Below are 70,384 nucleotides of genomic sequence, written 5' to 3' on the forward strand. Positions count from 1 at the left end.
CAAGATATGCTTGAATAATCTGGATTATGGATAACAACTGGACCATGAAGTGAAAGTCATCTTTCAAAACCAGGCTTAGTCAATTTAATGACAGACTTAAGACTTGACAAAATAAATGACAAATTAGCATAACTCGTATTCATATGCCACCTTTATCATTAGATCTGTTATTATAGATTGGTTGAGTGTTCTGGGATGAAGCCTATGGCACAAGGATGACATATAACAGGATGTGGAGTGTTGTGGGACTGTAGGGGGAATCAATGTCCTGAATGTGATTGTACAGCTTTAGGCAGTTCTGGATGAGCAACAGGAACTTATTCTACCCACAGGGATCCTGCATCTGAATATACGGGCTGACAATACTGTAGCCCGAATGAATGAGCTGGTGCTTTTTAGAGAATTAGAAATATTTAGCGCGACCAGAGTACCCTAAAAATGGTAAATTTTCCATCACCGATATCCCGTACCTCCTCACCCACTGAGACATTTCGCATCAGACATCAAGAATTGATAGGCAACATCAGAATTCTTCTGAGCCAATTCAGTTGAATTGGTTCACAAAGCGAACTGGGGCCGGTTGCATAAACTGCTTAGACTAGTCTTAAAGTTAGCAATCTAATTTGTTTTCTTCTGGACGGGTCAAGACTGTTTAATGTTAGTTACAAAAGTGTAGATTTGCCCAATTTTAATCATATAAGACTGATTATCTCTGGGCTAAATGCTTGGCCAAGTGTTTAAGACATAACTTAGTCTATGTTTATGCAACTGGCCCCAGAAATATGCATTTTTTAATTCGAATGATCCAATTACAGCAATGAACAGCTAGCTGATTCAATGCTACGGTAAAAGCAATATTTCAGTATTTCGACTGTGCTAACACACAATAATTCATAATGTCATATTTAGCTCTACCTTTTCTGTAAAACTGATTACTATTTAAATGTGTATTTTATATCAAATAGCCAAGTAACTACTTTTGTACTTTTACTCGAGTTAAAATGTAAAATGAACACTTGCACCTTTATGAACAATGGAGTCATTAAGGAACAGAAATCGTTCAGATGAACCCAAATCGGAACTATTATAACTATTTTGAGCTCGTATTGATATGAAGATCATTATAAGTAAACAAATGATCTAATGTTGTAAAACATTAAAACGACATCGTTATATTTACAAAATAGCACTGCACTAGGAAAATTTATTTTTAAGAGTGCGTGGAGTATATGGTACAGTGAGTTCATGCTACTTTGATTTATACCCTGATACTGAATTTTAATTACCACATATACACCGTATTATATGTAATTAAATCTAAGAAAACCGTGGTATCGCCATGATATCGTGTCAAGACATAGTATTGCTTGTGATGTATTACATACTTGATGGTTATATTGAAAACTCCTGTTTACACTTTCAGCATTTCATCTAAATCAAAAGTGCAATACAATCTCCCGTCCAATCAAGAGACGCTACATCAGACCACCCAATCGGATTGATTTGTACTACAGCAAACAGACTCTCTCGGCCAATCAGAGGACGCGATCTTACAGACCAACATGGCGGCGTTGAGGTTAAGGGAATTGTAAATGAACAAAAACCTGATTCATTTACTGCATAAACTGGGCTATTTTGTGGTAAGCTAGATTTGAAAAATAAGTAATAATAAATTGCCATTTTATCACATTTTTACACGTTGTCTATATGCTGTATACTATAAATATGTATTATTTTTTTGAGATGAGATTGGAGATCATGAGTATCATGAGCTGGTATCTGACGTTCTCTTGTCATACACTGGGATGTGACTTTAAAATCAATTTATGCTGTTGATTAATTGATGTTTTGATTTAGACTTTAAAAAACAGACAGAATGAAGGTGGTGAATCTGAAGCAGGCTATCCTGCAGGCGTGGAAGGAGCGTTGGAGTGATTATCAATGGGCCATTAACATCAAGAAGAACTGTCCTAAAGGAGCCACATGGGACTACCTCAATCTCGCAGGTCATATCTAAATGTTTCACCTCATATTCAGTAGACAAATTACTGTATCATATTATAAACAACCCAGTTTTAAGAGCAAGTTTTGGGAGCAATTCATTTTGAGGACACATGCACATGATAATGTTATAAGCTGTGGTGGATCTTATTTGATTAAACATACATGATTTTTGATTAAAACAGTGATATTGTGAAATACTACCACCAAATTAAAATAATGGTTTCTTGTATTTTTAAAAATGTAGTTAATTCCTGTCATGGCAAAGCTGATTTTTCAGCAGCTATTACTCCAGTCTTAAAATTATATATATATATATATATATATAATGTGTGTGTATGTATGCGTGTATGATGATTTCCATAAAAATATTAAGCAGCAAAAACATACACACAAGAATAATATATTAAAATAGAAAACAGCAATTTTAAATTGTAATAATATTTCACAATAATACTGTTTTAACTGTAAAAAAAAATCGTAATTATTCCAACCATTTGACTGTTATATTCCCATGAACTGCCAGGGGCTCAAAAATGCCCAAAATGATTACATCATAATTTATGTAAAAAAAAAAATCATAAATGGATATGCACATTTATTTATTGCACTTTTTATTATTTTCTTTTTTCATTGCTGCCCAAAACTCTATCGGAACAGGCCTGCACGTCCTGCAACCCTCCAGAGTCGCTGTGTTATATAACACTCTGTGAAACATGTAACCTGTTATGTAGTTGTCAAGGTGTGATTACTGTTTCTCCTGATACAGAAGCTCTTCTGGAGCAGGCTATGATTGGCCCGTCACCTAACCCTCTAATCCTGTCCTACCTGAAGTATGCCATCAGTTCACAGGTGAAAACAAGTCATACCAGTAGCCTAATAAAAGCTTTGTTGTTATTATTTGGCATGTTTATTATCACTAAATACTTCTTGACTTATTATAGCTTGTTACTTGCCACATTTGCTCACATAAATGCTCACAAATGTCTTGCTAATAGTAAATTTCTACAACAACACCAGGAATTGTAAACTTGTGCATCGCTACACCACTAGGTGTCAGTGTATGTAAGCTATAGGTCCAGCATAACCTGTTGACATATTGATGACATGATATTGTTTCTCCCGCCTGTAGATGGTGTCCTATTCTAGTGTGCTGACTGCAATCAGCAAGGTTAGTGGTTTAATTTGTTTATTTTTCATTTTAAACAAAGTTTTACTTGACTGAAATGAAATAACCACACTATTTTTATTTGTTCACCTACAGTTTGATGATTTTTCACGGGAACTGTGTATCAAATCATTGCTCGAGATCATGGATATGTTCTCCAACCGACTCGGGTGCTTATCCATCAATCAGTCACATCCATCCATCTTAGAGTCAGTGAGATGCAGTTTTTCTAGAACGCAGCTAATATGTTTTCTCTCTTGTGTTTCTCTCCTGCAGCTGCCATGGAAAGGCAGAGGAGTGTATTGGGCTGTGCCGTGCCATGCTATGTACCGTGGTTTGGCTCCTGCAGGGCTGTGCGTGGTACTGTGAGAGACTGCGGGAGTCCGGCGCTCTACCTGTGTTAGAAAACAGTCTGAGAGCCTGCCTGGAGCGCATGAGCAATCTGTTACACAGTACCAAGAACAGAGCCCTGGTGCACATCGCACGCCTGGAGGAACAAGGTGTGTGTATTTACTAAGGATTTTCAAAAATATTTATCTTTGACGTATTTACAAAGTTTCTGTTGCTTTTATAAAATGAATCAAAGTGCTCGTTCATTTGTAAACGTGTCTTTTGATTCTATTTAAAGCATAAATCAAACAGTACAGGCTGTAGCAGGGGTCCACAAACGTTTTTGTCAGTTGAACAAAAGTATTTACTTGAAGTATCCTCTTAGTTAATATGTAAATAATTTAACAGCGCATTTGCATTTTTACAGTTCTCTGATGTTGGTAAATGGTCACATGACATGCAATTAATCGGATAAAATATTTATTTTTTTAATATTCATATTCTTTTCAGATCATCTCAGTCATAAATACTCTGTAAACACAAGTATATGGACAGTGACAGATACAGAGATATACCTTTAATTTCCTTTAATGTAGAGGTCAACCGATAGTGGATTTTACCGATACCGATAGCTAGGTTGGACAACACTGGCCGATACCGATTAATCAACCTATAGTTTTCAAAATAGGTACTGAAAGAAAGCTAGTGCTTTACTATTTTAAAAAAAAGCAGTAACAGTACTGAACCATATTTGTAAATGAATAAAAATATTAATATTATTTACTATATTGATCATTAAAGTTATTTCATAGTTTGCTAATGTTAAAAGAAGACACTTTAAAATTTAAAAATGTAGCCTATTAGTAGCTAATAGTGAATGTTGAAATGAACACTCTAACAAGGAACAATACTTCTACAGTTTTCATTAATGCTATGAATGGACTCTTATTGTTAAGTGTTGCCAATTAATTTCAACAGTCATGCTTAAAGATGGCCATCTTTAAATATCTACACAAGGCCATAGCATTAAAATTACATGCATATGGACATTGTATGTGTACTCACACACTTTATTTGCTTCTATTTTTTAACACTTGATAATTATCTAATCAAAAAAAAGTTAGTCACACCGGGCAAAAGCGCAGCGCTGCGTCTAGAAGAACTCAGAGGTATCTCACACACACACACCAGACGCTTTGCGTTCAAATCAACTGGCGGTCTAAAACAATTTATTTAATCACCAAACAGACATAAGTTTGCTTCAAAAATGAACGATGTGGCATAAATGAGTTTGAAGTTCGGTGTTTAAAAACAGTAAGCGGAAAGAGAAAGCGCGATCTATTACAGCTCTCTATATGAAGCATACAGACTTTATTAGAGCCACAGAAAGACAAATGTTTTTGCTGAAAAATGTACAATACAAAATTTATAGCCTAGGGTGAAGTCATTATGTACATTCACAACGGTTTGGGACAAATATAATGTAATTTAATAGAAAACTATGTGAATGGTGCTCTGTTCGGCGGCAGGCTTTTCTGTTGGTGTCACGTGTCAAAATAAACAACACGTGCTGTCAGTGATTTCCGCCTCTAGAGGCCGCTCTCGTACAGTATAATGCCAGCGGACCCTTCTCAGCCACTCCAGCAACAGTTGCAAACCGGAAAACTATCGGCATGAATTTTTGCCGATAACCGATAGTAGCGGCAATCAACTATCAGTGCCAATTAATCAGTCGATAATGTACAACTTTAACTTTTTTTTTTTGGACAGTGTCACTGCAGAAAAATTAGTAATTCATACACTGTTTAATCTCATATTTCACAATATTTACTTTGCATTTTTGTATTGTGGTTTATTTTCTCATTAAATTTGAGGCACCCTTTCCCACTCTTGTCAGTTGCGACATAATGAGGCCAAGTGACACCACAGCATACTGCTGTTTATTGCATAATGACAGCTGTTTTTCACTTACTATTTAAAACAAAATTGTCAACATCACAGGATTCAGTAAGTAGTCATCTAGTATTCCATTCCCAAAATAACCTTTTAATGGCCTGAATCAGCTTATTAATCAGTGTGACTCAAAAATTACAGTTGAGGAGTCTGACTAATGTTCGCAAATCATTTCTTTTAAATTCTATCTTTTGCGGAATCAAATTACCAATTTGTTTGCATAACCAGTCAGAAGTTTTTGTAGACATACAGTTGTGCTCAAAATTATTCATACCCTTGATAATATTATCAAAGAAAGCTGTGAAAATAAGTCTGCATTGTTTATCCATTTGAAGTAAAATAAAGTGAAAGTGGGGGAAAATCACATTAGGAAATAAATATTATTTTTCTCTAGTACACAATGACCACAATTATTGGTACCCCTAGAAATTCTTATGATTAAAATATCTCTGAAGTATATTCCCATTCATATTTGCATTTTTTTTAAATTAATTTCATGAAGTTGTCTACCCTTGGCTTCCTGTTTTACAGGATTATAAATATGAGGAACACAAAGGCCAAATTCCCTTAATCATTGATCACAAGGAGTAAAACCAAAGAATATATTTCTGATGTGCAGCAAAAGATTGTTGAACTTCACAAATTTAGGAAGTGGCTGTAAGAAAAGAGCTAAAGCATTAAAAATCCCCATTTCCCCCATCAGGGCAATAATTAAGAAGTTCCAATCAACTAAACATATAATAAATCCGTCTGGAAGATGATGCGTGTTTATATCGTCCTAATGCACGGTGAGGAGGAGAGTTTGAGTGGCCAAAGACTCTCCAAGTATCACAGCTGGAGAATTGCCGAGATTAGTTGAATCTTGGGGTCAGAAAGCCTCAACAAAAAAAAAAAATTCAAACAGCCCCTACATCACCACATGTTGTTCTGGAGGGTTTCAAGAAAAATTCTCCTCACTCATCCGAAAACAAACTCCAGCGGATTCAGTTGTCAGACACGACTGGAACCTCAAATGGCACTGGCTTCTATTGTCAGATGAAACTAAATAAAAGAGCTTTTTAGCAGCAAACACTCAAGGTGGGTTTAGTGCACACACGGATAAAAAAAATTACCTCATGTGTACAATGAAATATACTACTGGATCTTTAATGTTGTGGGCCTATATTTCTGCTGGACGTCCTGAACATCTTGTTTAGATACATGGCATCATGGATCCAATTAAATACCAACATATAAAAAATTAAAAACTGACTGTCAATGCTAGAAATCAGCTGACTGTCAATGCTAGAAGATCCACAAACATCAACAACAAAATAAAAATGGGTCACTGAGAACAAACCACAAACAAACATCAAAAACAAAATTAAATTGGGTCACTGAGAACAAAACCGGTTAGATTTTTGTACATTTTTTAAATAAAAGATCAAAAGGATTAATGATACAAATTTATTTTCACATCTGACTTTGATCATATTTACCAAAGGTATGCATAATTTTGAGCACAACTGTACATACATACATGAAATTAACCCACATAAATGTATTGTTTATTGAATAACTATGTAATATTAAAATAATATATTGTTAAATCATTATAAAAATCTAATAAAACTAATAGTCATTATATGCCATTTAAACTTCCTTGTCTTCTCTTGTCTCATAAGCATCCTGGACCAATGTAGAGCAAGCTTTGCTGAAGTTGTCAGAAAATCTCAATGCTGTGACCAATCAGACGCTGAAGGAAAATCTTGAAGAGTGTGTTTCATTGGTCAAGAGGTGAGAATCCAGAAAGAACTCAAGACTCACTGTTTGAAGTGCAGTAATGTTAGAGTTGGACAAAAAATTGATTACTCATAATGATAGATTGCTAAGATGTTGCTGCCAATTATAAAATTAAGCAACGATTTGAAAATCACAATGATTTCAGTGCAGTTTGGCCATTAAGTCACTTGGCTAGTTTCAAAATGCTTGCGACTCACTAGGAAGCATAATCCCACTTTATATTAAGTCATGTTTATATTAGCTCGTATTTTATGTTAATTAATTAATTGTTTATATTAATGTTTAAACTTAAGTATATGTTAGTTAAAACAACTATTGTTTACTTATAAAAACAAAATAACTTTATGTAATTACAGAAATGTAATTATAAAGTGAATTGTATCAAATTATTATTTTAAATGTTAGTACACAGTAGTTAAAATGAAGCTGGTCTGGAAGGATTATGACGAGCCGTTATGACAACATACAAAGATGCTTACAGAGTCTTTTAAACTTGTTTTAAAAATAAAATAAAAAATCAATACGATCCACTGATATGCTCTAGTATCATTGAAACATATTTTATTAAATTGTGCTCTTAGAGAGATTTTAACAGAGTCAACCCTGAATCAGTATTACAGTATTCATCTAAAGCAAAATTGCTCTTGTATAGAATTTCAACTTGTTACTCGCTAAAAAAAGAGTCAAGGAACTAACCAATAATTCAGTAGTTTTAAAATGATTTAAAAGTCAAATAAAATGGTGTGTTTGTGACATTCTTTGTGTTTTCATAGCATTCCTCAGATGTTGTGTCTTCAGAGTGATCCACCGGTCCACACCTCATTTCCTTCAGTCCATGCCTTCATCATGCTGGAGGGAACCATGAACCTCACTGGAGAGACGCAGCCGTTAGTAGAGCAGCTCATGATGATAAAGAGGATGCAGGTGACTTCATACACAAGTGTTTGTCCCTCAGATGAAGTGGTGTGTGTGTGGTTTTCCTAATGTGTTTCTTCCCCCTCTCTCTTTATAGCGTATCCCAGCTTCACTGTTTGTGCTGGAGATCTGGAAGGCCTGTTTCACTGGGCTCATTGAATCTCCAGAGGGGAATGAGGAACTGAAATGGACAGCTTTCACCTTTCTAAAGGTGTGTTTGAGTCACCAATCACACTTGAACTTTGGCTTGTAATATTGCCTATGGTAAAGGACATAGAATATCATTTTTATTTTGGGGTAAACTTATTTACTTACCTTCATGCCATTCCCAGATTCACAAAATATTCTTAAGAATAAAATTCTTCTTAACTGCTATTTTCTTCTTATTTACTAACTTAAGAATAAAGTTAAGAATATTTTGTATGTACAATTTTTTTTTTTTTTAGGAATTTTCTTTTTTTCTTTTAAAGATTGTTTTAAAAGTTGGAAAATTAGAAGAAGAAAAATGTATTCCTGAAAAGAATGTTCTTAAAACCATCACAAATATGTTTAGCATTCAGCATTTGTACAGGATGCATTCACTCCAGCAGCGTGTGGCACAAATACAAGGATGCATTTACTCTATGGAGAGCGCAGGAAAGACAGAGCTCCATCTTGAGACAGACTCTTTAAAAAGAATGATTCAAAATACTTTGAAAATATGTAAAAATGGATGCTTTGTACTGAACTCAACCCAAATTAGTCATGACAAAAACTGTGTTCACACTTTCTATGATTAAGACGGCCAGTAAAAGACAGCCTTCAGAGTGTTTTTCATGGAGTCGTCAGCGAGTCTTTGGCAAAAGAATCAGATAACACCACGTCTTTTCTTCTTAAGAGAATAATTAATTTTAAAAAACATAATTACTTTTGACTTAAAACATAACATTTTTGTGATGAATGTCTTTCTTAAGAGTCTTGAATAAGACTACTGACTGACCAACTTACAGACCACAAGTAATTTTTTTTGGCGCTTTTTTTGTCCTGTGTCAAGTTTGGCAACATCTTTCTGCATTTGTTGTCATTGTATGGAAAAAGCAGCATCAGCTTCTCCTTTTGTTTTTGAAAAAAAACATGAGTTGAGCAAATAATGATGAATTTACTCAGAATTTTCTCTTTTTTTGGCTTTAATAGCCAAAAATCACTTCAATAGAAGAACAAGGCTCTTTATCGTCATTACATGTCTCTGTTCCATAAATGATTATGTTTGGAGTTCACATAGAGTCAAGCTGTTGTTTATGGAGTATAAACACTAAATCGTTGTTGTTTTTTTTTCTTCTGTTTCACATCGCATTTTCAGATTCCTCAGGTTTTACTAAGGCTGAAGAAGTACCCACAAGGGGAAAAGATGCAGGTACCGTTATTTGACTGTTTACCTCACCTGTACCTACAGGGTTTGAACTATTTTGATTCCATTTCCAATTTGTGTTGCTCATGACACCTGACACCTCATATGACTGCCATCATAATATGTAATTCCACATCGTCCAAAATGTTAATTACCCTATCTGGCCTGCCCATCTTTGTGTGCTTGTTAGGATTTTATGGAGGATGTGAATGTGGCATTTGAATACCTTCTGAATCTCACCCCACTGCTGGATAAAGCCGACCAGAGATGCAAGTATGTCAACACCACCTGTATTAATTATGACTGTCTATGTGCTGAACCACAGGAAGCTAGAATAATGATTTGTATTGACAGAAGCTACTTTTATTCAAAATGACTGACAGTGCACTCAAACTATTTATCAATACTATAGTGTTAGCTCAGCTGGTACGATGTGTAATAACACTGTTGTTGTTGTTTGTTTGTTTGTGTGTGTGTGTAGCTGTGACTGCTTGAGTCTGTTACTGCAGGAGTGTAATAAACTAGGCCTGCTCTCTGAGGCAAACACCGCCGGTCTTACTGCAAAACGGTAAGATCAGAATATTTTATTCTTATTTTTATTGTAAACATGTTTTATAAACATGTCTCTCTGTTCCATATATTATTATTATTTTTTTTTCTTCAGGAGTGAGGACCGAGAGCATGCACCCAGACTGAAGACAGCAGAGAACGCCAATATTCAGCCCAACCCAGGCCTCATCCTGAGAGCTGAACCAACTGTCACCAACATCCTCAAGGTTCTCATCTGGTTTTATATAATTTTTTAGGGTTGTCGATTTGATATGTTAATTTAATTTATTAAATTAATAAATTATTCTAATATAAATTATTTATTTATAATTATTAATTGAATTAATTAGAAATTAAATTATTAGAATTATATTCTAATTCTATTCTTTAAAAAAATTAACACTAGCTTTTCTAATCTTTTTGTATTCTATCTGTTTTTCTTTTTATTTATTATACAATTAACAAAAGCAAAAATGCCTCTAACACTAGCTTGCTCTATTCTGTTTCTGTTCTATCTGTTTTCTTTTTATTTATTATATAATTAAAAAAAAACCTTGCTACGTGTACTGCGTTAAGCGAACTGAGACTTGTTGTAGCACTTGCATATCATTGCTTCCATTGTCCTCATTTGTAAGTCGCTTTGGATAAAAGCGTCTGCTAAATGACTAAATGTAAATGTATTAGTTATGAAAAACATGTTAAAATGATTAAGGCATTTAACGCACCTGCCCAACCCCAGATTTATGTAGGTCATCTTACTTTTCATACAGTTAATTGGTTTCGAACATGATACAGGGCAACAACTCGCTGTGTGATGTAGCCTATAGAATGCAGTTATATGCCCCTAAAATTCAAGATATTGTGGCAAAAATGCCCTGTATGAGTTTTTGTCTCATATTTATATCATATGATATAATTAAGCAAGCATGTTAGTTATTAGTTCATGTTAAGTAATATAGTAAACTAATGTTATCTAATAGAACCTTATTGTAAAGTGTTACCGTTTAGTCACAGGTTTTCTTCCTTTCTGGTTGTCTAGACAGTGGATGCGGATCATTCTAAGTCTCCTGAGGGACTGCTGGGAGTTTTGGGTCACATGCTCTCAGGAAAGAGTCTTGATTTGCTACTGGCTGCTGCCGCAGCGACTGGAAAACTCAAGTCTTTTGCTCGCAAATTCATCAAGTAAGACAATATGAATAAGATTGGATACAGGATCAGGATCAGCTTATATATTTAACCCAAATAAATACATGAACAGAGTGTCTAGGTGATATATCTATATCTGCTGTTCTCTTCTAGGCTGAATGAGTTTCCAAAACACATCAGTGGAGAAGGATGTAAGTCATATGCTTTATTTTGCTATGATTGCATGCAGCCTGTTAATAAATAACTTTTTAGATGGGTAGTAGGCTAATATGTTAGGCAAGATTACAGGACAAGATTTTTTTTTTTAATGGTAACGGAAATATCAAGTGCACTCTGTTTTGTTCTCAAGTACTGAGGTTTGTTACCTCCATAACTGAAGAACACATTTTAGGTTTGTACAATTGCTTAAGCATTCACATTTGCAGTGTGAACTTGTCTGTCATTTTTAGCTTTAGTGTGTGAGAATGTGTGACGATTTAGTTACCCACAGAATCTGAGAGCAATATCACTTGTAGCATAACATCTGTGAATATACTTTCTAGCGAAATCTGCGTCAGTGCGAGCTCTGCTGTTCGACATTTCCTTCCTCATGCTGTGTCATGTCGTGCAGACCTATGGGTCAGAGGTCAGTTTCCACACACACATATTTATTATACAGAGCAAGTGTTTGCAGGGCTCGCAAAATTTCTAAATCCCTGGTAGCCCTTCGGGCAGGTACTCTTCAGATTTTGGTAGCCCGAAAATTCATTTAACTAGCCCGAATTAAAAAAGTACTATTTTATTTTATTATTATTATTATTTTTATTTTTTATATAGAAAATCAGATACGAGTTTAAATGTCAATCAAAAATATTTTCAATACACAAATATCAACAAATATGAAGGAAGGAATTTTATTTCACTATTTACAGGGTATCTGCAGAATTTTTAAAAATATATTTAAGGCAATTTATGACCCATTTTAAGAGCTGCACAAGTAAAATGAACACAGAATGAGCGGGGTTGGACAATGTCTATGGTAACACAGTTTTGAGCCATAAAATTACATGATTTACAGTTCAGATACAGGTTTTCACAAAAACAAAAATCTTATACAACAGCGTTTCAGGCTATAGACCGTTTTTATGAAAAGGGATCAATCAAGCATATAAATTATGTTAATTTAAAACGTATAAATATTACTGTCTTAATTGTTTAGATTTTTAGAAGGCACATCAACTTCTTTCTCATTTACAACTCTGTGTTTGCTGCGTAAAAACATGAGTTGATATTTGCATTGATCTGACCATAAACAGTAAGAAAGGCTATTTGGAAATGCAGATTCACTCTCTGCCACGAGGTGGCGCTTTAGGAGCGCTGAAATATTGCGGTTTCCCCGGAAACGCCGTACACAAAGCAGCTCCGCGCTCAGAAACGCTGCTTTATCAGGAATTATAGGTAAAATGAAATTAAAATGCCAATGACACGTTTCTGAGGACAGTCGGTTAGTTTCAGATACATTCACATAAAGACATCCGTGCCGCGTTTTGACTTGAAGCGCTCATATTTATTCAATGACATCATTGCCTTTTGAAGTTTAATCCTGCCGTATCGCGACTCTTGTCTTTCCGTCCCCAACTGTAAGACCTCTTGAAATTATAATTAGGATATTTCTTCCACCATTTAACGTATTTAAAACTTTTTATGGCCTTAATTTTGATACAACTCACTTTCAGAGTTTTTAAGGACCCGCGGGAGATCTGTATTTAAGGAGCCCGTCGGGCAGGCAGTGATACATTTTGGTAGCCCGACTGGAAAACACAATAGCCCCGGGACGTCGGGCTAGCGATTTTGCGAGCCCTGGTTTGAACTGAAGTGCAGATGGATGTTACAATCTGTTAAAGTTGTGTAACATCCTTAATTCATAATCGCATCCTGCAATGACATACACTTTACTATATCCGAGTCATTGATTACATCATTCACCCAACCTGTCCAGGTGATTCTTTCGGACCCCAGCCCATCGAGCGAGACACCCTTCTTTGAGACGTGGTTGCAGACATGCATGCCAGAGGAAGGGAAGACCCTGAATCCAGACCACCCTTGCTTCAGACCTGAGTCTGGGAAGGTGGAGAGTCTGGTAGCCCTGCTTAATTCTTCCTCTGAGATGAAGCTTGTGTAAGTGCTGCTTCATATCAGCTAGGTCTACCAATCACACATCACATTAACATCTTCATGAAACATTGATTTATACAAGATAGCCCCCACTTTAGTAGTGATGTTAGACTTGGTTAGTTCAGTTCATTTCTGTGAATCGGTTTAAATTGTTTATGGATCATTTTTTGTGTCATCACTCAAGGATGTTTTAAGAAATGAAAACTTCTAGTAGAAATTAATTGTTGAAGTGGAGTTTTTTGGGCAGTCAAATGTTAATGACCTACAGTTTCTAAATTAATGTTTTAAATTGAATTACAAAATGTTTTTGATCTCATATATATATATATATATATATATATATATATATATATATATATATATATATATATATATTAGGGTTTTTTGTCTTAAAGGGATAGTTCACCCAAAAATTAAAATTGTCATCATTTACTCACCCTTGTGTCTTTCCAAACCTGTATGCGTTTCTTTCTTATGTTAAACATTAAAGAAGATATTTTGAAGAATTCTGGTAATAAAAAGGTTGGTGGTCCCCATTGACTTCCATAGTATTTATTTCCCTACTATTGAAGTCAATGGGGACCAACAACTGTTTGGTTCTTCAAAATATCTTCTTTTGTGTTCAACATAAGAAAGAAACTTAAACAGGTTTGGAACGACATGACCGTAAGTACATGATGACAAAATAAAAAATTTTGGGCGGACTATTCCTTTAAGGATCTGTTAGTCAAACATGTGCTCTCTCTCACTCTTCAGTCAGATGAAATGGCATGAAATATGTCTCAGTACACCAGCAGCTATACTGGAGGTTCTGAATGCCTGGGAGAATGGAGTTTTATCAGTGGAGGCTGTTCAGGTAAGGAAATTCATGGTGTCCAGTTGTGTCCTAACCAGACAGAGCGTTTCTAAAAGCATTCCATGTCAAATCAACCAAATTTTAAAAACGTCCCCGGTTCAAATTTTGGATTTTGCTGATTTTTCTTTGGCCCTGTGTGGTTCGGTTCCAGAGATACTGGAATTTTAATATGGCTCCAATGTACATTTTCAGAGGTCGAAAACCAAATGTGGATCAATTTTCAAAAATATGATACCACCTTTCTTTTAAAGAGGAATGTCTGAAGAACAAATAATGTTGAAGCTAGAGATGTATCTCATTTACTTCTGTCAGAGTAACTGCATTGAACATACCTGTCTGAGGCCATAAATATTCTTTTTCCAAAGTTTGCATGCCTATAATTCAAGACGTATTAAAGATACAACAATATGATTTTAGATTCTAGTTCTTAATAAACTATACACGTCTGTCTTTCATCACAAAAATATTAGCAAAATCAAAAATTTGAGCTGGGACCTCTGGTTGAGTTGACACTGAATGACCCCAAGGCATTTATTGTCATGGAGTCGAGTCAAGTCAAGTCATCTTTATTTATGTAGCGCTTTTAACAATACAGATTGTGTCAAAGCACTTAACAGTATCAAATTGGAGGATAGAGTGTCAGTAATGTATAATGATAAGATTAAACTCTCAATTTTCAGTTAAAGGCATTTCATTATTGAATTCAGAGATGTCATTGTCTAGCTCAGTTTAGTTTAAATAGTATCTGTGCAACCAAATCGACGATAATTGCTAGAAATTAAGTGTCCCCAACTGAGCAAGCCGAAAGCGACAGCGGCAAGGAACCAAAACTCCCTCTGTGACAGAATGTTGAAAAAAACCTTGGGAGAAACCAGGCTCAGTCAGGGGGCCAGTTCTTCTCTGACCAGACGAACCAGCAATTCAATTCCAACCGCAGCCATGTCAGATTGTGTAAAGGGCTTATCTGATTCCCGTGGTCTTGTCCCGATGGAGCATTTTAATTTATAATTTAATGTATTTGTTATATTTGTTTTATTCATTATTTGAAGTTTTTCATTTATATGATTTATTCATTTGCTATAATTGTAATGTATAGTTTAATGCATTTATTGTTTCTCTGTGTATTTTTATATATATTTGTTTGTTTATTATAATTAAAATTTATGTCTCAGGGGCTCTCCGCTGACAATCAGAGCTGCAGACATCATCTCTTGGTGCTGATCCACCATTTGATCGGATACAGACTGAGAAACAGAATAAGAAAGAAACAGACAAATATTAGCGTAGATGCCATTCTTCTTACGATGTAACGAGTACAGTGTTCCCGGTTTCTGGTTGATCTAATTAATGCAGCCTAACAATCCTTTAATGGATTTGAATAATAGAAGCGTATTAGTGTGTTAATGTGTATGCCAGGATAAAGAGACGTGTCTTCAATCTAGATTTAAACTGACAGAGTGTGTGTGCCTCCCAAACAGTGTTAGGTAGATTGTTCCAGAGTTTGGGCGCTAAATAGGAAAAGGATCTGCCGCCCGCAGTCAATTTTGATATTCTAGGTATTATCAAACGGCCAGAATTTTGAGAATGCAGCGGACGTGGAGGACTATAATGTGATAAGAGCTCTCTCAAGTACTGAGGAGCTAAACCATTCAGGGCTTTATAAGTAATTAACAAGATTTTAAAATCTATCCAATGTTTGATAGGAAGCCAGTGCAGTGTTGACAGAACCGGGCTAATATGGTCATACTTCCTGGTTCTAGTAAGGACTCTAGCTGCTGCATTTTGGACTAACTGTAGTTTGTTGACCAAGCGTGCAGAACAACCACCCAATAAAGCATTACAATAGTCTAACCTTGAGGTCATAAACGCATGAATTAGTATTTCTGCATTTGACGTTGAGAGCATAGGTCGCAATTTAGATATGTTTGTGAGATGGAAAAACACAGTTTTACAGATGCTAGAAACATGGATTTTAAATGAAAGATTGCTATCAAACAGCACACCTAGGTTCCTAACTGATGAAAAAGAATTGACAGAGCAGCCGTCAAGTCTTAGATGGTGTTCTAGGTTATTACATGTGGGGTTTTTAGGTCTGATAATTAAGATTTCTGTTTTTTCAGAATTTAGCAGTAAGAAATTACTCGTCATCCAGTTTTTTTATATCGACTATGCATTCCATTAGTTTCTCAATTTGGTGTGTTTCACCGGGCCGCAAAGAAATATAGAGCTGAGTATCATCAGCATAACAGTGAAAGCTAACACCATGTCTCCTGATAATATCTCCCAAGGGTAACATGTAAAGCGTGAAAAGTAACAGCCCTAGTACTGAGCCTTGAGGTACTCCATACTGCACTTGTGATTGATGCGATACCTCTTCATTCACTGCTACGAACTGATGGCGGTCAGATAAGTACGATTTGAACCATGCCAACAAAGTTTTCTAGTCTATTCAAAAGAATGTTGTGGTCGATTGTGTCGAACGTAGAGCTAAGATCCAGTAGAACTAATAAAGAGATACAACCACGATCAGATGATAGAAGCAGGTCATAAAAGCATGGAGTCATATGGCAATTTGAAAATATCTTAGTTGAAAAATATTGTAGGAAAACAGTAATTCATTTTTATTAACTGTAATTAAAGAAGTGTCTCTATCTTTCTGTGAGTGTAGAAGATCACCGATAACATCAAAGGGAAGGTGTGCAGTATGGCCATCTGTGCGGTGGCGTGGTTGGTGGCGCACGTTCGGATGCTGGGTTTGGACGAGAGAGAAAAACCTCAGACTATGATTCGTCAACTCATGACCCCTATGTCAGGAGAAAACACTTTGCAGTTCTACCATGAGCGGTAAGGAATCTCTACACACACCAGGCCACATTCCCACATCATGAATTGTGAATTGCTAGTTGTTGTCGTGATTGATTGGGGTTGAAATTAAACTCTGCAGATCTTGGTCCTCTAAGAACATCCCTGAATATCTCTGAAAGACTGGTATCTCTCTCTCTCTCTCTCTCTCTCTCTCTCTCACTATGTCCAGTGTGGTGATTATGAGCTCTATCTTGGAGCACATGTGTGCTGATGTATTTCAGCAGACCGGACTCTCCCTGCGGCCAGCAGTTGAGGGTCAGGAGCCCATTCCTTACCGAAACCTTCTCCCAGCCCGCCAGCCCATCCGCCAGGCTCTGCAGACCCAGTTTAGGGAGGTTCTGGAGAAGGGCTGGGTGGACTCTCATGCGTTCCATCTCTTTGAGAACCTGCTACATATGGGAGGAGTGTTCTGGTTTACTAACAACCTGGTTAAGGTAAATGTGTCTGGGTTTACGCTACTACAGATTATGAGAATTTATCTGTACCTGTTTTCAGACTTGATCGTGTGTTTGTGTTGTAGGAGCTCCTGAAGGAGACCCGTAAGGAGTGGGCGTCTCGTGTGGTTGAGCTGCTGTACAGTATCTTCTGCCTGGACACACAACAGATCACCCTCACCCTGCTGGGTCACATTCTGCCACGTCTCCTCACTGACCCTGCCCACTGGCACAGTCTGGCAGACCCGCCAGGAAGAGCCCTTGCAAAGTATGAACTTTTTATTGCATTTGCAAACACACTTTAGGTATAGTTAAAGCAAGACTTTTTTTACTTGCCTCTTGTCATTTCAAATACAATATCAAAGGAAACTCAGGATAATGAAATAAAGGATTCCTCCTAGGCCTTAACGCTAAAATTGTTTTACATTTTCCACTGAAACTTAAATAGTTACCACAGTGATGTATTAGTGCTTTATTTATTTTGTGCCAGTTTGGTCAATTAGTGTCCCATCTTTCACAATATCCTCTGACAATGACATCTGTGTCCTTCTATAGTTGACCCCATTATTGACGCCACAGGAAAGTCCACATTGTCATGTACTTGTGTTAATATGGAAAGACAGATGGCGCCCTCACAAACTGTTTACATAGTTTCATTGTTCAATACATTTTTTTTTTTTTGGTTATGCATTTGCGAGTCAGCAGTTTTTCTGAGAAAGGATTATTTCATAAATGAATGAGGAATTTATGTATGAATGAACCCCTTTACTCCCATTCCTCTTTTTACTTGCTTTCTTTGATCCACTTCCTTCTTTTTTCAGTCTAAGATTCAAAACGAACATCCGTTTTGATAGATATTGAGTCAGGCTTTTTCTTTCTTGGTTTCTCTTTCCATTTTTTAAATTTAAATTTACATTTTTTATTTAGTTACAGTAAGTTAAATTGATTTATTACATGAGATTAAATATGCTTGATATGAATCTCCCTTCATCTGACAGATTTTCCACCTGCTTTAATGCAGCGAGACCAAATTTTTAATGTCGGTTGTCAACGTTTCACAGTACCCTAGCATGTAGTTGTTAACTTCAAAGCTAACATGGAGGAACTAAAAGCCACAAAGCTCCTATTTTAATTTCACAATGTTTTTATAAAAAATGATGAAAATGTGTTTGTATATGTGTGTTATAGGTTGTCAGTGTGGTGTGCTCTTAGTTCTTACTCATCTCACCATAAGGGTCAAGCATCAGCAAGACAGCGCAAGAGACAACGCGAGGATATAGAGGTCAGTCACACGGTTTCTCTCACAGCTTTTGTCAGCTGTCATACACATGTATGTCTTGCCCATTAAGCATATAGTTCTTAACTTAAGCTTGGGTGTTATTAGTAATTAACACACTCTTCTTCTGTTGGTTGTAGGATTACACCAGCCTGTTTCCTTTGGACGACACGCAACCATCTAAACTGATGCGTCTGCTCAGCTCCAATGAGGATGAGACTGTCATGCTGTCCAGTCCAGGTCATTTCCGGCCTGCCCCACCACCCACAAGCTGCACAAAAACAATAAGAGCTGCATTTTAATGCAATTTTAATCTATTAGTCAATCTAGAAACTGTTAACCAAAACTGCATATGCTGCAAAAATCCCCACAAACATGCAACATAGCTTGCAATAGTTTTGAGCTTCCTGTGGCAGTATCACTCAATATGCCAGTGACACAAGGTTTAAAAATACACATATAGGCTAATTTACCAAAGACAAACCAGAAAACACTTTAGTTCATTTAACCCTTAACCCTGTACATATGATGATTTTAAATAATTGTCAGGAGAAAAAACACTGTTTATTTGGACTAATATATATTTATATATTATTTTTATTTTATTTTTTTAAAGGAGAATTTGCTTTTTTTGAGTATCATATTTGATCCATCAGGATTTGTCTCATGATATAGGAGAATATGTAAATAATACTTGAGGAGGCAAAAAAGCACCTTAATTTTATTCAGAGGCCCAAACTGAGCAAAACTGCAATTTGGTTAGATGGCCAAAAAATAAATCAGTGAAGCCTTTATAAGATTTTGACACACTACTTGCATACAATGTGTATTAATATCAATTGTCACCCTATCTCCTAATAATATAATTTAGTAACGTGATTTTTAAATGCGTAGTCTTATGATCAAAGCTTTGTAGTTTTTATTGTGGGGGGCAAAACATATAATGCAATGAAATACAATGATGATTGAGAAAACAAACAAACATTTCTCAAAAGCCTGATGCATCACATTAGATTTTTCGGTAACACTTTACAATATGGTTCATTGGTTAACATCTGATTTTTCTGAATGATGTATGGATAAACAAGTAAACCTAAGTTGCTTCTGTCCATCATGAAATATTACTAATAATATGTTTATTCTATAAATATCATTAGATTTCAAAGCGTAAAGACATGTGCCACGACCTGAAGGGGGATATTTTTGTAATTATATTAAACTGTCTATTACTTACCAAAAATCAGTCAAACAGAAGGCATGTAGTGGATTGTGTACAACAGGTTTTTCAGCAAAGTTTTGATCATGTTGCTAATGTAGTGGCCTTAGAATTTTGTGTATCAAATATTATACAGTAGGCTGAAGTATTGTCAATGTAGCATGAACAATGGATGTGGTGCATCCAATGTATTTCATGTGGCACCATCCTAAAAGCATCTCCAAACAAAGTACAAACTTTTTTTTTTTTAGCATTATAAAGGTTAACTATTTGTGGATGTGTAGAGAGAAAAAAAAAAACAGTATTGTTATAAGCATTGTCTGGAAGCCAGGACTATTTAGTCACTTTCACTGAAAAAAGAAGGAAGAGCCGGAAGCGAAAGTGTTGATTTTATTAATGCAGTCGACCAAGAATGGGAAGTTGGCAGGAAATGATTTAGTGAAATCTGCTTGGATGGCTACTGTGACAGTACACATTTCCTTATTTTTATTTTTTATTTTTTTTAAAGTTTCTACATACCTTACATTTAGGTCAATAAGAACTGACCAACTCAAAGTAACTGATGTTATCTTTTCTAGGTGACCGTTCCATGAGCAGTTCACTGTCTGCCTCTCAGCTTCACACTGTCAACATGAGAGACCCTCTCAACAGAGTGCTAGGTTTGTGCTGGATCTCTGCTGATCATTTAGTGCCACTAGATAGATTAATAACATGGTGTTACCATCTGGTACCATATTTGTACTGCCACCATACTACTTATTTACAAGTCATGCTGTTAGAGTCAAAGAAGATTCTTGTCTTTTTTTTTTTTCTTTCTAGCAAATCTGTTCCTGTTGATTTCCTCTCTGTTGGGGTCTAAGACAGCAGGTCCTCACACACAGTTTGTTCAGAGCTTTATCGAGGAGTGTGTGGAGTGCTCAGAGCAAGGCAGCCGGGGCAGCATCTTGCAATTTATGCCCTTTACCATGGTGAGAGAATTATCTTGTATGCATGCACAGCACACACTTATATACATGAACTATTCTAGAAGGACTGCACAATTAGATCACAATTTCTGCTTCTCTTGATTAAATAAACATAGTCATCTGCAAAATTAGCCTACTGGTTGTTCATCCTGAACAACCTCCTGTTATTCATATATGACATTTTCGTTATCTTTCATTGGTAACAAGCCCCCACAGGCTTTCATGCTTGGTACTCTCTCTGCACTGGAAGAAGAAGAAAAAAGCGCTGATGATCTGAAAATGCTGACAAACATGTACAGTTTCAGCCAAAATTATTTAACTTCCTGTCAAGGAAGCCATTCTACCCGACAGTCTGTTGCCATGAACTAAATTTCATGAAAACAATTCAACCAAAGCATCAGCAAACAATTATAGAAAGTTTATTAATACACATTTCAGTTTTTCTAATACGTAAAGTTGATGAAAAATAAAAATATGGTAACACTATAAGGACCAACTCTCACTATTAACTAGATGCTTATTAGCATGATCATATTACTTACATATTGGCTGTTTATTAGTATTTATAGAGTATATATTAATACCTTATTCTGCATGATCATATTTTAGATCCCTTAAACCTACCCCATACCTACACTTAACTACCTTACTAACTATTAATAACCAGCAAATTAATATTTATTAATTGTAAGCTAATAGTAAGAGTTGGAAGCTCTATATATATAATTTGTTCTAAACATTCATGTACACAATTATTCAACCCCCGAAAGTTAAATTTTGAAGAGAATGTTTTATTCTTTATAACCTCCAATAAAAAAGTGTTTACAATCTTCTTAGACCTCTCTGCAGGAATCTTGGCCCATTCTTCATGTGCAAAATCTTTCAGATCACTGATAATCTTAAGATGAGATGAGGTTTATATGTGGAGACTGAACAGGCCACTCAAGACCAATCTCTCAACCAAGCTTTAGTAAATTTGGATGTGTATGGTTGCCCTGCTGGAAATTCCTGTGATCGTCTACTTCAGTCTTTGACAAAATGAACTAATACTTCAGAAAATCCATGATGTCCTTTATACAGTCAAGATTTCCACTTCCTGCAGCAGCAAAGTACTCCCATAATGAAACTGGTCCACCTATATGTTTGTCTGAAAGCTCATAAGCCTTGCCGTTTTTGCACCAGACATACCGCTGATCCATGGATCCAGAAAGTTCCACTTTGGTCTCTTCGCTCCATAGAACATTCTTCCAGAACTCCACAGGTCTATCCTAATTATGTCCTTTTATGTCCTTTGTGGTCAAGCGTGAAATGCACATCAAATATTGTGAGGAAAAAGCTCCAGCAAAACAGGAATTATTTTTTTGGAATCAGTGCCTCAAAAATGAGTAAGAAACAAGTATTGGATTTCATTCAGCAAATAAGATGCAGGGAAGTGTCATTTTTGCGCACAATGATCATGATTATCAGTTTAACTATTATCATGCAGCCCAAAATTGTAGTGTGAAAAGTCTTTCATGAATTGCTTTCTATTTGTCTTCACAGATTTCAGAACTGGTGAAACTTCAGGCACTGGCAAAACCCAAAACTGTGCTGTCCATCACAGACCTGAGCCTTCCACTGGGCCGGAGAATGGCAGCTAAAGCCATCGCTGCTCTGTAGAGGACATTCACTTCAACGCGCCTCTAAGAAGACGTGGTTTTGGTAGGTGTGCGACAGAGAGGAAACTGCTTCAACCTCCCTCCCCAGGAGAGAACAGACTTTTTCCCTCATTACTTACATATGATTCCTGTAACTGCTGGTGGGTTTTGATGTTACTTTCATGTCTGACGTCTCAAGGACAGCTCAGTGTTAGTTCTGATTTGACATATGTGGGCATACCTGTGAACTGAAACAGTCACTGACTGCTGACTGTTCACATTAATTTGCCATTTATTTCCATCAATCATAAGTAAACAGAAAGTAAAATTGTGGTATGTTTGTTTTTATATATATATATATATATATATACACGTTATCAAAGTTCATGTAGTACTGCGTGTTCACAACTTTTTGTGTGTTTTTATAAACAATGCCTGTGATTTTGAATATGAAACCCCAATATTGTATATTTTTACTAAAATGCCAATAAAATGGTAAAACTGTTGGAGATGCTTCTCTATGCTCTCTTCTTTTGTTCAAATTTAAGCAAAAGTGTTTGCTCCACAGTGGTTACACATTAGATTTCCACTGAAGTCAGAATTATCTTTGGTTTCACACTATGAAATATCTTTACCGTTAGATATTATCTACATGCATAGGAAAAACTAATGGGGGTGTATTTTACCATTAGTTGGCCACCTTTTCTCAAACTGTTCTTTATTTGATGAAAATAAGATTTACAAAATGTGGGTAACACTTTAGTATAGGGACCAATTTTCGCTATTAACTATTTGCTTATTAGCATGCCTATTATTGACATATTGGCTGTTTATTAGTAGCCTACTTATAAAGCACATATTCTACATTCCTAATCCTACCCAATACCTAAACTTAACAACTACATTACAAACTGTTAATGAGCAGCAAATTAGAAGTTTGAGGCAAAAATCAAAGCTGAAAAATAAAAGGTAAAATGTGTTTTGTTTTTAAATCTTAAAATCTGTGTGTGTGTACATACAGTAAATGCGTGGATTTTGACAGAACTTTCATTTGAACATATGCTTCCTGTATGCTAATGCATGCAGCACACTGTATAATGTATCAAATTTGATACACACAATTTTGAAGGCCTGTAAATTATCAACATGTTCAAAACTTTGCTGTAAAACCTGTTGTACCCAATCTGCTAAATACCTTCTATTGTCTGATTGATAGTTTATACTTTTTAGCAAGTAAAAGACAGTTTAGTGTAATTCTCAAAACATCCATCTTGGTGGTTATGCACATTTTTTGCTGTGAAATCTTTTCAAAATTTTTATAAAGTAAACTTTGTACTTTTGTATTAGTGATATTTCAAGATGAACGCCTGTACTGAAACAACTTAGGTTTATTTAATTATCCATGCACTATATTTTTTTAAAAATCATTGAAAATCTTCATTCAGTTTTCGTTTTTTATACAATAAATAAAAAGAAAACAGAATAGAAAAAGAATCGAGCAAGCTAGTGTTAGAGGCCTTTTTTGCTTTTGTTAATTGTATAATAAATAAAAAACCAGTGGTGGTTTTGTATGCAAACATTAATGCATTGAATTTTATGCAAGCAGCTATTGGTAGCCAGTGCAAATTGATAAACAGAGGTGTGACGTGTATAAAGGTTTGATAGAACTGGCTGGAAGACCTGCCAAGAGAGCATTGCAATAGTCCAGGCTGGACAGAACAAGAGCTTGAACAAGGAGTTGTGAAGCATGTTCCGATAGAAAGGGCCTGATCTTCTTGATGTTGAGTAAAGCAAATCTGCAGGACCATGCACTATTTGCAGTTGCAGTTGCAGTTGCAGCTGCAGTTTTAGCAATGTGGTCTGAGAAAGTCAGCTGATCATCAATCATAACTCCAAGGTTTATATATAATATATATATATATATATATATATATATATAATGGCATGCCGTTCAGGAAATTATGGTATTTATAATATGAAGATTGAATATATTGAATGAAAGTATAAATATATGGAATGAAACTTGAATATATTGAATGGAAGATTGAATATATTGAATGAAACTTGAATATATTGAATGAAAGTATAAATATATGGAATGAAACTTGAATATATGGAATGAAACTTGAATATATTGAATGGAAGATTGAATATATGGAATGAAACTTAAATATATTGAATGAAAGTATAAATATATGGAATGAAACTTGAATATATGGAATGAAACTTGAATATATTGAATGAAACTTGAATATATTTAATGGAAGATTGAATATATGGAATGAAACTTGAATATATTGAATGAAATTATAAATATATGGAATGAAACTTGAATATATTGAATGGAAGATTGAATATATTGAATGAAACTTGAATATATTGAATGAAAGTATAAATATATGGAATGAAACTTGAACATATGGAATGAAACTTGAATATATTGAATGAAAGATTGAATATATTGAATGAAACTTGAATATATTGAATGAAAGTATAAATATATGGAATGAAACTTGAATATATTGAATGGAAGTTTGAATATATGGAATGAAAGTCTGAATATATAGAATGAAATTTGCAGTGTATGGAATTAAAATGCAAATTTGACAGTATTAAATGAATTATACTGTAGCAAGTTGTATCCTTGTTATCAGAGCGATAGTTTTCTGTATTGAATGACTTTAAAAATATAATTTCTTCAAATTTTCCAATACTTTGTTGAACTAAAAATTTTGGCAACAGCTGATCATATTCCAAACAAACAATACAAACAGTTTGGAGTGTACATGCCATCATCTTGATATCCCATCATCTCAGACATTTCTCACACAGTGTTAATTCTGACAGCATTTTGATTTAGTTTTAGTCTTTTGACTAAAATGCCATATAGTTTTAGTCATATTTTAGTCATTTTAATTGTTTTAGTTTTAGTCGACTAAAAATACAGTAGATTTGTTCGACTAAAATCTACTGAGTTTGGTTAAACTGTAATGCATTAATTAAGCATTTAAGTATCACACAACTGTTACTTGAATACATGACTAAACTGACAGTTTGACATAATTGTGTGTGTTTTTGGACAATTCAAGTGCAAAAAGACAAAATAGAGCTCAATTCTATGCTCATCAGGGCCTAACGCATACTTTTTATGGCTTTAGTTAACTATAATAATCCTGATAGTAAAATCTATTTATTGAATAATGTCAAATAATGTCCTTAGTCTTTCCTTCCTGTGACTGGAATCCCCGAAACAAGACCGAAATACACCGGAATTCTTATTTGCAGGCTGTTCATTCAAGTTCATGAGGGAGATAAAATATGCATTCTTACAACCGTCTAAAACACATTACCATATAAACATTGTAAAGTAAACATCGCTATAATTAATCAGCATTAGTTCATAAGCAGTTGCCTGTCATAAATGTGTGCTATTCATTTATTGCAAACCGCTCTGAATCAGTTTGAAGCACTGTTGTTCGAGCCTGTAGAACATGCAACAGCGCAGAGTTTTCTCGCAGTTAGATCAGAACGTTACAATTCATATGTGCACATCTATCACACAGTTCTGACTGAGAATTTTTCTCATTTTTATTTGTCGACAAAAATAGCATCGATGCAGATTACTACAGAACTACACAAATGTACTGTTCACACAAGCAAGTGTTCCTTTTTTTTTTTTTACCTGTAAGATACCATTCACTTGTTTCAAAATACATACTCTTTAATGTCAATCATCCACCCAATTCAAGTTTCATCCCATATATTCAAACTTTTATTCTATATATTCAGATTTTCATTTCATATATTCAAATTTCATTCCATATATTCAAACTTTCATTACATATATTCAAGTTTCATTCCATATATTCATACTTTCATTCCATATATTCAAGTTTCATTCCATATATTCATACTTTCATTCCATATATTCAAGTTTCATTCCATTCCATATACGATATACAATATATACGATATACCATATACAAATTTTCCTGAATGGCATGCCATAATATATATATATATATATATATATATATATATATATATACACACACACACACAACCTGACCTGTTTAAATTTGAATAAAATGAAAACTGAAAGAATTTCAAATCACTTGAGCCAATATTTTATTCACAATAGAACATAGATAACATAAATGGTTAAACTGAGAAATTGTAAAATTTTATGCACAAAATGAGCTCATTTCAAATTTGATGCCTGCTACAGGTCTCAAAATAGTTTGATGGGGGCATGTTTACCACGGTGTAGCATCTCCTCTTCTTTTCAAAACAGATTGAAGACGTCTGGGCATCGAGGTTATGAGTTTCTGGAGTTGTGGTGTTGGAATTTGGTCCCATTCTTGCCTGATATAGGTTTCCAGCTGCTGAAGAGTTCGTGGTCGTCTTTGACGTATTTTTCGTTTAATGATGCACCAAATGTTCTCTATAGGTGAAAGATCTGGACTGCAGGCAGGCCAGTTCAGCACCCGGACTCTTCTACTATGAAGCCATGCTGTTGTAATAGCTGCAGTATGTGGTTTTGCATTGTCCTGCTAAAATAGACAAGGCCTTCCCTGAAATAGACGTCGTCTGGAGGGCAGTCTCCAGACTAACTTAATTATTTGCTAGATGTTCTCCCAGCAGAATCTTTTCAAAATGTCTTGCTTTTTCAGCCCTTTGTTGCCCCCGTGCCAATTTTTTTTTCAAATTTGAAATTAGCTCATTTAGTGGATAAAAGTGTAAAATTTCTCCATTTGAACATTTATTATGTTCTCTGTGTTCTATTTCTAGTTCTATATATACACAAACACACACACACACACAGAAAGACAAGACCCATCACAATGGCCAAAAAATAACAAATAAATATGTTGCTCTAAATCCTTTATATACCTTTCAGCATTCATAGTGCCTTCCAAAACATGCAAGCTGCCCATACCGTATGCAATTATGCACCCCCATACCATCAGAGATGCTTTGGAACTGAATGCTGATAACACACTGGAAAGTCTCCCTCCTCTTTAGCCCGGAGGACACGGCGTCCATGATTTCCAACAAGAATGTCAAATTTGGACTCGTCTGACCGTAGAACACTTTTCCATTTTGAAACAGTCCATTTTAAATGAACCTTGGCCCACAGGACACGACGACACTTCTGGATCATGTTCACATATGGCTTCCTTTTTGCATGATAGAGCTTTAGTTGGCATCTGCAGATGGGACGGTGGATTGTGTTTACTGACAGTGGTTTCTGGAAGTATTCCTGGGCCCATTTAGTAATGTCAATGACAGAATCATGCTGATGAGTGATGCAGTGTCGTCTGAGGGCCTGAAGAGCATGGGCATCCAACAAAGGTCTTCGGGCCTTGTCCCTTACACACAGAGATTTCTCCAGTTTCTCTGAATCTTTTGATGATGTTATACGCTGTAGATGATGAGATTTGCAAAGCCTTTGCAATTTGACGTTGAGGAACGTTGTTTTTAAAGTATTCCACAATCTTTTTACGCATTCTTTCACAGATTGGAGAGCCTCTGCCCATCTTTACTTCTGAGAGACTCTGCCTCCCAAAGACATCCCTTTTATAGCTGATCATGTTACAGACCCGGCGTCAATTAACTTAATTAGTTGCTAGATGTTCTCCCAGCTGAATCTTTTCAAAATTTCTTGCTTTTTCAGCCCTTTGTTGCACCCGTGCCAACTTTTTTGAGACCTGTAGCAGGCATCAAATTTGAAATAGCTCATTTAGCGGATAAAAGTGTAAAATTTCTCCATTTAAACATTTATGTTCTCTATGTTCTATTTCTAGTTCTATATACTGAAAAAAAAAAAAAAAAAAAAAAATCCATGTCAAGTATGGGAATGTCAGGACCCAAATCCAGTTGACGCCAACTGACACAGGCAGTTCAAGCAGGCACACCATAAATTCCCTCAAAATAAAGAATGATTAATGGATTTGAGACATTCATCCAATTTAAAGAGTTATTTTGAAGTTTGTAAAATAATTATGGCCCATTTTCTTGGGGAAAAAAAGCCTGAAAGTTTTATTTCAAGTCAATGGTTTAAAGAGGAGAAAAGACTTCCATCTGATTTGCTTATCTTTTCTGGTGATGTTCAGTGTTATAGACCCTTTTTCTGTTAGTAAACAATGTGACGTTTTTCTGTGGGCGGGGCTTAGCTGGAGGCAGAAAGATTCCACTGACCGCTTCACTAACGCTAGCTATGAAGTTTGTTTACCTTGTTTTTTTAAATCCGATTTTACCTGCATATGTAAGGTCACTCACTGTGCAGGACCATTATTGTTATTTAAATAAGTTAACTTTAACGGACAAAGTCAGACTGGCCGACCCTATGCTCATGAATGTATGATCTCACAGGATTACCTCCGATTGAGTGACTCGAGTCGCATATAACGTTAGAGAAACCTAACGAGTAGTAAAGAGAAACTCACCTGTGTCTATCTAGTCATGAAGATGTACATACAGTGGGGCAAAAAAGTATTTAGTCAGCCACCAATTGTGCAAGTTCTCCCACTTAAAAAGATGAGAGAGGCCTGTAATTTTCATCATAGGTATACCTCAGCTATGAGAGACAAAATGAGAAAAAAAAAATCCAGAAAATCACATTGTAGGATTTTTAAAGAATTTATTTGCAAATTATGGTGGAAAATAAGTATTTGGTCAATAACAAAATTTCATCTCAATACTTTGTTATATACCCTTTGTTGGCAACGACAGAGGTCAAACGTTTTCTGTAAGTCTTCACACACTGTTGCTGGTATTTTGGCCCATTCCTCCATGCAGATCTCCTCTAGAGCAGTAATGTTTTTGGGCTGTCGCTGGGCAACACGGACTCCAAAGATTTTCGATGGGGTTGAGATCTGGAGACTGGCTAGGCCACTCCAGGACCTTGAAATGCTTCTTACGAAGCCACTCCTTCGTTGCCAGGCGGTGTGTTTGGGATCATTGTCATGCTGAAAGACCCAGCCACGTTTCATCTTCAGTGCCCTTGCTGATGGAAGGAGGTTTTCACTCAAAATCTCACGATACATGGCCCAATTCATTCTTTCGTTTACACGGATCAGTCTTCCTGTTCCCTTTGCAGAAAAACAGCCCCAAAGCATGATGTTTCCACCCCCATGCTTCACAGTAGGTATGGTGTTCTTTGGATGCAACTCAGCATTCTTTCTCCTCCAAACACGACAAGTTGAGTTTTTACCAAAAAGTTCTATTTTGGTTTCATCTGACCATATGACATTCTCCCAATCCTCTTCTGGATCATCCAAATGCTCTCTAGCAAACTTCAGAAAGGCCCGGACATGTACTGGCTTAAGCAGGGGGACACGTCTGGCACTGCAGGATTTGAGTCCCTGGCGACGCAGTGTGTTACTGATGGTAGCCTTTGTTACTTTGGTCCCAGCTCTCTGCAGGTCATTCACTAGGTCCCCCCGTGTGGTTCTGGGATTTTTGCTCACAGTTGGGTGAGATCTTGCGTGGAGCCCCAGATCGAGGGAGATTATCAGTGGTCTTGTATGTCTTCCATTTTCTAATAATTGCTCCCAGAGTTGATTTCTTCACACCAAGCTGCTTACCTATTGCAGATTCAGTCTTCCCAGCCTGGTGCAGGTCTACAATTTTGTTTCTGGTGACCTTTGACAGCTCTTTGGTCTTGGCCATGGTGGAGTTTGGAGTTGGACTGTTTGAGGTTGTGGACAGGTGTCTTTTATACTGATAACAAGTTCAAACAGATGCCATTAATACAGGTAACGAGTGGAGGACAGAGGAGCCTCTTAAAGAAGAAGTTACAGGTCTGTGAGAGCCAGAAATCTTGCTTGTTTGTAGGTGACCAAATACTTATTTTACCGAGGAATTTACCAATTAATTCTTTAAAAATCCTACAATGTGATTTTCTGGATTTTTTTTTTCTCATTTTGTCTCTCATAGTTGAGGTATACCTATAATGAAAATTACAGGCCTCTCTCATCTTTTTAAGTGGGAGAACTTGCACAATTGGTGGCTGACTAAATACTTTTTCCCCACTGTATATATATATATATATATATATATATATATATATATATATATTAGGTTTACAATTCTCAGATACATATATATATATATATATAATTTATTGATTTATTATATATTTAAGAAGGAACAGTGATGTGTGATGTGAATAAACATCCTAAATAATCCAATAATTAAATTAAATTATTGTAGAACTGCAGTAGGCATGGTGGGATAATGGACCAAGTGAGTCAACTCGATTTGATTTGAGTCAGCAAATAATTAAACTTGTTAGAAACCGAATAGAGCTTGTAGTATGGGAAATGACAATGTATGAGCAAGTGGAAAAGAACACCACACAAAGAAATCAAAGAACTGGATAAAAATAGGACTTGTGTTACATCATATCCTGTACGTCAAGGAATGCCCATAACGTCAGCACAGTGTCTGTCAGAGGGAATCCTGTTTTTTCTCTTTCTGAGAATTGTAAAATGCTTTGTCATTCTATTAATTGGACAAAATTCTACAAGTAAACTTGTTTTAGATTTGCAAAATAACTGAGGAGTTTATATACTAATATTTTGAATTATTTAATACTTTCCAGATATATTATTATTATTGTTTATTACAATGACAAAATGAAATGCCAGTTATTTCATTCATGTACAATTTAATCAAGTGCAATTTAAACTGATTGCTTGTCTTTTTATTTGATTACATTTCTGAAGAAAAACGACTTTTTACTCCTTAAACTTGAAAAGTACTTGTTACATTTTAAAATGTTATTTTCTTCCATAATACGCAAATGAAATATGGTAAACAGAAGCTCAAACGTTGTTCAAAATTGTGTTTTCTCTCTTCAGCCAAACGTTTGTATGTCAGTTGTATGCAATTTATCTTTATGCAGTTTCACTTTGTGCAATTCAGTATTATATATACGTTTGTGAAATTGTGGATTGTGAGCAAAGAAAAGCATGTGTTGTAGCATTCTTCTGGTGAGTGGATTTGCAAGTAGACTTTTTGCGTGCGTTTGTGGATTGATGTGTGCATGTTTTCTTTTTGTTTTTTTACTATTTTAGTAGTCACTGAAAAAAGTCCTTATTGCTTATTGTTATTATTATTATTATTAACCCAAACTAAAACAATATTTTTACCACAATTAACACTATTGTTTGCTTTTTTTAACAGACTATGTTGTTTAGTATTGTAAATATAAAAAAAAAGGTGGAAGGGGAAGTTAATATTTTTGAGTAAAGATTATGAGGGTTCTGTTTCACACCAGTTCTGTTTCAGTCAATTATGATCATCTGTTTTAGTCACTTCGCTGTCCGGTATTGTATGTTTGGTTGTGCTTTATGGTGTGTTGCTTTTGCTGCTATGATCTCCTGTGTTTTCTTGTTGAATTTAATTTTTTAAACTGTGCATTGGAATTCTACTGTGTTGTGCGCTTGATAAGCAGCAACATAGAATCTGGACCGAAAAGTAATGCATACCCAACATGTCGCAAGGTGTGCATTATTGTTCTATTGTTCATTGGACCTTTGTCTGTATCCTAATTAATTGTCAACTGGCTAAAGATGACACAGTTAAATCTCAAATACAGAAAGTAATACAGAGGGAAAATATGAGCAACAATGGATATTCAACACACATTAGCTTCAAAAATGTTTATTTTGATCAAATGTAAGGCACATCTTCAAATATTCCAAAAATATCATAAATAATGGCAAAAATAAATACATGTATTTTTAGTTAAATAAATAAATAAATAATACTGAATCATACATAAACTCATCTGAAATCTCATTTACTTTTTATGGGTAAGAAAAATAAAAACAAGAACATTATATCACATGACATGACTAATAAATACACAGTGTGTAGTTCTCACAGAGATCAGGAGATCAATCCAATGACCATGTTCTCATTTAGCAATTTATGAGACATGGTCATGTGCTCAGATTGTATGACACAGTAAAGTATTTCACAGTGAATTAAATAATACATTGCTTTCTGAGACTGTAAAGAATAGTCATTTAAGAGAGTTCCTAAATGGCTAAATTAATAAATAAAATGCCAAGTGAAATATAAAATAAATATCCTAATTAATAAATAAATAAAAAATACAAAATCTGAAGAAAACAAATACCAGTGCCTCCATGTCCTGACTGATGGTGCAACATGATTCCATCAACAAATAATTTGACTGTGTACCTTGAAATACATATCAACTGTAAATTTGTTTTTTGCTTGTCACTGTACCATGTTGCATCTGTTTTTTGTGTAAATCCCAAAGTATACTTTGATTTTAACATGTATGCTAGGGTACAATGCTGTACGTGCATAGCCCATTTTTGTTTTTTTTTAAATCTATGCATACTCTATAGAGTACAAGCCAGGTTTATTTTCTCTACAGGGAAGTCGATTTTTCATAACATCTGTGAAAGAATAGCACAGACACTTGACAAAGATGGAACTTTCAATTTCGCTCTTACCAACCTGCATGTGTTTCAGTATATTTTGCAGGCTATCAGTATGTTTTGAAAGGCTATGCGTTTGTGTCAAAACTCAGGTATACTTTGGGCTTTACGGTCTAGGCTGCTCACAGACCTGCTGCGGGATGCACAGTGTTAGGGTTCTCTGCCATACTGAGGATAATGCGGAGGATGTCACGGCTGAAGTCCTGAAGCTGTTGCAGGGTGAGGTGGGCTGCCACCTGGGTCATGTATTCACTTGTAAGATGCTTGGCCAGATCATGCTCAAGGGTCTGCGACTGCTCATCCGATGCCTGGTTCTGCAATTGTGACAATACATGAATACATAAATACATGAGTTCAAACATGCAAAAATAAATAAATAAAATGAAATAAAATACAATACAGTTCAGTCAAAAAAGTTACACCTTCCCAGCACACTCTTATCATGAGTCTATGAGGATTTTTTCTATCACAGTGATGGTAAGGTTTACATTTTTGCCTTTTCGTATGAATTATTACAACTTCTCATGCGATAAGCTTGACCTTCTCTATTTATATTACTATGGTTTAAACACATTACTTGACTGCTTTCCAAATGCAGGCACTGTAATATGATGCCATTGCCAGACATAATGTAAATTTAGCATTACATGAAACTGAGTTTCTAAATCAAGGCATGACTAAACAGGCTAACATTCATGGAATTCAGGAATTGACACCTCGAAACAGTCATTCAAAACTATTAAATAAGTGTAATCTACCCGTTAACAAAAGAGCAGTCCCCAAGTCAAATAACATACCTCTTCGATTAGGTCCCAAAGTTCTTGAATTTCAGCTTGAAGGTCTTTGACTTCGTCTGTCTGAGCCAGTGTGGTTGCTTTGCTGATCGCTTTCAAGAGATTCAGATGCAGTTGCAGTCCCTTCGTTATGTTTGCAAGGCAGGTTTTCTGTGAAGTAACAGAGAATTCTCACAATTTATTTGCTGAACTTACAAATATAACAAAGTTATGTTTCTGACTTTTAATTCCAAAAGTAATAATTCTTCTCCAACTATTATAATACTAGATTTTTGCACTGATATTAGCTAAGTATGATAAAAAAAAAAGTAACAGTCATGCTTGACTAAGCAAAAGCCAGTTAAAAAAAAAAAAAAAAACCCTGATTAAAGCTTACCATGCTGGAGATTTCGGAGATATTCTGAAGAACTGGGGCATAGGGTATATTCATATCTTTCTTCAAGAACTCTAGCTCCAGCCTAGTCTTGCTGTCGCCCAAAATCAGACTCTGAAGAAAAGAAAAAAAAGCATTTGACTTGTTTAAACATGACAGGACAGTGTTTCTTGTTCTTGTGTCAGTACTCCTCACATACAAGCCAGAGCAAAATAAATTTGCATTCAGTGGCCCCCCCAAAAGTATTTGACACGTTGCGATTGTCAAACACTGTGTACACAGGTAATTTGAACTAAACCAATGGTTGCTCTGCAACCTGTGTGAACTTGTTTCAAAACTTCATACATTCAATAAAATAACTTCACACTAGTTAAGAATCACTTCAAAGTGAAGCTATTCTGAGAAAAGTTTTAGAATCATTTGTTTGGTGAGATACCACTTAATTTTATATTTTTTATCTAATGCAATAACATTCCCAAGTGTGACTGGAGTGTCCAAAAGACTTGGCCCACTTGTAAATGTATATATAGCAAGAGCTATGAAAGTGTAGTTAAAGAAAACTTTGTATTAAAATTTGCAGTTAAGTTTGTTGATCCATGGTGAAATGGTAATACATTCAAAGAGCCCAGATCTTTGGCCACTTGACTATCATAACCACAAGCCAATGCACATGTGTAAAAATACATGTATAAAAAGATTAAACTGCAAGCATTTAACCAAATATTGAAGATTAGAGGGACCAAATGTACAATTTTAAGAATCAATCACTGAAAACCCCATACTGATTGACTGCTCTTCTGAATACAGGGGAGAGTACGTCCCTCAGTGTCTGTGGCAGTTACAGTCCTGAAATATGCTTACCTTGTTGTTTATCCAGGCTGCATGAGTTGTAGGAATGTCTTGTAGAATTTTTTTGATTAAACTGTGAGCCTTTTCAATAGTATCCTTATTCATAATGTCCAGTTTGTCAGAGATTGGGGCAGATGCCACAATTCCCACAAGAGTGACTAATAGAGTCGCTGGAGGAAAGAGAGAGTGAGAGACAGAAGCGATCAGAAGTGCGTAACACAGACGCAGATCTCACTCACATGGCTTAAACACTCACATGCATTAGCCATGGCTGGACAACCTGATTTCACATAAATTTATCTGATTTCAGTTTGTGCTGTAAAAGTTACCAAAGATTCTTCATACTTTTTTTAATTTTTACATTTTTTTTTAAATAACCTTACAAAATATATGAATCATCTAAACGTAAACCATCTAAATTAAAAATGGTGTATATAGTATAGCATAATTTAAAATATTATTGAAAAAAGCATAATAAACAAAATTGATTCATATTTTGAATCATATGATTAAAAATGAAAAACAAAACTTACCCTGGAAGTTCATTATAACAACAGGAATCAAAAAGAAAATGCGCAAAGTCACCAAACTGCAGCAGTAACAAAGTCCCATCATGTTCATGATTTATATAGCCTGCAGGGGAAATTCCTCTTTCTGACGTCGTCTTGAGTAGATATTGAGATAGTACATCTAAATGACCTGGTAAGCATGTAATGAAAGTTATTATACATCATATTTTGTAGCTAAATGCTGATGAATTTAAGATATTAATTTTATTTTACTAGACACTTCTCAATGCCCTTAACTCTGTCCAAAAATAAAACATAATGAACAGAGAACAATACAAATTCAATGCAAAATGTGTTGTTTAAGTGCCATAACAAGTTTTTAAATACTGTCAACTAATATTACAGAAATACTAACAATTATAACAACAAATATAGCTGCATGTTGCTAAAATAAAAATGCAATATATATGTATGTATATGTATATGATGGTTACTTTATATATATATATATATATGTGTGTGTGTGTGTGTGTGTGTGTGTGTGTGTACATATGTGTTGAGTGAATTCTAAAAAAAATAATAATAATAATCAGTTAACCACAAAAATGTTTTGATTGACTAAATCTCACAAATGTTGATATTGAGATTAAATAACAAAATTATGAAGAGAATAGCTCAAAGCATACTATGAGAGATTTTGAAAATATTAATAATTATTATATTATATTATTATGAGCATGGGCATATTCATGTGTACACATATTCAAAAGTTTTGTGACCAAAAAAGCATATTGATGTCAGTATTGTTCTCTTTTATTCCTTTGTGTTTCACAATAGTGTGTATTTTTTTGGGACCACTACATTTTTAGCTTTCACTCCCAAGCAGATAACAAAGCTATAAATAGAAACAACGATGAGACAGATACAGTCAAATATATCTGTATTGCTTTGTGGTAGATTAATGCTCCTCTGAAATTCCTTGTTGCACTAACCTCAACCTCTGCTTCCAACAGAAGTTATGTAAGGGCTTGACGTAAAGTGGGATTTTCACTAAAGATCTGATAACTGTGAGTGAATTGCAGTGAGTAATTATTTCCTAGTGCACAATGAATCATAATATTTAAGTGAAAATTCCATTCCAAATATTAATTTAAATAACAGTCTTCATCTGAGACTGGATTCAGAAACAACTGAACAACTGAACAATGTAATTGTTAATTAATTTTCATTTTACTGTAAGACAGACGGACGGACGGACGGACGGACAGACAGATAGACAGACAGATAGATAGATAGATAGATAGATAGATAGATAGATAGATAGATAGATAGATAGATAGATAGATAGATAGATAGATAGATAGATAGATAGATAGATAGATAGATAGATGATAGAGATTTGATAAGTTGAGTAAAAAAAAAAATCGCTCATTTTTTCCTACTCTGTCATCATCACACCAAAACCATTAGTAGAAACACGTGGTGTTACGTGTCGTTGTGTAAGGCAGAGTTTCCTTCAAATGAAGAAGACGGGCAGAGATAGTGTCAAACAGATGTGGGGAAAGGGGAAGAAGTGTTTCTATGGAAACAAGCAGTATCAGTTGAAAGACATAACCCGAATAAAAGTGATCTCACCATCACATCATGTACATGCACAGTGTGATGTCTCTGATTTTACCAAAAAAAAAAAAAAAAAGATTAATATGTTTTCATCGTGAGAGTGGGAGAGAAACAGGAACAGACAGACAGCTCCACAGACAGAGAAAAGGGGAAGAATGGTGTTGCTAAATTCAGTGTGTTCCCACAAAACCCTCCATTAGCATGAACTCACTCATTCCTCTAAACAGATGGAACACATATACTCATTCTTAATTGAAAGTGCTGCTAAAATTGCACATCATGATGGCACTGCAGTCAGAAAATGAATCCTAGATCTTTTCAGATTTTTTTTTAAACAATTGTTTTTAATTTGGTCTCAAAACAATTTCAAAAATCCAGCTCTGAATTTTATCCTAAATTGTGCCATTTAATCTGATTTATAACAAATTCAAAAATAATCTTTGCATATGTAGATCATTCAGAGGATGACTGTTCAAAGAGGGAAAATTTAGAAGTGAATAAATCTAAATAGGATGTAATCATGGCGTCACTGATATAGACAAAATTGGTCCCTTCCGTTCCATGAGCTTAAAGTATTTGACCATTCACCTCTATGACAACACTAATGCTTTCATTTTTCGGTTTCATGTTTTCATTTCAGTACATTTTTACTATGTTGATTAATTTCAATAGACTGAATAAGTTCAACAATTAATAAATGGAAAAGAAAACAAACAAAAATATCTATAGGTTAAAACTAAATTGTTAAAAAATATATACCTTTCATGCAATTTACAATATAGAGGATGGAGACAAACAGCCATAATATGTCATTGTTAATAATATGTCAGTTAATTAAGCAGTTTAAAATTGTATATGTTTTAAGAAAGAAAGAAAAAAAAAGTAGGAGCTGGCAAAGAAAAATGCTTAAGCTTTACATCTGTACATCCTTAAAATTCATAACCAACCTTTCATTCTCTAAGGGTTTATTGTTTGATCAAAAACTTGTCTGACGAAGGTGCGTCCTCAGCATGAATAAAGGACCTCAGGAGTTCTTTGAAGTTTTTAATTGCCTGGCTCAAGCTGTGTGGATTTTTTTCTTAGTGTTTATGGAGCAGAGATCTGTCCCAATAATGAGACACCTGAGCTTGTTTTGTGGGGTCTGTGGCTCTGCTTGGCTTATGGTCAACACTCTTAAAGAAAAAAAAAAGTTTTTTGCTGCAGTGAAGAACCACAAGAACTACACAAAATAATAAAGTGTCAAATGATTAGGATTTATTAATAGATTCGGTGAAAATGTAAAAAACAGAATTTATTACCTTGCTAAAAATAAATATTTAAACTGTCTACTGTCAGACTGTGTCTCCGCGTCCTGTTTTCCCCTCCTCTCGTGTCCTTATTTGGAGTTCCTGTCCTAGTTTGTCATTAGTTAATTCGTTTCCAGTCCTGTGTTATTAATTATCTTGTTTTCCCCAGTGTTCTTAAGTCCTGTGTTCCCTCCAGTCAGCTTTCGGTGTTGATCGTCAAATGTTAGTCGTGAATGTCATAAGTTTGTTTATAGTTATCGTTAATAAAAGTCTTCGTTCCTGTACTCCTCGTCTCCGCGTCTCCCTGATCGACAGCAGATGTGACAGAGCACCGAACCGAACCGAACCGACAGAGATGGAATTCGCCGCTGCCGTCCTCGCCCTTGCTCGACGCGATCTCCCCTTCTTTGAGTATGCGGCGGAGTTTGTTCATCTCGCCGGGGGGATGCCGCTAGAAGATGCGGCCATCCTCCATCTGTTCCGGCTCGTGGTCTCGTACCACCGCACCATGGACCTCCCAGACACCACAGGATTGTGCTGGAGGGAAGGGGTCTACCGGTGTCTGGGAAGCGTCCGATCCCGAGTCGGAACCACCCCGCCGCCCGCGGCTTTTCCTCCCGCGCCGCCGTCCGCGGCCCGAGTGTATGGCAAGCCCGCCGCCGACAGAGAGTATGGCAAGCCCGCCGGCAGAGAATATGACATGCCCGCCAGTGCCTGCCCCTCGCAAGTGTTCTCCAGCGTCTCCGCTGGTCCCGTCCAGCCCTCCAGCGTCTCCGCTGGTCCCGTCCAGCCCTCCTGCGTCTCCGCTGGTCCCGTCCAGCTCCGCGCTACCCGAGCTCCGCCAAGAGTCCGCTACCCCTGATCGCCTACCCAGTAACACCGTTAATTTCCCCAAGAAAATTTTTTGGGGGGGTAGTAGGGCTTCTGCCAGAGAGGCCGAGGCGAGGGCCAAGGCGAGGGCCGAGGTCTTGAAGGCAGACCCGCCATGGCCTCCAGAGCCCCTGATCCTCCCTGGAGGCCTCCAATGTTCTTAAGTCCTGTGTTCCCTCCAGTCAGCTTTCGGTGTTGATCGTCAAATGTTAGTCGTGAATGTCATAAGTTTGTTTATAGTTATCGTTAATAAGTCTTCGTTCCTGTACTCCTCGTCTCTGCGTCTCCCTGATCGACAGCATATGTGACATCTACATGAAAACACTTTGTGGATGGGGAAACAATGTTTAATGTAAACAACTTGCATTGTATTGAACTGCCATTAAGACTAGGCACGCTAAAGAGTCCAGCAGACATGTTTGGAAATGTGTGCTTCCACAGTATTCAACACAACTAGGTAATATAGGGAATATTTATTTATTAAAGTGTTTTACCACCATTCTTTAATGCAAGTTACAACCTTCTTAGAATAGATTTATACGTCTTTTGAATAGTCTCCAGTGGAATATTGTCTATCAGAATATGTCATTTGCTTCAGTGATACTTCAGTGAAATTCGCTTCTCTCTCTCTTTAAAACATTGATAATATTCAGTCAGATGATTGGCCAGGGCAGATGTTGATTCCATCTTGATGCTCCAACTGTCCAGGTTTTATGACCATGAAACCTTTTTTTAATTTTTTACCACTGGTGTCTGTGATTAAACTAGTATTCACAACTTGTTCATTGCTTTTGACTTTGTGAAGTATTTGTTGTTTGGACACGATCCTTCTCAAAACACCAAAAATTGGGATGTTAAGGTTACAGATGCTGCTACTGACAAGTCACCCATTTCACCCACAGTTTATACTAAAAACTGCTGAAAACTTGCACTAATCTGATATAAAATCTGGAGAATATAGACAAGGTTTTTTGGGAGTTTTTTTTCGGTTCACTGTACCCTACACAAATTATATTAACCTCTATAATAATGGGTGTTTACATTAACACTTAGTACCTGTAGAGGGCAATGTTGTTTATAGAACCAAAGAGACTGAAAGAAGCAATACAGTTTGAGAAAATGAGAGAGATATGAAATATGAAGTCATGTAAAGTATCACATAATGTCATATATATGAAGACATTTTAAGAATGGTTATATCATCTGATGATATGCATGACACAGCCACTGTACATTTCTGTAAAGGTCCACATATCAGGCCCCATGAAGCACAAGCAGAACAATTTCAATCATACATAAGAAGTATTTATAAATTATTTACATAGAAATTTGTTCTGCATGAGTTTTTAATCCAGAGTCATTATTAAGCAGAAGCGTGCACACACACACACACACAGAGAGAGAGAGAGACACACACGCTGCCTCCACACAAGTGCAAGGTGAGCTAGTCTGAAATGTAAATGAACCTGAGGCAACAGGTGTGTGTTTGGTAGAGGACTGTAACATTACCTGTTAAACCAATCCCCCTCTACACACACACACACACACAATATCTCACCTGCTGGACCTCTTAATTTACTCTTCTATTGAAATGTCAGGGACAAATATTTCTCGGCTACAACTACTGTACAATTTTGTTGCATGTGTAAGTGAAAGTGAGATGTGAGCAAGTGAAAGTCTTACCAAATATATTTTAGTAGTACTGATACTTTGTGGAAATTGTTTCAGGAAGAGAATATTTCTCCCAAAAATGAATATTCTGCCTTCATTTGCTCATTATTTAGTAATTTTTAAAAAATATGTATGGCTGTCTTTGTTGTTAGGGCGACAAGATCATGTTTATGTTTATGAATGTCTTTTCCAAACAATGGGGTTGTTGAGGTTTGGAAAAATACAAAAATAAAAATCATCATAGTTATAATTTATGTAACAAAGTCTTCTGAAGCCACACAACAGCTTTGTACAGCTGCATTTTATTTAAACTTGCTGCCTCAAGGCATGTGCCAGATTTGACCTCACTGACACACTTAAAAATATTTAGGCCTAAATTTAAGATTTTTTTTTTTCATCCATTTGGATTACACAGTTTTAACATAAACAAACTAGTAAATGTAATACGATGCATATTTGTCAATCATACATGAAACAGGTTACAAACAGGTAAGATTTCTGCACTCAGTAAAATGATGCCATACTTTATTATTAACTGTTTGCATGTATTTGATTTTATTTAAATAATCACAAATGACTAATTTAGGCCTAATTATTTTTTAAGTTCACCAACCACCATTGATTTTTGCTGATCTGATAATCATACTGTAGATCAACATGAACCATTATCACACAATTCAATATATGAGACTAGATATTTGCCAAAACAACCTTCAAATTCATGATGCTATGAAATTCTGTTCTCATATGTTCACACTTCATGAAGTGTTTGAAATGCTTGCTGGTCGTTTTATTCAGCGAATGTGCTGTAACCACCAGATTCTGGAATTGCAATCTTGATTGCTTACACCTGCTCATCATTTTTCGTTGTTGTGTATTTATAGTCACATTCACTCTCTGCACACTTTTGGTCAAGTCTTGCATGTAATTGCTGCTGCAGTTTTCTGTAATCATAGTCCCGTCTGTCATCTGATTCCTGTCTGGTGATCTTGTACCTGTGCTTTTAGACTGTGTGATTTGCATTTGTTTACTCTTCATCATGCCTGACTGGATATTTTGACCCTTTGGAAATTCTCTTGTGATTCTGTACTTACATTTGTTAGCTATCAGTGTTGCTCATTAAAATCTCTGTACATTAATCTAAACCCAGCATCTCAGTTTGAACTGCTACAGAAAATACACAGATCTGCTGGGGTCCACCACACAAAATCTTCAAAATGTTTAAAGATTGCAAAGGGATTCAATATTTTTAATGAAGCACAAAGAATTAAACTGTCTTGTAAATTGCTTATATTGTTGCAGGATTTGACAGTGACAATATATTAATCACATTGCTTTGGTTTAGATATAACAATGTTATATTTCACATTCCAGATTCTGGGACTGCTATGTCAACAGATTAAAGAAGGAAAATAATTAATTTAATGAATAATTGGTGTGCGATGTAACTTATTCCATTTGCCCATATTAATGATACATCATAAAATGCACCAAAAAAAAAAAAAAAAGACAGGTGTGCTCTTTTTCAAAATTATTACAAAATTATTACAGCTTCACACTGTTTACCTGTTCATGTGGTATGTATCATACAAAAATGACAGCAAATGTGTTAGTGGGTTATGGAATGCAAAAAAAACAACAACAAAAAACTGCTAAATGTGCAAAACAAATGAAGCATGTGTGACGAAGCAGAACAAAACAAAAGACACAGTAAACATCATGTCTTGAAAAGACACATTAAATGCTTTCTTCTGTTTTACGAATAATACATAATTTACTGCGTTGGTTAAATATGTATATATTTTTTTTATAATTATTACAATCTGTCTTTGTTAATACGCTTCTCTGTTTGTCAGAATTCAAGAATGCCATAGATATAATTTTCATTCCATTTTCACATTTTAGAGTTGAATCCTTATTTAGTAACTAAAAGTGCTAAAGCTAAGATATCATTTTTTTCAATATAAAAGCAAATAAAAATTGAATTGAAAATGGAGAATAATGTAAAAATAAAAACTAGTTTAAAAACATCAATACTGCAGTAACATTGTCTAGTTGCAAGAAGCAGTTCATGTTGACCTTTAGATCCCCTCATATTATCTTCTATGTTGAACCCATATCTAACTGCTCTAATTGAGGCAAAAACACTTAGGTCTTTCATTCTTCTACCAGTATATAATACTGGTGGGACTCACACTATTTCAGGCTCTGTAACTAGACTAGGTCATGTTTTTCTTCTCCCGTGTTCGACTTTTTGGTCCCCATAGGAATACCCTTAGAGAACATCCTTAGTTGATGGGAAGATTCCTTAAGGTTCTCTGGGCAACAGTCCAGGGCAGGGAAATCTGCCTCACAGTAACCCAGTAAGGAAAACACATCAAGAAGGAGGGCCGTCACCTCTGAGGCATCTTGACTGATTGTCATGTAAGAATGTTCCATGTATTATAAATGGCATTGATTGCACCTTTAAAATGGTGTTTGGGGAATAATTCCAGAGGTTATTTCAAAAGTCAATCAAGGTTCTTCTGACAGGACCTGCAATCTCAAGCAGATACCCAAGAAGTGTATCATACCCATTTTCTCTCCAGTAACCAAATATCAGTCAAAGAGTTTGCAAGTTCTGAAGAGGAGCTGTAATCAGATTTCTACACATATATTAAAAGCATCTCTCAAATGCAGTTTAACTTTAAAGGGTCATGCATCGATGGGGCATAGAGTGCTTTGATCATCCGCCATGACTGCTTGTTTTTGTTTTTATGTATTTTATATTTCCATGTACATTATCAATTGGAAGATTATTTTTTATATTTGGAAGACATTTCTATCCAAAGCAACTCACGCTGCCATCAACAGTTTATATATATATATATATTCCCTGCGAATTTAAGCCATAACCTTGTTGTTGCTCATGCCCTATCATAACAACCTCCTCTGACTAAAACATGCCAGTGCTCAGCGTCACATTCAGAAACACTTTCACTCACATGCGTAAAGGCCAGTAATATTAATAATATTATATGCAACGTTTGATTTAAACGTGTTAGTAAATGTTGGAATTAACATGAACTAAGATTAATAAATGCTTAATAATATGTATTTTTCATTGTTAGTTCATGTTAACTAAATAGTAACAAATTAACATGTTCACAAATGGAACTCATTGTGTTTTTGGAATATTCCAGTTTCAGTAATAGCACTAATGGCACCATGTTGATAGAAAAGAAAAAAACAAAACATTTTAACTAATTTTCAATCAATCAATCAATCAATCAATCAATCAGTCAATGTCATTCCATGCCGCACTTACAATGCATGAGAATGGGACCAATTTGCTCATTGTAAATGTAAAGCCTAAAGTTTTATAAATCACTTACATTAATTCTTCTGTTAAAATGGCATTATTTTAGCAGTAAATTTAAATATAAAATGTTAGTATTAGTAATAAAGTTTTCATTACTACTTTTGAAGCAGTGAGTATTTTAACATATCGTGTTTTAACTTGTGCTGAACTTTAAAATTTTTCCTTGAAAATTTGCTAAATGCTTGTTATATCGCAAATATATTGCAATATTACAAATGTTAGTTATGGTGCAGTATAGACATTCTGAGATATCCATCATAAATAAACGGTATATTTTAGTGGGTTATTTTGTACCAGGGTGACTTTCACAGCTACTTGCACAGATACAGGCCATTATGTTTGTGTGTGAACGCATGTTTGTGAACATGGCCAGGGGTCTTTTGACACCTTGCAAAGAACTCGAAAATCTACTGAGCTTTTAGGATTCAATTTAGATAATGCAGAATTTAAACTATTTATATTTATAAAAAATGTAAAAATGTAAAATAATATATGAGATGTAGGAACAAATTGTCATTGTCTCATTTATTGTGATTGATGTTATTTATTTATTTTTAATTAATTTATTTATTTGGTAAACCAGGCAATGAACAGGCTAAAGTGCACAATCCATATGGAAAGTAAAAAACAAATGAGTACTACAGATGAAAATAAGGTTTACCTATAAGAATGAGTTTACCTTTAATTTTCGACATGACATTTATATAAATCTTGAATAATCTTAGGGTCAATGGGTTGAATACACCCTGTGATTACAGAGACCTAAAAAACAATGCCATGTTGGCACTCTAATGCAGATAACACTTTCAAACAAACCACATAATGCATACATTTTCTTTTGCTAACACTGAAACAGAAGATCCAACATATGCATGATCAGCAAATCATTTATTTAACTAACATTTTACAACAAGGTTGTTCACATTAAGGTTAGCTTCCACAAAAGTTGAAAGCATGAAAAAACAATGAACAAAACAGTGCTTTTAGAGCATTTTAATTTCCACATAGACTAATAGATTTTAACTACGTTTTACTTTTTAAATTAAACGTAACATTATATATTTATAAATTAACACTAGCATAAAAATAAATAAATGCTGTAAAAAAATGATTGTTCACTGTTTGTTCATGATATATAACGCATTAACTAATGTTAATGTTTAGAACCTTATTGTAAAGTGTTTTCTTTCTTGCTTTCCTTCTTAATATAAAAACTTAGTGCTTATGAACCAATTTACAACCACTTCTGGACTAAAGTTATTACCTAGTGAGCTGCCTTGTTATCTACTGTCTACATAATTGAAGCTAGATGCAAGCAAAATTATGCCAGCTTATCATTTGGAACAGCTTTCCTGTCAGGAGCGCCTATGATATGTTAAAATGTCTTGCTAGGCAGCTCATTAGGTTTTGGAACAGAGTGCACTTTTCTAATGAACTCCATGACATCCTTCACTGCCTTTTGTAAAAAAAAATTAACAAAATGCTATTTTCTTAATTTACAGATTTGACTTGTAAAGCTTTGTAGATATTAAATCACACAGGCAGAACATTCAGGTGGATTTCAATTTAAGATTTATCTTGGCAGACATTCTGAATTATCCCTGCTGGCACTCAACATAAGAAACTGAACAATCACACAGTATTGGATGTGACATACCAAGGATCCGCTCTAACAGCGCAAACACACTATGTGGTGGTCAACATCATCTCATTATCTTTAAACATAAAAGTTTTGAAACATTTTAAATCATTTTTTTAAAGTGTCTCAGGGGTTTCCCTAGAAACGACAACAGTGATTTATCTTACAGTAACTGATCACAAAAATAACAAGCTAACCTGTTTATTTCTTTTAAGTCACAGCGTCAGTAACACTGCGGGATTCATGAAGAAATTAATTAACCATTTTCTGTGCTCCCCTAAAAATCTAACCAGAGTATCAAAGCAAGCTACAGTGCTTTTTACTTTTGCAAAGTTTAAATACTACGTTTACTGAGACACCTGAAAAATTATTGATGCATGCAAGAATGTGTTGCTCTGTAAAATTTTGATGTTGCCTGCAGGGAGAACAACAGTACTTTTTGTAAATACCCAGTAGGATGAGTGCTTTACGCTCCGCGTGTTGCCTGCCAAATGGGGATCTGACTGAAAAAAGAACCACTGGATGAAAAAAAAAAAAACAGACAACGCCTCCTTTAAAAGCATGCAGAGCAGACAAACCTCTTAGTCAAGATGAGCCTCAAGCTCGGCCATTTCTGAATCAATTATTCATCTGAATTGGATTAGATGGCCCCTGTGATTTCCCTCCTTCTGTCTCCAGTAATCTCTGTCCATGCGTGTGTATGTGGATGGTTTTAACATGATATGTTTCACATTTCCCTGTTGTGAACATTGCAATCCACTGACCACAAAGCATCCTATGTCAGAAGTTCTTTCTGGTTCTTAGGGAGGGTACTGATCAATCCTGAGTGGTACCTTGAAGTGAGTGGTCTGTGATTCAAGGGATACAAAGCCATTATTCTTTGTTTTTCTACATGTTTAATCAATTTTAAACTTTAGAGACAGGTAGCCCATTGTCCAGTGTGCCATTGCCTTTTGGCAGCCTGAGAAGCTTCCTCCACATGTCATGAGCACTTGGCCTGGTACTATACCACAGTGCTGATGGTGGAAGACTCCTCAGACTTGCCCTGCCTGCTGGGCAGAGACTTGAGATACTCCAGGTGGCGCCTGGCATCTTCCTGATTGTGTCTCACATAGTAGACCAGGTAGGAGATGACCATGGTGAACCATCCAAACATGGTCACCAACATGGCCACGTCCGTGGTCTTTTTGAGCACCACACACAGGTCCAGGTCTTTGGCCAGCAGGAAAGGCACGCCTTGGGCTCCAGAGTCTGAGGGTTCAGATGTCTCACAGATAATGCCAGTCAAAGACACAGGCTCTAGGTCTAGGCGTGGAAGGGCTGTCTGCAGCCTGCAGTCACAGTGCCAGGGGTTTCCAGTGAGGTTGGATCTTGCTCTAACACCTTCAAAGGCATCTGGGTCCAGTGTCGTGAGCTGGTTGGACGAGAGATCCAGAAATTGTAGAGAGCCTGCCAAGCCTCTAAAGGCTCCAGGTTCAAGCAAAGCTAGTTCATTATGGGAAAGATCCAGTTCAGCTAGCAGTGGAAGATCATTAAAGGCATTGGCAGGGATGCTGGTCAGGAGGTTGTAGTCCAGGTAGAGGCGTCGTGTGTCATTGGGAATGTCCTGAGGGATCTCAGTAAGATGCAGATTGCTGCAGCGCATAGTCTTACCACCAAATGAGCCCTCACTGTCCGAACAGTAGCAGCGTTTGGAGCAGGAAGTTGCAGCATGGTGGAAACACAGTGTCATCAGCACTAAGCTGTGAAACAGCAACCACATGACCACGGAGTGCCGAAGCAGCCAACCTGAGGGTAGCAGCATTGTAGGACAGCGGGCATAATCCCTTTAGAGTACAACCTGTGCTGAGAGCATCCAGGGGGCTGTACCCAACATCAAAATGCCCATCAGCTTGCAAGCCTAGAAGATTGAAGAATACAACCAGTTAATGGAAAATATATATTCCTTTAATGTTTCAGATTTCAGAATATATAAATATCCTAATGTGTTTCTTTTGAATGCTGCTGTTCTCCACGTGTGTGATAATTTTGAAGTAGGAGTATTAAGAATGAGAGTTCAAGAGACCCTATAATGCTATTTTAAAGGTTCTACATTTTGTTTTGGAGGTCTCCTACAATAGGTTTACATGCATCTAAGGTCTAAAAACACTTAAAAATATATATAATATAGAAATCATATAAATGATTTGTTTTTATTTCTTCAGTCACTCTAAACCCCTCCTGTCTGCAAGCCTACACTGCTCTGATTGGTCAGATGGCACAGTCTGTTGTGATTGGTTTTACACTTACAGCGTGTTTCAGAAACAAAATGCCCATTACCATTATCTGAATCAGTTCTGAAGGATTCATTCCTGTGTAATTCCTCTACATCAGCATTAACAAGTATGTCCATGAACAAACTGAAGTGCTTATTTCTATGACAATCTGCATTAATTGACATAATTGTAGGTAATAGTGGGCCCAGAGCTGATAAGCAGATGAAGCATAAGCAGATGTCAGTAAAATTACGGGTACACAACAATAGGTTGGAGTTATACTGCTGTGCTATCATTATAAAAATTAACTTTTCGCCACTTACTCTTTACATCCTTATCCTTTGGAAGTGTAACCAAGGAAAATTTTCTTTCGCACCACAGAAAACAGTGTCTTCTTCAAATATTGACAACACGAACCAAGTAAAGTGTGTGTCAGGGGAGGTCAAAATACATTGTTTGCAGGCAGCCAATGAAAACCACAGACTGGCATTATGTTTCATAATGTTTCAAGATTTTTTTACTTGTTTTTAGTTATAATGCCTAGTCCTTTTTAATATATAATACCATTGTAACATTACGAATAACAATTAATGAAGCCATGCCATTGTTTAACTGCACGTATCTCTTACTAAATCAAATTTCTTGCCATCTCTTGCAGCAATGCTTCACCAATCTCTTGTGATTTATGGATTTGTACATAGCCTACTTTGATTGTCCATAATTAACTCGCAATGAATTACATCCCTTATAGCCTACACTCTAAAAAATGCTGGGTTATTTTCTTTTTATTTATTTATTTATTTATTTTTCTACCGAACCACTGGGTTGAGCTTGTCTCCAACAAAACAACCCAGCTGCTGAGTTACAGTCAGATAGTGGACTTTTTGCATCCTCTACAGGAGAGAGCAGTTCTCAGCGCCGCTACTGCCATATTGGTTCACCTTTTTATTTAATTTATAAAGTCTTTACTGTGCTGTAAATTATATTATTATATGCAACGCAACATACAAGAATGAGATGTCAGTCAGCTGCGTCAGCAGCTGTTGTTTCGCATGACAGTAACACCTTTTGCCTTGCAGAACATAAACTGATTTTATACTAAATTTAATTTAATTTGATGTTTAAATATGTTCTCTAATCTCAGTACTGCTTGTTTATGGGCAGGTTTCAGCTACGAGTGAAATGCGAGGCAGCGGTCTGAGGTTCGCAGTTCCCCCGACGAACAGCAGCCCATCAAACCAAATAACCCAAGTTGGGTTGTTTTTAACCCAGCATTTTTTAGAGTGTATATTCCATTGTCTATGTGTAGTATACACAGACAAACATACAAAGAACCATACATATGCAAGTATCACAAACACATAAAGCACAGAAATTAAAATTAATAAGCTGACTGCTGCCTTAACCTTTCAATTTTAATTTACAAATGGAAAACGATGCACTTGATGCTTAAAGCAGTGGGGGTTTAGCTAGTATTATTTTCCTGCTGGCTTCATATCCTTTTTGCCAGACACACTAAGCAATGCTTTCACAAAAAAAATTAATAAATAAAAACCTTCAAAGAATATCCATTCACATTGATAACATAAAAAGTGGCACTTCCTCAAAAGTGTTGGTTGATTGAAATCCCTGCTATGATGGCCTAATTCACAACTCTGCCACAGGCATTAATGAAATCCAGGACTGACAAAAGATGATGAACAAGATGTGAACAAGATGTTTCTTCAAGGAAAATTTTTAAATAAGCAGAATGTTTAGCTGAACTTCCCTATGCTCACATAAAACATAAGAAGTGACCTAGTTTAAATACCTCTTATGAACTATTGTCTTATATAAGAACTATGTTATATATTATATTCAAATGCTCTAGACAGAGAGGCCCAGGTAAAGAATGCAATTCCGTGCCTTCCTCTGGAATTGTGACAAGACAGCTTATAAGTTATAAGAGTCTAATGTACATGATACAGTACATGTTGTCATAAAAGCATTGAACTATGAGAGTGGACTGCCATGGTTTCGCAATAGTTGATTTTTTATTTTTTTTAATCTGAATTTCTCCTGGGGTTCGCTGGAGAAATATTCATGAAATATCTTATTAAAAACATAATAAAATCAAGCAGAAACGTAAAAGGATTTGCTTAAATCAATGCTTCCATCCCTTCAATCACTCAACTTCTAAAAACCCCACCCTCCAAAGACATATTGGCAAACCCAAATGTGCTAGGTGACAGCTGGAAAGACACTTAAAGATTTTCATATTAGTTTGGGACAGATTCAATGTTTTTTTGTTTGTTTTTTTCCAGATTGACATTTGCACATATCAGACTTGCAAAGTGCAACATATGCTCTTTTATTCTGGGCTTAATCTACATCTGTATTTGATAAATTGCCCAAATAAATCTTCATTTGAATGCTTATATTTAACTTAATTAGCCTTACCACAAACAATGGTCATTCTAAATATTGCAGGTGGAAAAGACAGCAGCCCAAATGATGTACAGTACAAGAGAGGGCAGGTAAGGAACACTGCCTGCTATTCGAACTGTGGTTGCCATTTTGGATATTTAATCCCACCAATGTTGTGGTCAGTAATCCATAATAATAGTTTCATTTAAGACGCAGCTCGTTCTGTCTATAGAACAAGTATGAACAACAACTTGTTTTGTAATTTACAATTTTTTGTTTACTTTGTCCAACCTTCTAAAAATAGCTTCCCACCTTGGCTCATTAATATATAAGCAGCATATAAGAAGCGGCTATCCTCTTACAAATCTTCAGGGTAACATGCTCTAGAAGGCAGCTGCCTTGGTTGGCTCCAATAATTTCCAACCTTAACCATTGTAGGAAAAACTACAAAACTGATTTCAACTCTGCTCAAGCCTGTAGTTTCAACCAATATAAAAATCACTGGTTCTCTTATTATGTATTGCTTCACCTCTTATTACCTATAATTTTGAATTTTCCAATACCAAAAGTCACTGGGTTTGTAGTTGACAAATGGCAGCGGACCCGCCACTGTCCACTTACGCAGATTAAAAATGAAATCGATCTCTAAGTACCTCTTAGTATCACATAACGAGTGGGAGTCTCCTAAAGGAGGGACTGTTTGTTGAAGGGAGGGGGGAATAAGACGTTCTAGACTACAAAAGCAGCTGAAATGCCAGGCAAATAGATCCTTAACTGAAGGCTGGAGAAGGGAGAGAGAAAGAGAGGGAGAGAGAAAGGAAGACATTAGCTCAGCTTTCATGCTTCAGTGACCAAAGTCTTTCCCTGCCAAAAAACCAAACCAAGACCCGGGTTTAAAAGAAAAGTGATTTTAACCTTGCTGTACCATAAAGTTTTCTTTATTAAAGTGTGGAAGGGTGGCCTAAGGATGAGCAAAGTGATGGACTATAAGTTAGATAAGAGTCACCAACCCCCTGGAAAAGCTGTACCGCTCATGAATACACAACAGGGTTCTGTCATGACATTTTCGCAAGTGATAGTGTGGGCCGGACACATAAGGAGAGACAGACAGACAGTGAAAGATGAGGACAACAAAAACCTAAAACACAGATCTGCAGAGAAATACAGCTGTGAGAGAAAGGGGGGAAAAAAATCAATGATAGCTCAATAGCAGCTCAATGGACAGAGATGGACAAAATAAAGGTTGAAACAAGACATGAGAGGGAAGCATGTAGGGGGTGAGGAGAAACCACACAGGATGTTTACATGATTCAACAGAGAGAACAAGAGAGGAAACAAGAGAATCTGAGGAGCAAGTCTTACATTACAGAAGAGAAGAAAGAAGAGAAGGATGAAAAATGAGGTTAAAAGGTTCAGGACAGAACATTTTGGGGGAGAAAACTAATGTGGCCCTGCCTCGGCAATGAAAGGCCAATGAACCCAATTAGACTGGAAATGGAAAATAAAACAATAAAACTGTTATTAATAAACATAATGGATGAGAGTCACAAATTACAGACACATACTTGATATGATTTATGATATGAAAATGTATACTTCAACTTGATTGAAGAGTCAAGACTTGTGTTTTGGATTCTTGCTGACAGCATGGGATGCTTGTGTGCTAGTTTACCCACCACACTTCTTAACTAATGTACCATTATTCCTGTTGACTATCAAACCACTAAACCAGCACTAATCACCACAAATCACAACTCAAATCAGCATGGAAATGCATGTGATTTGCCTTCAGCCATGGACACATAGATATTTCTGTCTTCAGTAATTCCTGACTTGTAGTGCTATGCCTTTTCAGTGAACTGCCATAAGATTTGTGTCCAGACTCTCAAACAAGAGTACAAATTACGGTGAAGAGAATGAAAAATACATTAGAGTGGGGATGGGAAAGGAGGAAAGAAGCTTTGTCAGAGCTGAACTGGACTGTATTGAATGATGTGTCATTTGATAGAACTTGACTGAGATGATAATTGGCCTGATATTGCCACTTTGTCGTTTTATAAAACTGTTATTCTTGTTGCTCATGCTGAATCTAAGCATTATAGGATGAGACAGCCTGGTAGATGACTGACTCTGGAAAGCTCTACCATTAAGAGCTGCAGTTAGATGAAAGTTAACGGATATGTTTTATTCACATCTTTGGCTATACTGGGCTAATGGGTTGTTCAAAAGAACCATATTTCACTGTTTAAAATCCTGTTGACCCTCTGAGTAGCCTACTTTAAGTTTACTCTTTAGTAGGAGACTGTAAAACCTTCTTTTTTTTCAATTGTAATATTTCACAAAAGTGGAAATATTCAAATGTCTAACTTTATTCAATAGAACTGAATGACGTGTTACGTTAAAATGTAAAGTAATTTCCTGGGTCACATCAAGTTGAAATAGCTCTTTAGGGTAACAGCACATTTTCAGTTTTACAGTGTTCGGTACACAGTAGTGTGGGTGTTGCGAGAACAGAGAATGGTTAAAAAACAACTAGGTTATAATAGCTGTTTGATGTACACAAAATATGTTTGAGGCAGGTCATTATTTGGTTTAGTCTGTGTCTTTTGAAACCATCACAGGCTTTAATCTTGAGAAACAGTTCTTAGACTACAAACTGTTGTGCTCCTCATCTCTAGTCTTGTTTAATAATTCATTTCAAACAATGTCTGAGTGCTCCTGACTGCTGGCAGTGTGTGATAGTTTACACTGAGACCCTGCTGTCAACCTGTACTGTTTAATTATCTGAGTTTTTCAAAAATCAATAATCTACAGAAACCTATCAATGACCAATAATCATAAATCACACAACATCACGCATATACTCTTTCGTATTACCTTAAAGGTTTAAACGTGAACAGACAAATAAAGTGATGTATAAATAAAGAGCAGAATTAATGACCTTGGTGTCTCCAAATATATCACCGAACTGTTTGACACATAGCTATGTATAATTAAATACAGTAGTTATTGTCCACACTAAGTAACAACTGCACTGCAAGAAATGTTTTGTTTTTTGCTATATGTTGCAACATCTAAATTACTTCATAATACATTTTATTTATTCAAAAAAACATACAAACCAACCTGACCACATTAATTCATTTTTAAGCATGGGTACAAATGGCTCCTAGAGGTATATTTTCAAACTGAACATTTCCACATTTTGCAGTGTATTAAATGATAAACATATATGAGAAAAAAAAAAATCAATAAATTCAACCTAAATGCATGTAACATTTTAATGTGTAAATAAATCTTTTATTTATTTGTATAGTGATGATATTTAATATTTAGATAGTGTTTTGCAAGTTTTACAAGAGTCACAGGTGTCTTTTATTAGTTATGCATAGCTTTTCTTCATTCGTTAGAGGCGTGACTCCTGAAAGAAAGTAACATTACAAATAAAAGCAAGAGTTTACACTGTAATTACAAATCTTCATCAAACACCTATAGACTGAACAATCTTACTCTAAAAGCTTACTGTAGAGCTGTTAAGTGTGTATTTTCTCATTTAAATGCGTTGGAATGTACCTTGCGTTCAGTGCACTTTTCATTCAAACACAAGACTGACTCACATTTCTCCTCTCTGTCTTCTGAGATCTCCTCTGCATTCGCCTTCGCGGGTTTGCTGTAGATAAGGGAGTTCAGTGACATTTGCAGAAATATTCCTTCTGGTTTAGTGCTGGAGATCCGCACGCAGCGCGAGCCGTGGACGCGTTTGGACGCAGAAAGAGAGAGAGAGAGAGAGAGAGAGAGAGCGAAAGCGAGCGAGAGAGAGAGAGAGAGAGAGAGAGAGAGCACTGATCAGTTTCCACGCAACCCAGCAGCACACATCAGCACAGCATCAGAGGCTACAAGGAATTTAGTCTGGTGATTCCAAATGACTTGGTATGTTAACTTGCATGAACTACAGATAATTCGTTCAGTGTTCATGACACTTGATTCAGATATTTTCCATATGTATTCATATTTTAATCTATAAATAAACTACTCCTGGACGAAAATGCTAATTTAATTATGTCATAATTTGGTCAAATCCTAGAAGGACTAAGATTATTAAATTAGAATCCATGAATCAAAATAAGGTCCTGTTGGATGCACTGAAACTCATAATAACAGAACATAATAAATGGTTGCAAAATAAGAGAATAAATAGTTGCAAATGATAATAAACCATTAGCTTGCGTTTAAAATTTATTTTATTATTATTATAACGTTTTTACCATATTCAGGACAGTTAGCAAGTGTATACTAAAATTCTTTTTGCCATATAATAAAATAACACATTATAGATTTTGAAGTGTAAGTATAGCTAGAATAAAGATTAATAGAGTGCAAATGCATGTACTATTTATAACAGCTTGAGTTGATTTTTCTCATTGATATAATGCTAAGCCTGTGGTGTCTGTCCAGTCACATTTAAAGGTTAATCTGTGAAAAGATCACTGATGCCTCCCCCATGCTGAAACACGACTTGTTTCATATTATTTACTTACATATTATTTCTGCAAATGTAGCTGCCACATACTGGCTTGACAGGTATATTGCAGTATCGTTTAACATTAACAATTTAATTGAGCATTGCGTCTAAACCCAAAGGCTATTTTTTTCTCCTGCAGTCTCTGTAATTTTGTTTAGACAACAGAAAAAAAATACAGTCTTTGGACTGATGAAAGTAATCTTTCATTTATTTCACCGGCCTGTGTTCTTTCTCTTTCTCTGTCTCACACACTCAAAATAAATCAGACAGCTACTTAAAATGATGACCTGCGTGTGGGTGGGCTGCTGTTAATTCGGATTGATCTGTGGCCTGCTGGAGCACTTATGGACTTAATGTAACAAGATGTTTGTGTTTGTGTGTGTGTGCTTGTGGCACTCTAAATGATTGTCTAAAATGATCATTTGTTATACTTTCATATTATCCTGTGATATTGTAACAAAGAGGAACAAGATGTATGTCGAAGCTGCACCGTATTATATTAAAAATCAAAATAAGGGGGTTTTGTTACAGAATTCATCTTCAACGCTCTCAGCCACACAAATATTTCACCCTTGAAATATGAGTCAATCATACTGGAGCTGCTTAATCTATTGATGATTGTGTTGCGCTCACTGCATGACCTTGCATGCTCTGTGATAAGCTGTGAAAATGTATTTTAATTTAAATCATTTAAATTCAAAAATGTAATTGTGCCTTTCCCCCTTAAGTAGTTATCCAGTTCATCTTTACATGCATTTACTATTATTGTCTTTAAAATGTGCTGATTTATGGTATGTAATTATACATTTGTAATGAAACTGCAATACATTTCAAATATATAGCTTTAAATGTAAAACTGAATAAACAGTACAGTTGAAATTATAATCAGGTACTTTGTATGCATATTACCTGCAAGTACAGTTGTTTAACAGTAAACTACAAGTGCACATTAAATACATTTAAGCACACTACTTTTTCACAAGGGTAGTGAGAACATCAGATAGTGTAACAAAATCACGTTGAACAGCATTAGGCAGACGACATTCCATTGCTATTGATAAGAAGAGAAGAATGCCATTATGCAAATGACTACAAGCAAACAGACAAACAGTTCTACAAGATATTGTTAGTCACACTGAGTTTCACCTCACATGGTTAAGTTTTCTTCATTAGTGCACTGTTAGTCTATTATTAAACATAACTAAGATTAGTAATTAAAACTTGAGCTTTAAACTTTGGCATGTAACTCGTTGTGCTATGGACATGAATGAGACTGAATCATGCGGCTTGTTGAGAAGAGGTGTGCTATTATGTTTCTATGTTACTAGACCTAAACTTCTTGCCTAGGAGAAAGGCAGAGGAAAAAATTAGCAAAAAAATATACCCATAAATGTACAATAAGTGAAGGAGGGACCTGAGCCTGATCTTTTCATCCAACAAACCACATTTAGACTCTAGGCTTAAAGTAGATCAAAGCACTTCAGACTGATCTGGAAGTGGATTAAAGTAGAGCCTCTTTCTCATCATTCAAATTCAATCATCTCACACAAAAAGGAAACACAATCTAGCCCAGTCTGATTCAATGATAGCAATCTTGACATGGTGACCCAACTTCACTGTTCTGTGAGTGGTGACTGTGATGTTCAGGTGCTATAGAAATGTTTTCTATTCTACTGAAACGTTCCAGGTTCAGTTATGCTGTCAGTTACCACAGATAATACAATTTCTTTCTTTCTTTCTTCTTTTTTTTTTTTAAACAAACATAAATTCTATTTACATTGTCAAAAAAAAAAAACATGCACAAATTTATTTTTTACCTTTAGGGGTACAACGGCTTGTCACTTTTATGCATTTCTTTCTCACACTTACGAAGAAAGTCTACTGGTCAAGACACTGCAGCAGTAAATGTTAAAATATACACAATTTCTTTCAATATGAGAATAGGCGTAACATTAAATCTTTTTTTTTTCATTTTAATATGGTGATCAGCTCATAAATCAAGAACAATTCAAATGACTTTTAAAAGTTATACCTTTTTTCAAATAAACAGTTACAATTGTCCCTAATGTCATAGGTATAATAATATTTGGTAGCTGTCAGCTAATGTTAGCATCTGTTCATTCTTTAAAAAAAACAAAGTATTCAGAGGACAAAAACTGATTTAAATATAAAAAGAAACATCCTCTCACTCTTAACTGCTTTTATTTGTAGTGTGTATATATTTGTTTTAACATAACACTTTAAACAGCTCAGACAATACTGAACAAGCTTCACAGACATTTGATGTGTTGCCACCAGCTTCTTTAAATACTACAGTGAATTTCATCTTCATGGATTGCACCTGATTTGCCAGTTCTTGCTGTGAGATGTCACTTTTCCACCAAGGCACTTTAAAGTTCATGGTTACACATGGTTTGCCACTGCAAGGACAATCAGCTGCCAGTACAATACCAAGCACCGAATGGAGTGGTGTAAAGCACGTCACCACTAGACTCTGGAGCAGTGGAAACTTGTTCTGTAGAATGACGAATCATCCTACTTGGATGGAAGTCCAAAGAGTAAGTTTGATTTGGTAGATGCCAGGAGAACTTTACCCACCTGACTGTATTTTGCCAACTTAAAAGTTTGTTGTATATATATATATATATATATATATATATATATATATATATATATATATATATAAATAAATGTATGAAGAGTTCAGATGCAAAAGCCTCTAAGTACGTTTGACGTTTTTCTTTAAAATTAGCATTTCTTTCTGGCTACTATGTATAGTTTTCTATGTAAGTACTGGTACTTCAGAATGGATTGAGGCTGGGATTTAGCGCATTTGAAGTGAAAGTACTTGATGAACATATGCTATGTGTGGAGAGCATTCACTCAGTATCGTTATCTCATTTTTGACCAAGATGGTTTTAGAGGCTTTTGCACTGGAACTCTTCATTTATTTATATATATATACATATATATATACAGTGGGTACGGAAAGTATTCAGACCCCCTTCAATTTTTCACTCTTTGTTATATTGCAGCCATTTGCTAAAATCATTTAAGTTCTTTTTTTTCCTCATTAATGTACACACAGCACCCCATATTGACAGAAAAACACAGAATTGTTGACATTTTTGCAGATTTATTAAAAAAGAAAAACTGAAATATCACATGGTCCTAAGTATTCAGACCCTTTGCTCAGTATTTAGTAGAAGCACCCTTTGATCTAATACAGCCATGAGTCTTTTGGGAAAGATGCAACAAGTTTTTCACACCTGGATTTGGGGATCCTCTGCCATTCCTCCTTGCAGATCCTCTCCAGTTCTGTCAGGTTGGATGGTAAACGTTGGTGGACAGCCATTTTTAGGTCTCTCCAGAGATGCTCAATTGGGTTTAAGTCAGGGCTCTGGCTGGGCCATTCAAGAACAGTCACGGAGTTGTTGTGAAGCCACTCCTTCGTTATTTTAGCTGTGTGCTTAGGGTCATTGTCTTGTTGGAAGGTAAACCTTCGGCCCAGTCTGAGGTCCTGAGCACTCTGGAGAAGGTTTTTGTCCATGATATCCCTGTACTTGGCTGCATTCATCTTTCCCTCGATTGCAACCAGTCGTCCTGTCCCTGCAGCTGAAAAACACCCCCACAGCATGATGCTGCCACCACCATGCTTCACTGTTGGGACTGTATTGGACAGGTGATGAGCAGTGCCTGGTTTACTCAACACATACCGCTTAGAATTAAGGCCAAAAAGTTCTATCTTGGTCTCCTCAGACCAGAGAATCTTATTTCTCACCATCTTGGAGTCCTTCAGGTGTTTTTTAGCAAACTCCATGCGGGCTTTCATGTGTCTTGCACTGAGGAGAGGCTTCCGTCGGGCCACTCTGCCATAAAGCCCCGACTGGTGGAGGGCTGCAGTGATGGTTGACTTTCTACAACTTTCTCCCATCTCCCGACTGCATCTCTGGAGCTCAGCCACAGTGATCTTTGGGTTCTTCTTTACCTCTCTCACCAAGGCTCTTCTCCCCCGATAGCTCAGTTTGGCTGGACGGCCAGCTCTAGGAAGGGTTCTGGTCATCCCAAACGTCTTCCATTTAAGGATTATGGAGGCCACTGTGCTCTTAGGAACCTTAAGTGCAGCAAAAACATTTTTGTAACCTTGGCCAGATCTGTGCCTTGCCACAATTCTGTCTCTGAGCTCTTCAGGCAGTTCCTTTGACCTAATGATTCTCATTTGCTCTGACATGCACTGTGAGCTGTAAGGTCTTATATAGACAGGTGTGTGGCTTTCCTAATCAAGTCCAATCAGTATAATCAAACACAGCTGGACTCAAATGAAGGTGTAGAACCATCTCAAGGATGATCAGAAGAAATGGACAGCACCTGAGTTAAATATATGAGTGTCACAGCAAAGGGTCTGAATACTTAGGACCATGTGATATTTCAGTTTTTCTTTTTTAATAAATCTGCAAAAATGTCAACAATTCTGTGTCTTTCTGGCAATATGGGGTGCTGTGTACATTAATGAAGAAAAAAAATGAACTTAAATGATTTTAGCAAATGGCTGCAATATAACAAAGAGTGAAAAATTCTGAATACTTTCTGTACCCACTGTATATACAGTATATAATACTAATAAATAGTAATACACAATAGGTATAAATAATATTAATAAATAGTAAATACATGTTGTTGGCTACTTTGCTAAGATCACAAGACTATTTTTAGCCATGTAGGGGAAAAAAGCATTAATTATTCTTTATTATTATTATTAATTATATAACTCTGTGGGAGTATTGGTAGGACCTTGACACCAAGGCTCCACTTCACGATCACTACTGCACAGACTCAATGGTCATACAACACATTTCATTCCATTTTTGTTTATCCATTTATTTATTTATTTATTTTAGTTATTTACAAGCTATGGTAATAACTAACCTCAGTGCCACTGAGCCATATGTCACAATAGCTTCACTATAGCAGTGGCAGGCCAGCAATGTCAGACTGGAAGAAATCAGTTTTTGCTTTGCTGAATGATGGATCTGTTAAATGAAAGATTGACAAGCAGATAATCGCTTGTTCACAGTGATTTTTAAACCAATGTATCATCTGTTTTCTGCATCCTGCTTTATTTGCAAAATATTCTACAAAGGAAGTATGAAGTATAGTCATGTAATTTTGTATATGCTAATGAGAAATAAAGCATGCACATTGTTGGTGGACAGAACTATATTATAATGCATAGACAGTATTGGTTACATTTTGTAAAACAGTATATGATCCCACTTAAATGTTGTTCCTGGTTTTCAAAAAGACAATAATTACTTTTAAAATGCAGTAGTAATTTGTTCTGCCTTTTAAAAATGACCATTACCCAAAAGAGCTCTCTCATAATATGTAGTTCATTGCTGGAAAGGATACACTTAAATTCAAGAACATAAGGTCTTCATGTGAAGTGTTCCACATACAATGAGTCATGATGGAAATGTTTGGGCAGAAAATCTCACTTCTACAACCATACTTCCACTGTACAAACAATCTGCTGTAATGTAAAAAGGAAGTAAACGCTATTTTGTCCTGTTGCCCTTTCAGCATAAGGGTAACACTTTCCCATGATGGTTTCAGAAAGGCAAACAAAGAAATTGGCAGGGTGGGGCACAGGTTCCTAAAGGTTACTGAGATGCCCCATGCATGTTTTAAAAATATCTTGGTGATTACTAATAGGTGATTAAGGACTAATGGCATACAATGATTAATATAAATATATCAACATGTATTAAGAGGCAATGCTGTAATGGAAATGAGTAACATTTTCTCTTTTTTTGTCATAGCATCACTGACATCCAGCCTTACAATGCTGTTTAAGCACCCACTTCAAATGGGCATTTTTTTAACTAAAGTTAGAATTTGATGTCAATATTTTTTCAACATCCACACAACCTTAAATCCACATATGTAACAACAAGCTTGGGGCTCCCTCTCTTGGTCATAAACAATGCTTACAGTAACACACAGTGTTAAAAACAGTTTGTCGAGTGCAGCCATGGACAGCCTCAGCTTTTGGCTCAGCCATCGCAGTCACAAGAGTTCTCCAAAAGGCTGTCTTAACAGCGGTGGGATTCAAACCTACAACCCCAAAGAACCTTAATCGAGGAAGATCATCCCAATTCACTATGCACCCTCCGAAGGATGCATTTGAAGGCCGATTGCATCACCGTGGCACCACGAGGGCTGCCACAATTCAAAAGTGACTTCAGTGTGAAATGTGAACTTTAACAATACCACTGCACAGATTCATTTGTTAGGTGGTCTGAGGCAAATGTTGCTGTATTTATTAAATTGAGAACTGAATGTGATAATTCCTTTCCTGGGGACAAAAACTCTTTCATTGTGGCTTGGAGGTAAGGCATTAACCATTTTTAATATTTCCACTATAGGGCCTCTTGTACACAACAATGAGCCCCCACCCTATAAAGCCCACAACAATAAGACAAGAAGTAAATAAGTCTACACAATAAGTAGATAAATATTTTACTTGTGTATTTACTTGTTTGTTTGTTTGTTTGTTTATTGATCGATTGATTGTAATGCTGTCATGCAAGATATGTAAACAAATCTTTTAAGCAAACTTGATGATCCAGAAATATGATTTTTGGAGTAATTTGTATACATGTCCTGCTGTGTCATATTTTCTAACCTTAAGATTGCAGCCCTGTCTTAATCATTTTCATAAGTCTTTCCTTTTTCTCTTCTTTTAGGACAGATCTGGAGAAAATGGGGCTGCTGGGAAACTTAAAAATGAAATTAAGTTGTTCTTTATATTACTTTTGTAATTTAAGTTTTTAGTAAATGGCTGCACTACAGTGTATGTTGCATTTTACTTTTGAATATATTCAAGGTGGTTACATTTAAAATACTTCACTGTTGGACAGTTTAATGTACAACAGTCCATCATATTGGAAATTACCATGTTTTTGAAGTGTTTCTGTACTGTGAGAAAAAGGAAAAAACTCAGAACTTAATTTGTATGTGACTAATTAAGGTATGTATTTTGTAACACTCTACCACTTTGTTATTTTGTAAATGAAACAAACAAAGTTTATTGCTAGAATATTAACAAATAGTTACAGCTGTGTCTCATATCAAAGTTCCATGGGTCGCTTCGACCGGTGGAAAGGCCACCCCGATACTGAAAAGAAAGGAAAGCAAAAGCAGCTGAATTTGGATGTGCATGCAGCTTTCAGGCACAGCAGCCACAAGGGCCTTCCGAAAGGCTTTCCTGGCAGCGGTGGGATTCGCCCCCGAAGAGACTGGAGCCTAAATCCAGCGCCTTAGACCACTCGGCCACGCTACCCCGGTAGACTACCCCTTTTCTGCCCTTCCACCCTGCAGAAATTGCGGTAACGCGATTCTTCGCAAAGCCCATCGAGTGCGGCCAAGGATAGCTCTTTGCTCGGCAATCGCAGCCACAAGAGTATTCCAAAAAGGTTGCCCTGGCAGCGGTGGGATTTGAACCCACGCCTCCGAAGAGACTGGAGCCTTAATCCAGCACCTTAGAACGCTCGGCCACGCTACCCCGTGGGTCAGTGTTCCATGGGTCGCTTCGACCGGTGGAAAGGCCACCCCGATGCTGAATTTGCTAAAAAGCTGCAGTCTAATCCTGTTTGCGTAAGACAAACCTGATCCCAAGCGGGTTAGCGCTATGGCTGTGTTGCTGTCACAACAAGTCTGAGATGAGTTTGGAAAAACAGATCAACACAGGATTGACTCAAATCGCCAGCAACGAAACCTCAAGTAGTCAGTAAACCACACAGGAAGGATGGGGCCGCAGGAGCAGAACTAAGTCACCCTGCCTTAGCAAATAGGCGATCGGCTGTGGGAGAGGACGAGGAATCTAGTTTGACTCTCATGTTCCTGGGCGGCCTGGCTGCTGCCAGGGAAATATAGTGCTCTCACAATATTTTCAGACCTTTCTCGAGTTCACGCAGGTACCTCCCGGCCTTGGTTAAAACCACAGCTGGCAGCGGTGGGATTCGAACCCACGCCTCCAGAGAGACTGGAGCCTAAATCCAGCGCCTTAGACCACTCGGCCACGCTACCCCGGTAAACTACCCCTTTTCTGCCCTTCCACCCTGCAGAAATTGCGGTAACGCGATTCTTCGCAAAGCCCATCGAGTGCGGCCAAGGATAGCTCTTTGCTCGGCAATCGCAGCCACAAGAGTATTCCAAAAAGGTTGCCCTGGCAGCGGTGGGATTCGAACCCACGCCTCCGAAGAGACTGGAGCCTTAATCCAGCGCCTTAGACCGCCGCCACGCTACCCGTGGGTCAGTGTTCCATGGGTCGCTCGACCGTGGAAAGGCCACCCGATGCTGAATTTGCTAAAAGCTGCAGTCTAATCCTGTTTGCGTAAGACAAACCTGATCCCAAGCGGGTTAGCGCTATGGCTGTGTTGCTGTCACAACAAGTCTGAGATGAGTTTGGAAAAACAGATCAACACAGGATTGACTCAAATCGCCAGCAACGAAACCTCAAGTAGTCAGTAAACCACACAGGAAGGATGGGGCCGCAGGAGCAGAACTAAGTCACCCTGCCTTAGCAAATAGGCGATCGGCTGTGGGAGAGGACGAGGAATCTGGTTTGACTCGCATGTTCCTGGGGGGCCTGGCTGAAGCGGTTGGGGGCGGGGGATGTTTTGAAGTAACTTCACTATGATTGTAAATTATTGGTGTCACTGTTTCAACAGGGTGCCTTTATTAGAAAGGAGCAGAGGCTGGGACAGGCTTCCAGCACTGGCTTGGCTAAAAAGAAAGGAATGCAAAAGGGGCTGAATTTGGATGTGATGAGTTTGGAAGAACCGATCAACACAGGATTGACTCAGATCGTCAGCAACGAAACCTCAAGTAGTCAGTAAAACCACACAGGAAGGATGGGTCCCCAGGAGCAGAATTAAGTACCCTGCCTTAGCAAAGAGGCGATTGGCTGTGGGAGAGGACGAGGAATCTAGTTTGACTCTCATGTTCCTGGGCGGCCTGGCTGCTGCCAGGGAAATATAGTGCTCTCACAATATTTTCAGACCTTTCTCGAGTTCACGCAGGTACCTCCCGGCCTTGGTTAAAACCACAGCTGGCAGCGGTGGGATTTGAACCCACGCCTCCAGAGAGACTGGAGCCTAAATCCAGCGCCTTAGACCACTCGGCCACGCTACCCCGGTAAACTACCCCTTTTCTGCCCTTCCACCCTGCAGAAATTGCGGTAACGCGATTCTTCGCAAAGCCCATCGAGTGCGGCCAAGGATAGCTCTTTGCTCGGCAATCGCAGCCACAAGAGTATTCCAAAAAGGTTGCCCTGGCAGCGGTGGGATTCGAACCCACGCCTCCGAAGAGACTGGAGCCTTAATCCAGCGCCTTAGACCGCCGCCACGCTACCCGTGGGTCAGTGTTCCATGGGTCGCTTCGACCGTGGAAAGGCCACCCCGATGCTGAATTTGCTAAAAAGCTGCAGTCTAATCCTGTTTGCGTAAGACAAACCTGATCCCAAGCGGGTTAGCGCTTGCGGCTGTGTTGCTGTCACAACAAGTCTGAGATGAGTTTGGAAAAACAGATCAACACAGGATTGACTCAAATCGCCAGCAACGAAACCTCAAGTAGTCAGTAAACCACACAGGAAGGATGGGGCCGCAGGAGCAGAACTAAGTCACCCTGCCTTAGCAAATAGGCGATCGGCTGTGGGAGAGGACGAGGAATCTGGTTTGACTCGCATGTTCCTGGGGGGCCTGGCTGAAGCGGTTGGGGGCGGGGGGATGTTTTGAAGTAACTTCACTATGATTGTAAATTATTGGTGTCACTGTTTCAACAGGGTGCCTTTATTAGAAAGGAGCAGAGGCTGGGACAGGCTTCCAGCACTGGCTTGGCTAAAAAGAAAGGAATGCAAAAGGGGCTGAATTTGGATGTGATGAGTTTGGAAGAACCGATCAACACAGGATTGACTCAGATCGTCAGCAACGAAACCTCAAGTAGTCAGTAAAACCACACAGGAAGGATGGGTCCCCAGGAGCAGAATTAAGTACCCTGCCTTAGCAAAGAGGCGATTGGCTGTGGGAGAGGACGAGGAATCTAGTTTGACTCTCATGTTCCTGGGCGGCCTGGCTGCTGCCAGGGAAATATAGTGCTCTCACAATATTTTCAGACCTTTCTCGAGTTCACGCAGGTACCTCCCGGCCTTGGTTAAAACCACAGCTGGCAGCGGTGGGATTTGAACCCACGCCTCCAGAGAGACTGGAGCCTAAATCCAGCGCCTTAGACCACTCGGCCACGCTACCCCGGTAAACTACCCCTTTTCTGCCCTTCCACCCTGCAGAAATTGCGGTAACGCGATTCTTCGCAAAGCCCATCGAGTGCGGCCAAGGATAGCTCTTTGCTCGGCAATCGCAGCCACAAGAGTATTCCAAAAAGGTTGCCCTGGCAGCGGTGGGATTCGAACCCACGCCTCCGAAGAGACTGGAGCCTTAATCCAGCGCCTTAGACCGCTCGGCCACGCTACCCCGTGGGTCAGTGTTCCATGGGTCGCTTCGACCGGTGGAAAGGCCACCCCGATGCTGAATTTGCTAAAAAGCTGCAGTCTAATCCTGTTTGCGTAAGACAAACCTGATCCCAAGCGGGTTAGCGCTTGCGGCTGTGTTGCTGTCACAACAAGTCTGAGATGAGTTTGGAAAAACAGATCAACACAGGATTGACTCAAATCGCCAGCAACGAAACCTCAAGTAGTCAGTAAACCACACAGGAAGGATGGGGCCGCAGGAGCAGAACTAAGTCACCCTGCCTTAGCAAATAGGCGATCGGCTGTGGGAGAGGACGAGGAATCTGGTTTGACTCGCATGTTCCTGGGGGGCCTGGCTGAAGCGGTTGGGGGCGGGGGGATGTTTTGAAGTAACTTCACTATGATTGTAAATTATTGGTGTCACTGTTTCAACAGGGTGCCTTTATTAGAAAGGAGCAGAGGCTGGGACAGGCTTCCAGCACTGGCTTGGCTAAAAAGAAAGGAATGCAAAAGGGGCTGAATTTGGATGTGATGAGTTTGGAAGAACCGATCAACACAGGATTGACTCAGATCGTCAGCAACGAAACCTCAAGTAGTCAGTAAAACCACACAGGAAGGATGGGTCCCCAGGAGCAGAATTAAGTACCCTGCCTTAGCAAAGAGGCGATTGGCTGTGGGAGAGGACGAGGAATCTAGTTTGAATCTCATGTTCCTGGGCGGCCTGGCTGCTGCCAGGGAAATATAGTGCTCTCACAATATTTTCAGACCTTTCTCGAGTTCACGCAGGTACCTCCCGGCCTTGGTTAAAACCACAGCTGGCAGCGGTGGGATTCGAACCCACGCCTCCTGAGAGACTGGAGCCTAAATCCAGCGCCTTAGACCACTCGGCCACGCTACCCCGGTAAACTACCCCTTTTCTGCCCTTCCACCCTGCAGAAATTGCGGTAACGCGATTCTTCGCAAAGCCCATCGAGTGCGGCCAAGGATAGCTCTTTGCTCGGCAATCGCAGCCACAAGAGTATTCCAAAAAGGTTGACCTGGCAGCGGTGGGATTCGAACCCACGCCTCCGAAGAGACTGGAGCCTTAATCCAGCGCCTTAGACCGCTCGGCCACGCTACCCCGTGGGTCAGTGTTCCATGGGTCGCTTCGACCGGTGGAAAGGCCACCCCGATGCTGAATTTGCTAAAAAGCTGCAGTCTAATCCTGTTTGCGTAAGACAAACCTGATCCCAAGCGGGTTAGCGCTATGGCTGTGTTGCTGTCACAACAAGTCTGAGATGAGTTTGGAAAAACAGATCAACACAGGATTGACTCAAATCGCCAGCAACGAAACCTCAAGTAGTCAGTAAACCACACAGGAAGGATGGGGCCGCAGGAGCAGAACTAAGTCACCCTGCCTTAGCAAATAGGCGATCGGCTGTGGGAGAGGACGAGGAATCTGGTTTGACTCACATGTTCCTGGGGGGCCTGGCTGAAGCGGTTGGGGGCGGGGGGATGTTTTGAAGTAACTTCACTATGATTGTAAATTATTGGTGTCACTGTTTCAACAGGGTGCCTTTATTAGAAAGGAGCAGAGGCTGGGACAGGCTTCCAGCACTGGCTTGGCTAAAAAGAAAGGAATGCAAAAGGGGCTGAATTTGGATGTGATGAGTTTGGAAGAACCGATCAACACAGGATTGACTCAGATCGTCAGCAACGAAACCTCAAGTAGTCAGTAAAACCACACAGGAAGGATGGGTCCCCAGGAGCAGAATTAAGTACCCTGCCTTAGCAAAGAGGCGATTGGCTGTGGAGAGGACGAGGAATCTAGTTTGACTCTCATGTTCCTGGGCGGCCTGGCTGCTGCCAGGAAATATAGTGCTCTCACAATATTTTCAGACCTTTCTCGAGTTCACGAGGTACCTCCCGGCCTTGGTTAAAACCACAGCTGGCAGCGGTGGGATTCGAACCCACGCCTCCAGAGAGACTGGAGCCTAAATCCAGCGCCTTAGACCACTCGGCCACGCTACCCCGGTAAACTACCCCTTTTCTGCCCTTCCACCCTGCAGAAATTGCGGTAACGCCGATTCTTCGCAAAGCCCATCGAAAAGTGCGGCCAAGGATAGCTCTTTGCTCGGCAATCGCAGCCACAAGAGTATTCCAAAAGGTTGACCTGGCAGCGGTGGGATTCGAACCCACGCCTCGAAGAGACTGGAGCCTTAATCCAGCGCCTTAGACCGCCGCCACGCTACCCGTGGGTCAGTGTTCCATGGGTCGCCGACCGGTGGAAAGGCCACCCGATGCTGAATTTGCTAAAAGCTGCAGTCTAATCCTGTTTGCGTAAGACAAACCTGATCCCAAGCGGGTTAGCGCTATGCTGTGTTGCTGTCACAACAAGTCTGAGATGAGTTTGGAAAAACAGATCAACACAGGATTGACTCAAATCGCCAACAACGAAACCTCAAGTAGTCAGTAAACCACACAGGAAGGATGGGGCCGCAGGAGCAGAACTAAGTCACCCTGCCTTAGCAAATAGGCGATCGGCTGTGGGAGAGGACGAGGAATCTGGTTTGACTCGCATGTTCCTGGGGGGCCTGGCTGAAGCGGTTGGGGGCGGGGGGATGTTTTGAAGTAACTTCACTATGATTGTAAATTATTGGTGTCACTGTTTCAACAGGGTGCCTTTATTAGAAAGGAGCAGAGGCTGGGACAGGCTTCCAGCACTGGCTTGGCTAAAAAGAAAGGAATGCAAAAGGGGCTGAATTTGGATGTGATGAGTTTGGAAGAACCGATCAACACAGGATTGACTCAGATCGTCAGCAACGAAACCTCAAGTAGTCAGTAAAACCACACAGGAAGGATGGGTCCCCAGGAGCAGAATTAAGTACCCTGCCTTAGCAAAGAGGCGATTGGCTGTGGGAGAGGACGAGGAATCTAGTTTGAATCTCATGTTCCTGGGCGGCCTGGCTGCTGCCAGGGAAATATAGTGCTCTCACAATATTTTCAGACCTTTCTCGAGTTCACGCAGGTACCTCCCGGCCTTGGTTAAAACCACAGCTGGCAGCGGTGGGATTTGAACCCACGCCTCCAGAGAGACTGGAGCCTAAATCCAGCGCCTTAGACCACTCGGCCACGCTACCCCGGTAAACTACCCCTTTTCTGCCCTTCCACCCTGCAGAAATTGCGGTAACGCGATTCTTCGCAAAGCCCATCGAAAGTGCGGCCAAGGATAGCTCTTTGCTCGGCAATCGCAGCCACAAGAGTATTCCAAAAGGTTGACCTGGCAGCGGTGGGATTGAACCCACGCCTCAAGAGACTGGAGCCTTAATCCAGCGCCTTAGACCGCCGCCACGCTACCCGTGGGTCAGTGTTCCATGGGTCGCTTGACCGGTGGAAAGGCCACCCGATGCTGAATTTGCTAAAAGCTGCAGTCTAATCCTGTTTGCGTAAGACAAACCTGATCCCAAGCGGGTTAGCGCTATGGCTGTGTTGCTGTCACAACAAGTCTGAGATGAGTTTGGAAAAACAGATCAACACAGGATTGACTCAAATCGCCAGCAACGAAACCTCAAGTAGTCAGTAAACCACACAGGAAGGATGGGGCGCAGGAGCAGAACTAAGTCACCCTGCCTTAGCAAATAGGCGATCGGCTGTGGGAGAGGACGAGGAATCTGGTTTGACTCACATGTTCCTGGGGGGCCTGGCTGAAGCGGTTGGGGGCGGGGGGATGTTTTGAAGTAACTTCACTATGATTGTAAATTATTGGTGTCACTGTTTCAACAGGGTGCCTTTATTAGAAAGGAGCAGAGGCTGGGACAGGCTTCCAGCACTGGCTTGGCTAAAAAGAAAGGAATGCAAAAGGGGCTGAATTTGGATGTGATGAGTTTGGAAGAACCGATCAACACAGGATTGACTCAGATCGTCAGCAACGAAACCTCAAGTAGTCAGTAAAACCACACAGGAAGGATGGGTCCCCAGGAGCAGAATTAAGTACCCTGCCTTAGCAAAGAGGCGATTGGCTGTGGAGAGGACGAGGAATCTAGTTTGACTCTCATGTTCCTGGGCGGCCTGGCTGCTGCCAGGAAATATAGTGCTCTCACAATATTTTCAGACCTTTCTCGAGTTCACAGGTACCTCCCGGCCTTGGTTAAAACCACAGCTGGCAGCGGTGGGATTGAACCACGCCTCCAGAGAGACTGGAGCCTAAATCCAGCGCCTTAGACCACTCGGCCACGCTACCCCGGTAAACTACCCCTTTTCTGCCCTTCCACCCTGCAGAAATTGCGGTAACGCGATTCTTCGCAAAGCCCATCGAGTGCGGCCAAGGATAGCTCTTTGCTCGGCAATCGCAGCCACAAGAGTATTCCAAAAAGGTTGCCCTGGCAGCGGTGGGATTCGAACCCACGCCTCCGAAGAGACTGGAGCCTTAATCCAGCGCCTTAGACCGCTCGGCCACGCTACCCCGTGGGTCAGTGTTCCATGGGTCGCTTCGACCGGTGGAAAGGCCACCCCGATGCTGAATTTGCTAAAAAGCTGCAGTCTAATCCTGTTTGCGTAAGACAAACCTGATCCCAAGCGGGTTAGCGCTTGCGGCTGTGTTGCTGTCA

General features: G+C 37.7%; 3 protein-coding genes and 10 non-coding genes across 14 annotated transcripts; 1 reads left to right on the top strand and 12 right to left on the bottom strand.

Moving 5' to 3' along the window:
* Positions 1-1,483: 1,483 nt before the first annotated feature.
* Positions 1,484-23,126, top strand: med24 (mediator complex subunit 24). Of its 2 annotated transcripts, none has more exons than XM_058794246.1 (26): positions 1,484-1,640; positions 1,858-2,006; positions 2,771-2,853; positions 3,134-3,172; positions 3,266-3,339; positions 3,446-3,669; positions 7,117-7,228; positions 8,008-8,158; positions 8,247-8,360; positions 9,489-9,542; positions 9,727-9,809; positions 10,018-10,104; positions 10,201-10,312; positions 11,125-11,267; positions 11,385-11,422; positions 11,774-11,856; positions 13,210-13,388; positions 14,142-14,241; positions 16,910-17,085; positions 17,276-17,540; positions 17,627-17,808; positions 18,729-18,822; positions 18,957-19,056; positions 20,611-20,691; positions 20,852-21,000; positions 22,540-23,125. In XM_058794246.1, exons 2-26 carry the CDS (start codon positions 1,877-1,879, stop codon positions 22,654-22,656), a joined length of 2,970 nt encoding a protein of 989 aa, XP_058650229.1. In that variant the 5' UTR covers positions 1,484-1,640; positions 1,858-1,876; the 3' UTR covers positions 22,657-23,125. The 2 variants fall into 2 exon arrangements, with proteins under 2 accessions (XP_058650229.1, XP_058650231.1); XM_058794248.1 differs by having other exon boundaries at positions 1,502-1,640; positions 1,872-2,006; positions 22,540-23,126.
* Positions 23,127-32,334: 9,208 nt separating this feature from the next.
* Positions 32,335-35,749, bottom strand: csf3a (colony stimulating factor 3 (granulocyte) a). The gene is made up of 5 exons (XM_058794164.1): positions 35,668-35,749; positions 35,147-35,304; positions 34,289-34,399; positions 33,916-34,062; positions 32,335-33,432 (listed from the first exon to the last, which is right to left on the bottom strand). Exons 1-5 carry the CDS (start codon positions 35,747-35,749, stop codon positions 33,241-33,243), a joined length of 690 nt encoding a protein of 229 aa, XP_058650147.1. The 3' UTR covers positions 32,335-33,240.
* A 9,289-nt stretch (positions 35,750-45,038) lies between these two features.
* Positions 45,039-54,502, bottom strand: lrrc3ca (leucine rich repeat containing 3Ca). Its single transcript, XM_058794034.1, has 2 exons — positions 54,369-54,502; positions 45,039-47,990 (listed from the first exon to the last, which is right to left on the bottom strand). The coding sequence occupies exon 2, from the start codon at positions 47,892-47,894 to the stop codon at positions 47,094-47,096; it is 801 nt and encodes a 266-aa protein (XP_058650017.1). The 5' UTR covers positions 47,895-47,990; positions 54,369-54,502; the 3' UTR covers positions 45,039-47,093.
* An 8,253-nt stretch (positions 54,503-62,755) lies between these two features.
* On the bottom strand, positions 62,756-62,837 carry trnal-aag (transfer RNA leucine (anticodon AAG)). The gene has a single exon. It is a non-coding gene; the product is annotated as a tRNA-Leu (tRNA).
* A 442-nt stretch (positions 62,838-63,279) lies between these two features.
* Positions 63,280-63,361, bottom strand: trnal-uag (transfer RNA leucine (anticodon UAG)). Its single transcript has one exon. It is a non-coding gene; the product is annotated as a tRNA-Leu (tRNA).
* Positions 63,362-64,386: 1,025 nt separating this feature from the next.
* trnal-uag (transfer RNA leucine (anticodon UAG)) lies at positions 64,387-64,468 on the bottom strand. The gene has a single exon. It is a non-coding gene; the product is annotated as a tRNA-Leu (tRNA).
* Positions 64,469-65,498: 1,030 nt separating this feature from the next.
* On the bottom strand, positions 65,499-65,580 carry trnal-uag (transfer RNA leucine (anticodon UAG)). Its single transcript has one exon. It is a non-coding gene; the product is annotated as a tRNA-Leu (tRNA).
* Positions 65,581-65,720: 140 nt separating this feature from the next.
* Positions 65,721-65,802, bottom strand: trnal-aag (transfer RNA leucine (anticodon AAG)). Its single transcript has one exon. It is a non-coding gene; the product is annotated as a tRNA-Leu (tRNA).
* An 812-nt stretch (positions 65,803-66,614) lies between these two features.
* On the bottom strand, positions 66,615-66,696 carry trnal-uag (transfer RNA leucine (anticodon UAG)). The gene has a single exon. It is a non-coding gene; the product is annotated as a tRNA-Leu (tRNA).
* A 140-nt stretch (positions 66,697-66,836) lies between these two features.
* Positions 66,837-66,918, bottom strand: trnal-aag (transfer RNA leucine (anticodon AAG)). Its single transcript has one exon. It is a non-coding gene; the product is annotated as a tRNA-Leu (tRNA).
* An 808-nt stretch (positions 66,919-67,726) lies between these two features.
* Positions 67,727-67,808, bottom strand: trnal-uag (transfer RNA leucine (anticodon UAG)). The gene has a single exon. It is a non-coding gene; the product is annotated as a tRNA-Leu (tRNA).
* Positions 67,809-68,835: 1,027 nt separating this feature from the next.
* trnal-uag (transfer RNA leucine (anticodon UAG)) lies at positions 68,836-68,917 on the bottom strand. Its single transcript has one exon. It is a non-coding gene; the product is annotated as a tRNA-Leu (tRNA).
* A 1,240-nt stretch (positions 68,918-70,157) lies between these two features.
* On the bottom strand, positions 70,158-70,239 carry trnal-aag (transfer RNA leucine (anticodon AAG)). The gene has a single exon. It is a non-coding gene; the product is annotated as a tRNA-Leu (tRNA).
* Positions 70,240-70,384: the final 145 nt, after the last annotated feature.

This window comes from Onychostoma macrolepis, chromosome 12, assembly GCF_012432095.1.
Source record: "Onychostoma macrolepis isolate SWU-2019 chromosome 12, ASM1243209v1, whole genome shotgun sequence".
NCBI lineage: Eukaryota > Metazoa > Chordata > Actinopteri > Cypriniformes > Cyprinidae > Onychostoma > Onychostoma macrolepis.

What these genes read in the sequence shown, in the direction of transcription:
- csf3a (XM_058794164.1), bottom strand. Translation starts at nt 35,749, where the DNA reads ATGATGGGACTTTGTTACTGCTGCAGTTTGGTGACTTTGCGCATTTTC. An exon ending in TGTTATAATGAACTTCCAGG is followed by an intron (nt 35,305 to 35,667) that starts GTAAGTTTTGTT and finishes TCTTTCCTCCAG; the next exon opens with CGACTCTATTAGTCACTCTT. An exon ending in TCTCCGAAATCTCCAGCATG is followed by an intron (nt 34,063 to 34,288) that starts GTAAGCTTTAAT and finishes GTTACTTCACAG; the next exon opens with AAAACCTGCCTTGCAAACAT.
- med24 (XM_058794246.1), top strand. Translation starts at nt 1,877, where the DNA reads ATGAAGGTGGTGAATCTGAAGCAGGCTATCCTGCAGGCGTGGAAGGAG. An exon ending in TGTCATGCTGTCCAGTCCAG is followed by an intron (nt 19,057 to 20,610) that starts GTCATTTCCGGC and finishes TATCTTTTCTAG; the next exon opens with GTGACCGTTCCATGAGCAGT. An exon ending in CCCTCTCAACAGAGTGCTAG is followed by an intron (nt 20,692 to 20,851) that starts GTTTGTGCTGGA and finishes TTTTCTTTCTAG; the next exon opens with CAAATCTGTTCCTGTTGATT.
- lrrc3ca (XM_058794034.1), bottom strand. Translation starts at nt 47,894, where the DNA reads ATGCTGCTACCCTCAGGTTGGCTGCTTCGGCACTCCGTGGTCATGTGG.